Raw genomic sequence first — 54,212 nt, 5'->3', positions numbered from 1 at the left:
GAGAGGCTTCAGCCGCGTCCCCCAGGGCTGTCCCGGCGCAGGGCTGTCCCGCAGCCACCGCTGCTGGGAAGCCTGCCATGAATTTTTAACCATGCTCTCAGTTCTCTGCAGTTCATTTAATTATGCATTTTTCATACCGTGGTACTTCAACAGCCACGCTAGTAGCATGTATTGCGAACAGTATATTATACTATTATATATTACATAAAAGTGCATTAATTATTCATTGGATTGACGGGAGAGGAATGGGAGCCATCCCTCCTGCTGCTAGTCCTCAGCAGATGCAACAAATGAGCCAAAATAGTGTCTCCCATCCACTCAGCGTCCCTGAGTTGTTAGCTTTCCTCTCCCGAGTGCCTCCCCAGCGGGTGATGGTCACAAGCACGGCTCCTCGTTGCTTTGCACATGGTTGTCAACATTTGCGAGAAGTAAAATGTGCTGGAACAAGTGAGATATACAGTGTTGCTAACAGCTTTCCACGGAAGACAGAAGTCTCCCGGCTAACATATGCTTATTTAAAATATAAGAAAATGCAGTTAGAAAGGAAAATTTGAAAAGCCTTGTTAATTCATCAGGATTTCACATAGGTGCTTGGCACCTCTGCTTGCCCCCTTACACTTAAAACTGGGGCACAAAGAGGGGGGACTAGCCTTCAAGGAAAATCATTAACTCCTGGACCAAAGGTATGTATTCTTTGGTGGAATGCAGAAGACGGGGAGCTCTGCTTCCCTCAGAAGTATTCAAGTCTCACCTTGAGGCAGGGATGGCAGCGACAGCTGCTCAGCAGTTCCTGTCTCCATCTGGGGCCACGTTCCTGAGAGTAAGGAGGCATTCAGGTATTCATGAAATACCTTCATACCATCCTGGAGTCTTCTGCATACCGTTGGCAGGATGCATGCCACAGCCGGGAAGCCCTATCCCTAGGTTTTATATTTATAGACACTATGGTTTTTCCCATTTTTAGACACTCCCCCTGTTCTTTATCTGCTGCGACTTTCTCAAAAGAAGTCTTTCTGCACTACATCCAGTGGAGAAATCCCATCAGGGAGCCAAAAGGCTTTTGCTTAATCAAGGTATGGATCCTTACAAGCTGTGTACGGACAGCCAGGATATCTAAGAGCGGGTTTGAGAGAGATCGAAAGGGGAGTCTCCATGTAATCCTGGTGCTTCAAGCATCCCAGCAGGAGCCTCACGTTCCCATCTCTACTACACAGTTCAGGATTTCAGACACATCAAGAGAGACCCATCAAAAGAGGGGAGAACACAAGATGCCAAATCAGTGCCCCTTTGCTTCACAGTAAGGCGTATCTCTGAAGGTGTGGTCTGACCTCTCCTGAATCAGTCAGGGATGGGATTTGAGCATCAAAAATCTCCCAGGTAGTTTTCTGGGCTACAGAAGAAAAATAGAAACAGGAACAGGTCATGGAGAAACCATTCCTGGAACTGAAAACAAATAAGTGAAAGTCTTAAATTAACTGAACTGCATTATTGTTTTATCAGTCAATGCTTGACCAAAGTAAGCGAGGAAGAGCTTGTTTCAACAAATATCAATGGCTGAAACCTTTTGATGAGTTTTATGTAAACTATGGGAGCAGCTGGAAATGATAGCCTTACTGTAGAGATAAATAATTCTTCTGTCTTACCAAAATTCATTCACCCGGTCACAAGACAGTGTGCTACCACAGAAAACTAATACAACATGTGAAAAAGACACACTGAAACACTTTCCACCCAGTGTCATCCCAGGCAGCTTAGCACTCCAGGTTAGACTCTAGAACAAACCCACTAGTTCAAGTTTTCCAGAAATGCTCCCTGCCAGACTATCAAGAACAGCTGCCTCAGGTGTGCACCAAAGGGTTTTTGTCAAAAGCCAGGGTGGCTACATGGATGCAACAAAAATCGCTGCGAAAGGACAAGTTATGCCCCAACCTATTCCTGGCAATCAACATCTCTAAAGCCATTTTTGCTGGTGGTGTAGACAGCTCCCAGGAATCTCTGGCAGCTTTCCAAGAATTTTAGATGCTAATTAGCATGGTTTTGCAGTACAGTCTGTTCAGCAAATCCTGGTCTTAATAAGTCCCAAAATGTGACTATTGATAGTTTAAAGAGCCCATGCCTGCAGCCCTGACACACTCCTACTGACATTGACTTGAATTGGAACCCTTAAGAAATCAGTGGGAGTTAAATGTGTAGGACTCAGCCCTAATTAACATGAATAGTATCTTCTCAAGCTCAGCGCCTATCTGTTCCTGAGCTGGTTCAAATGCCCAGCTTTCCTCGACGTTAGAAACATGTAACTGCACAGTCTGGCTTCTCACACTCTTGCACCTGCTCCGGCTTTGGTCCTCTTTTGCACTCACTTCCTAGAGGTGTTCCGTTTTTTTTCTTTATAAAATTGAGCTTCATAATTCAGATGACCTGCCAGATGCTTAATTAAAAAATTAAACATGTCACTAAACTTCTAGTCCTTTTTCTTGAAGCAACATGAGACTGAGGCTTTAAAGGGCATTTCTGCAGGTGTACGAGGCAAGATGTTCCCTCCACACTCCAAGCCTAACTACAGCTACCCAGTCCTGCAGCTGCAGCACATACTAATTTGAAATGAAGAAGGCTTTATGCCATCTATATTATCCAGACATTTGGGATTCAGCTAGCAACCGTTCTGCTCCCTAATTTAAGAGTAATCCCAGCAAAGAGCAACAATAAAAAAGGAAGCATTGGTACAGTGGTTTCTTCGCCAGGCAAGCCTCCACCGAAGGGCAAAGAAACCCAAGGTATAACCTACAAACCAAGGAAAATCCTGTGCTGACACTGCTGTGCTCGTGCAGAGAAGCCAGAAGGAGGTAGGGTGAATTAAATAGGGGATCTATATCCTGCCTTCTGGGGTTTCTTAAGTGAAACATTTTTTTTCAGATGAATCACACCTTCACACCATCCTTTTATTTGTGACTCTATTTGCATTGCAAAGCATTTGGCTTCCTTCTAGTATTAGGGAAACTGGATAGCAGAGGAAAGATCATTGTCTATCTAAATCACTGTTCTGCTCAAGCGTTACATCAGCATATTATTTTAAATGTTAGGCCCATCATTTTGGTTTAGCAGGTACAAAATGTCTACACCTACTCTTGACAGCACTGCAATATTTTTCTTAATTTCTTAGTTCCCACAGCTTGCTACACCTACTCCTTGAATATCATCAGAATGTGCCAGTAGAAATCTATTCAATTCCTATTCAGATTTATCCTAAATGGAAATATATGAAGATTTGTACTGGACACATGGAAAAGAACTTGCAAGGTTTTTTATAACTGATTTCTACTTATTTAACTTTAAACTGAAAAGCAAACTGTTGTCATTGACTGCCACTGATTTTGATTACCATGACATATAGATTGATTAAATGGGCAAAGACCCTGGAATTTAGGGTGTTTACCTGAATGCTTACTGAAGCCAGGGTAAGTTAAAATGCAAAATTATTAACCTCGGTAACTCACTTCTTTGTTTCAGCCCACTGACGTGAGTTGAAGTCTTTCCATTCACTTAACTGGGCAGCAAGTTTACATATTGTCCTACAAAACACATTTTTACTGTCATGCACCATCAGTTTTGATTGGATAAGGTGAAAATTAATCATCTGGCCAACAACAGTGAGCTAAAGCCTAACCTACCAAGATGAAAGCAACAGCAAGAGAAAAGTTTGTAGGCTCCATTTTACCTAACTGAGCAGTGTGAAGTAGGTATCTTCTCTAAGGTAGTCATGGAATCAGTCATTGAAGACGTCATCCTAAAACATGCAGGTGCCTAAATTAGCTAGGATGCATCATCCTTACCTTTTTCGGATAATTAGACACATAGCCCAGAATAGCAGAGTAAACTCTTATTATTTCAGGTGTTCTCAGATGAATTTTACCTGAGAGCTTGCCTATCTTGTGCTCAAGGTTTTTTAATATCCTGCAGTCCTTCAACTGCTCTAGTGCTCCACATTGCACTCCAGCCATGCCTCTGTGCAATGCCGTCAACAAAACATTGATGCCAGGTGCTTCAATGAACTATTTTGTTGATCGTTGCGTATTTCTGTAGGATTTCTAAAAGAAACTGTAAAAGGCTGAAAAATTGCAAGGAATTGTTTTTCCTTTTTCCAGATAAGAGTTCAGAAACTGGCTTCTCCCCATACTCCTGATGTCAATCCCATCTTGAAATGCCTCCAGATTAAATTACCGCAGCCTCTTCAAATCACCATATATGAGATAAATGCACTCAAAACACATTACATAACTGAAACAGTAAGTTACAAAAAATCCATCCCCATGTGAATTTAGAAAACAATTTCTGAGATCAAACCTGAAAATCTTAAAAATAAAAATAAACACTGCATGACTTTAAACTGCAGTTTGATGATCCCCTGTGTCTTAAAGTTGCTTATGCGCAAGTTAACTTAGGAAGTGTGGTTAACTGAGGTAGATGAGTCACATGCATTCATCTGTTTCTGCTTGGGAGGCCAGGGCCATCGCATCTGAAGCCAATTCACATGTGGTCCCCACACAAATACAGAATCAACCCCATCAGAAGTATCCTGTTGGACAAGGACCCTCACAGGCGATTGACAGCTTCACTAGAAGCCTTCCTCCAGCTCATAAGACAATGTGGATGCACAGTGCCTAACAAAGCCCGAGTTTTGCAGGTTTGCCCTAATTTTAGAAATTTATATGCTCTCTCTTTTGTATGTGACTTCCTATCTCCACAGCAGTTGAAGGAATGACATTTTCTGTGACTCCTTTCAACATCAAAGTTGGTTGGAATTGGATACTTGGATCCATTGCTAACAGGAGGACATTTACACACACAGAGAAATTATGGTCATACAAAAATGACACTGCTATGTAAACCCTGAGGGGTCCTTTCAGCTGCTCAATATCAAAGGGATGTTCAGTATGAAAAGGACTCCTTAGGGGTTCTGCACTGTCACACCCATATCATACCTTTATACCAGGATTCCTCTGTTGGGTATGCAGTCCTGCTTTGATTTCTTGTGCATTTACTACAGGTGGCATTTGGTGTATGAAATATCCATCTGAGATGGTTGCATGCAAATGTTTGCTGGGCAGCCTGCTGGTGAAGTCACCATTGTGTCATGGGAGAATCCAAATGGGCACTATATGTTCCAGTTTTAGGGTCAGGTCTGTTACAGTTTTTTTCTAATTGATCTTGCACAGGCTAGTGAAAAGTCACAGGATCATTTAAATGGATTGCCATTTTGAATTTGAAACCGGAATTAAGTGCATGGAGAATATCACAGATCTAAAGATAAACTCCTAGATGAGAAAATAATGACAGAAAATCACCTTCCTGTTGGTAGCCAGAGGACTACCATCTGTTGCTGGGAGAGCAGATGTAAGTCCACTTCTGATAGCAATCTCCCAGGAAAAAGGAGAGATTCTACAGTTAGCTCTCAGGAACGGCATCAGATTTTTTGTCTGAAGGTGGATACAGGCTGAGTATTTGCAGATGGTCTCTTCTTTTTTTTTTTTTTTTTTTTTTTTCCCCACATGTGATTTAGAATATCTCTGCAGAATACAATACTTGGCAAATGGTTTCTGCCTGAAGTGACTTTGTAGTTTGGTCTGATTTTTTCCAAGTAGTGGAGTGTAGGCATCTAGCGAGAGAAAAATGGCACAGCGATGTGGTCTTGAGCCCAAGCAACGTAAGCCACCTGCTGGGCAGCCCCAGGCATTCAGGTTCCCCCTGCACTGCAGCGCTGCTAAGGTAGTAAATAGTGACTGTCCCTTACCAAGGTGCATTTTGAGGTAACAATTGTCCCAAATAACTGAGGCACAACAGCCCATGTCTGGTAGGACTAGTGAATCAAACACTATTTCTTTGCATTTCACACACGTTTTTGATTGTGTTGATCCTGTCTTAGGGAGGATATTCAAAGGGGCATGGGTAGGAATCTATAGTTTACTGCAAATTCTCACTTTGCCCTAAGAAATGTTTCACATCAGTAAGCAATCAGTTTGTCTCAATAGTTTCCCCAGTTATGCTCAGGGCTGTAACAGTCTATAGCTCTGTAGTTCTTCCTGCCATGTCACAAAGCTATGGTTTTTCCTGCATTATTCCAAGTCCTGAGTTGGGTACCAGCTGCATAAACAGGCATTTGTCATACAAATCAGGCCAGGAAAGAGCAAGCCAAAACAAGAAGGATTAAGGCAAATGTTATTTCATGAAAATAACACAGTAAAAACCAAAGAATATCTCACTACTATCAATATACTTTTGAAAAGCAACATAATAACCATTTGTGGCTGGAAATTTCTATCAGGCATTTTAAGCCTCTGGTCCTTAAGGAAAACCTGGCTTGCAATTATGTCCTGTTTCTCACAGAAACAGATACTGAAACACTATTGAGCAGTTCATCCACTCAAGTGCTTAGATTAAATAAATACATCCATAGGGTTAAAAAGGGATTTAAATTTTTTAGAATTGCCAGTTAATTTTCCATTCCAAGCACCCCTGGTCCCTGTGTCTCCACCAAACTTTCCCCTAAATCCAAACTCGGCTGTGGTTTTCTCCTGCCAGCAGTGACCAGAGGCGAGGCAGTCCCCTCTCCCCCTCAGAGTGCAATAGCACTGTGAAATAACTTGCCTCCGTGAAACCTCAAAAGAGCCATAACGCGACAAAAAACATTTACCATGGCATGGTCAATTCCGGGACTCCACTCAGGGCCATAAGGCTGTTCCTGGGAATAAGTCCAGTGTTAGAGCCTACATCTTTTATACAGGTGATGATTTTTTGCTGAATCACTCCAGTGTTGGATCCGAATTGTCCATTCACATGTAAAAGGGACTAAAATACCTTTTTCCTAAGGCAGAAAGATCTAAGGAGATAAACTTGCTGCAAAGGACACCACGGCCTGTGAACGTTGCACAGCCAAGGTGGTGAGCAGCACACCTTCCTCAAGCTCACCATGGTTTCACTGTGGGAAGCTACTCCAGCTGTTTTTTCTTATTACTCCAGTTCCCCTTGAAGTCAGACCAAGGGGAGGGGATGAGACTGTGCTATATCTATGTTCGCAATGTGCGATGGAAACATTTTTTGCTAATGATAGTATTTTTTGCCTGACAAGACAACCCATTTTTACTCACCATTATGAAAAAGCAGGGGCTGAGTAGCAAGTATAGGTAACATTTTACCTGAGGTTGGTTTGTCAGAGATTTATTTCTATCATCCTTCTAACTGTTTCATGGCCTGTTAAATGAGCTGACACAACACTGCATGTCACTGTTAGCATTTTAAATTATAAATAACGGTAACAATAAATAGCACCTCATGTTTTTACAAGCAATTTCATCTAGAAGAACAAAAATAACTAGTTCTGCCTGAATGCATGCATGACTTACATGCACATATTTACTTGCTTATTTTAAAAACCAATTTGAGTTCTAGGAAGCTATTTCTAGCACTTGATTCTACCCGTGTGTTTGTAGAGCGTCATCAAAATATAATCAGGCTGTTTAAAGAAAACCCAACAAACAGCAAGTAAATTTTTTGTAACAGGTTTTTTAAGCAGCTAATGCAGACCCAAAGGGGAAGTTATCTAAGTCTGACCCGGGACAAAGAGGATCATCTTTTTAAGATAATTCGCAAATATGTTTGTGCAAACAGCATTTGTGCACTAAGGCCCACAACAGGCAGTTTTAACCAACAAGTTAAAATCTCTGCTTTCTCTTATTCTTTCCCTGTTCGGGAATGTCTGCCCTGACCCTGTCCATCAAAAATCTCTGCAACACTGAGTCATCCTATTAACATATATAGACATCAGATTTAGTCAGGGAAAACATAAGCGTAAGCAAGCCACTAGCTAACATGAAGACCATTTTTACTTCATTTATTTCATAGTGTGGACACTCACATTACAGTCTTAATGTTTTAAAAATACCCCTGCTCTGTCACAGAGTCTCTTCCAGACGTGTATCAACTTCCATCTTTAAAACGCCAGCCCAGGAGGGAGCTTTGAAAGGCACGAGCAGGTCGTTGCTCCCTGGCTGCCCTGCATGTTGCTCAAAGTCTCTCCCCAAACATGCATCTCTCTCCACACTTTTAGTGAGGAACATGTTCTTTTACACACACGTGTGTTGTTACATCTTCCTACTACACAGGGAAGTACACACTCTTGCTGAATTGATTTAAACAGGCAGTTGGCACCACCAGGCACTGAAGAACACAGAACTTCATTGGCAGGTTTCATGCAGGAAGTACACACATTACTAATCTGAACAGGTTTTTCTCATCACCACCCCAGTCACACAAATTTTTAGGCATTCCTTCTAAATTATCTTACTACTAGGCATCGCTAAGTTGGCGGAGAACAACTATGTCTTTGACCATTTTAGGGGTAATACTTTCATACATAATTGGCACCATATTGCTTTACGTGCTGCCAACTGAATTTTACTGATAGTCATCTCAATAGTTGGCTAGAAAGTCATCCATCACAAACAGGCTTCTCCAGGCTACATCTCTGAGGGCTCAGATTTTTGTAAGAGACAAATTTTTCTCTTGTTGCTAATGATTTCACCTCTGGGCATTTAAAAAACGAATTTACTATCTAACCAAATATCCTGGATTTAGGATAAAATGTTTCCAGAGAGAACAGGAAGCTGACAATGTGCCCTAACTCAAATCCGAGTAGCATGGCAGCTTGCATGTAAGCCTTGGAGAGAAACAGCAGGGGAAATTTTACATGCTGGGAAGGCTCACCTGAGCTTAACATAGGAATTAGTCAATCGAGATGGAAGCAAGCCCCGTTTGGATGGGATCAGTTTGAGCTCTGTTCCTGCTCCCTGTGGGAGGATCCTTGGCTGCAAATTATATAAAGTGAACAGCAATCTGGAGGCAAGAAATTTGAGGAAAAAGATAGGAAGCACCACATCACAATACTTTTTTTTTTCCCTTTGGTGAAGACACATTCTTCCAGTTTCCAGCCTCATATGGAGCTAGAATTATCTAGTCATACAACCTACAAGACCTACTGCCTGAAAGACAGATGTGTATGTGAAAACATCTGTTTTCAGGAATCTTTTTACGTATCAGCTGTTACTTATCCTGTGTTTTCATTGCAGATGCAGCAGGGGCAGGGGCAGAATATTTCCCAAGGACTGCACCTTTTACTTAATTTTTCCAAGGATATGTATCTGTTAAAATTAGCTAGAGCATGGTGTTGTCTATTCGTTTGCTACCTGCACATGTATCTTTAGTTCTTTACACTTTTTAGCTCCTGTGAATGAGAACATGTCATTAACTTCGAGCCTTCTTTTGCAAAGAATCTGCTTTGCACATAAAACCACTAGCTGAACCTGCTCACATGCTCACAGTCAGTACCTTCAAAGTGGTCAATACTAAAGATGATCCACCACCCTGCTCTAAGCACTGCAGATTTTGCAATTGCAAAGGGTAGCATTCATTATAACCACAAAAATAAAACTGTCCTTTGAAGGACAATGAGTTCATGCCTCATTTTGCACTACACAAGACATTGTTTTAACATGGGACATTTGGCACAAAACACCAGATATAAGTAAATAACCATTTCTGCAGCAAGCTAGCACCTAACACTCCCACAATAAACACCATTTAGACTAAGAGCAGGGCTACAGCATGGGACAAGCAATGCCTTGCCTTACTGCTGGCCCCATGTGCTCAGCTGAATTATATTGCCAGAAAAGCTAAAACACGAGAACCAGGCCCTTTCATCTCACTAGTGCTTAAGTGCTCTGTACTTTCCTTCTAAGTCTGTCCCTTTATTGTAGAGCATGTCCACCTTCTCTTCATCATACAGGAAGCCTGTTGGTTTAAGTGAAATCCTCTCCAGTTACTTTGAAAGCCCCATTAATTCCACCCAGTGTCCTGCCTAGTTGCAGGAACCTCCACCTTACCTGTCGTTCCCCCAGGACAGCAATAACTGATCCCCCAGACCTTGACACCCAATGTGAACTAGAAAATGAACTGCTCGTATGAATATCAGAAAGGAGGAGAATAGAGGAAAGAAGTAAGAGCATGAAGGAATAGAAGCAAATTGTCCCTAAACATCCAATAAAATCAAGATACTTTCAGATGGCATTAAAATGCAGGTCTGAACTGTCTTCTGTGTTCCTATGTGATATTTGCTGTCTGTCCTAGTAGGACCAGGTGGAGGTTTTGCCCGTGTGGTTTGGTGTTGGTTGTTGGCTTGTTGTGCATTTTCACATTTTGTTGAGTTAGGCTATACTTCAAAGGCAGATTCCTGACAACTTCGATGTGAGCTGCTATCATATGGCCTTTAGTGGATCTTTTGTCCATAGACGAGGTGAAACATAGTTCTGCCATCCTTTCTCCCTTCTGCAAAAATGCAATTCTCCCCCACTTCAACATGGTCCTTATAACATTGACATAGATACACCAGCACAACGTTCCCACCTAAGAGAAGAATTCCCTACTTGGTATTTGCAAGCAAATAAATACACTCTGACATCATTTTCCATCACATAAGGGCTCTTTAAAGAGGCATGAAAAACGATGCACTCCTGAACATGGCCACTTGCTGTGCCTTCCCTATGACTCTGATAAGCCTATTCAAAGCCAAGTGCAAACTCCAGAAGAAGGCAATACCTTTGCTTTAAAGGTAACTGGCTCGCACCTCCCTGACAAAAGAGACAGCTGCAAAAAGCAGAGTCCCTTCTGCCCCTGGTACAGATGTCAGGGATGTGGCAGAACAGCAGAAGGGGAAGCACAGCCCCACTGCTTCCCACAGGGCTTGGGACTGCTTTCCCATGTGCTTGGATATGGCAGCAGACTGAATTTGCCACCACAGCTTAACACTGTTCTTTTTATGTCTCTACTTATGTAAATTAAAAACCTTTAAAACCCCAGTGCATAGGATTAGGCACCAAAGCAGCTAATTAGTTATAGATGGCAATTCTCAGTGCTTTTATGGCCTTTTGGGGCACTTTTTTCAGTTGGGAAATGCGTGATTTATTTCACATGCAATTCCTCAAATGTGGAAGGCATGTGGTATAAACTTTTAATAAGCGATGTTCCTTACCATCCGGTGTCCATCGCAGAAAGAACACTATCAGAATAAATAGCTTGAAATCCTGCTTTGATGGCATGCTTTGTACTTTTCTTTCCTTTGGAGAAAATGTCTATATTTTAATAAGTCCCAATGAGGGAAAGGCTTCGCTGTAGGCAGAAATCTTTCTTTAAAGATATTCTGACATTTTTTTTGCTGTCTTTCAGTCTCTTTTTTTGAGTGGGGCAGCCTCTTCCAAAACCAAATCACCCCCTTTCTGCTGCAGACTGCATCTCATTTCAGAAGAGCTCTAGGAACACCAATTGCTGTACACCTTTCTGCTCTCTTCTGTCTTCTTTCAGTACATAAATCTGGTAGCTAATCCCACAATTGATACCTGAACGGGAACTCATGTGCTGCACAGAGCTGGCTTACGCCAGGCCAGTTTGTTGCAGCCATATAAAACATCCTGTCCCAGGTAGAGAACTGTGCTAAGGTTTGTCCCTTGCTGCCACCAGCAACGTCCTGACCCTGTTCAGCTGCTGTTAGTTGTCCCCAAGTACCAGATCTCAAGGTCCCAGTGCTGTTGCCAGAGAGGCTGCTACACTGTGGAAGATTTCAAAAGGCTGCCAGCATGAGGAGCAGGAGTGAGATGGCTTTGTTAAAAGGCTCCAGCTCATTCTTGTGCACATTACAACTTAGACTTTCATCCACCGATGAAAGTTCCCCTTCAAAATAAGCACAGTAAAGAGTAACGCAGTTGGAAGGCGATTCCCCCCAACTTCTCCTCTCTCTCTCAAGGCATCAGTTATATTTTGTTTATCCTCCTAACAGAAGTAACTTTTTTTGAGGAAAAATCCCGATGGCGGAAGTGCAGGCCGGACCCACTGCTGGCACTCCTCCCCACCTCTTTCCTCTCCTGTCTTTTGGAAAATATGCCTGTCGCCATCTCACACATGACAGCTCTCACCAGGTATGGGCTAAATGGTGCAAATTAACCCAGAAGAGAACACTTTGTTCTCTTTTTCACCCAGAAAGGCACACAACAGTATGGGTAGAGAAGAGGAAAGCTAAATAACTTCCTGGAGTCGGCTCCTGTCAGGCTTTACCTATGGGAACACTAGCGAGTTCGGAGAGTTTGCAGAAAGTCTGGAACCTGATTGCAAAAAGCTGGGTGGGATACGCTGCTCCAGAACCAAGAGCACTCTCACAGCACGCTGCCTCTCTTGTTGCTGTGACAACGAAACTCATTTGAAAACACAGACTTAACTCTTTTTTCTTTTTTTTTTTTAATTTCAAAAGACAGTAAATTAACTTTCAGTGATCAGATTGAAGCCCCCTGGAAAGAGGAGAAGGCAATAACAAAGCAGCACCAGTCATGCAAACGCAGTAAGTATATTCACGGTCTCCTTCCTGGTCTCCTTCCCGCTCACTCTCTTTGCAAGCAAAGTGCTACTCAATCAGTATGCTAGAAATGCACGACAGAAAGTCTCTTTCCTACTGGGTGGGTATGAGTGCCTGCGGCAGTAAAACAAACTTTGTTGTATGTCTGATGTATCCTGAATATATCTGCATGCAAAGCTAATATGAATCCCAGTATAAGGCACCACTACTATAAAAATCACTAAAAGACTTCTTTCAAGTTTCTAAGGTCTTTCCACAGATTTTACTACTCACTTGTTACTTCCTCTCAATAAACAGAGAGGAGATGGTAAATATTTAATGCAGTTAAGTTTCAGTAACTCGAATTATCATGTCCATTTGTGGTTCAGGCTCAAACACCACAAAAAACATGGCATTTCCCAGCATACAAATTAACTGAGCTGAACAGGCATACCTATTTCTGGCACAGCTTCTACAGCAGAACAGGGGGACCGTGCTACTTGCCAGAGCCCGACTCACAATCCCATCTGTACACAGTGGTAATGGATGTGCAGTTGTGTGCATCTATCTTTATATACCCATACATAGTTTAGTAAAGCTTTCCCAACAGAAACTCTGTGCAGATTCATGTCACCTATAAATCGGCTAGATCACACAATGAAGACTTGGGTGGGGAGTGTGGGCATGAAAGGGGAGAGAGAAAAAAATTCTGACTCGCCTTTCCAAAGCAAACCAGTAAACAAACCAGGGAAATCAGAGGCTGCTGAATGCAGCCAAAGTGATTTTTGTGAATCCAGTTTTAAGCCACATGAAAAAGGCCCCCATAAACACATCAGTATTGCAAGCCTGAAGGGGAAAGTGGCTGCAAATGAAAACAAAACTGGCTCACCTATTTTCCTTGTGCAGGATGAGAAAAAAAATCAGAAGACAAACAACTACGATAAATCTTGCAAAGCAAACTGATTTTATAAAACTCCTTTTTCTAGCCACCTTCAGTAAAATGGAATTATCAGCCAAACAAAATTTACTTCATTTTTGGAAATATGACTTTTAAGCCTGTAGGAACCCTCAAAATAGGATGAGGTCAGATAATCAGTCTCCACCCAAAATCAGCCACTACGGGACCCAGTGTAGCAGACACAGATCACTACCTGAAAAAAGCTGAATATTCTACCTTCCTTGCAATACCAGGCAGGCTGGTACATGCTGGTTTCATTTAAGTAATGTTTATCCTTCTGGAAATCTTATTGCAAAGTGTTTAAAGAGATCTTGAAAGAGAGAGATGCATACAAATAAACTGGATAATGCCTCCCCAGCACTTGGCAAAATTTCAGATGAGTCATACATTATGACTGTGTAAATTCTGGGTTTCTGTCAGTAATAGTGTTAGATTCTACCCACTCCAGATTTAAACCACAGGGGATGAAGCTGAGACATGTAGTGGTTGATGTACGTCTTCCACTGTAAAACGCACACTTACTGATATATCAAAGGGAGACTGTTCCTGTCTGAATGCTGACAGAACAACTGAACCGCACATCCAAACTGGGGGCATCAGGAGTAGGTAACTGAGGAGTTGGATCCCAATCTAGCAAAACAAGTATTTAGAGAGAGAAATCTTGAAGGAAGAATTGCTGGGGTTGATAGTTGCTGGATTTCAGACCTAACTGACCACAAACATGTAGCTTAGGCTACAGATCAATGGGCTCCTTCAAAGCCATCAACATCTTCTGTTCCCAAGACCATGAAGGCTCTCATTACCATCAGCTGGAGGGGGTGGGTGGGTGTCAGCTCTTCTAAATGTAGATGGAGCCTCAGGTAGCATCCCACCAGGCAACTTCGCTTCACTTGTATAGCATTCATCTACACCTCTGAACATCAGTACTGACAACCTTCCCCTGATGTGGAAGAGAGGGTAGGAAGGCAATGGGCACAGCAGAGAGAGATATGGACAACAGAGGACAACAGCCAAGAAAATGGGGACCAAAACAGGTTCACATCTGTATATCTGTTTCTGCCAGTGTTGGCCTCCTTCAAAGAAATAGTCAGGAGCCCCAAATTCGGAGGCAAGCGCAGTTCAAAACTATTCCCTCTAGATCTCCCTTTTGGTTTTTGGTACTGCTTGATGACAAAAGAAAGGAAAATCACCACATTTAGACAAGGTAATACAGGACAACTAACTCATCCTAACTAACATTGCAGCCTGGATGGTAGCCCACACACTTTAGAGATTAGCTGAAGCTCTGCAATGCAATTTGAATAACTTCCTTTGATGTGCCATCTGGTGAATCATTTACTGGGAATGTCTTAATCACATCAAAGGCATATATCAATGCGCGTGGATTTTCTCAGTGTTTAGGACTCTGCCTGTATATTGCACTCAAGGAACAGATAGATTAGTACAGAATTAAACTACCCACCGTAATAAAAAAATCTGCAGCATATTACCGCTATGGCCTCCAGCACCAGATTTTAGAGGAGCCGTATTTCACTATTACCTCAAAAAGGCTGCTGTGCAAACTAACAATCAGCCTTGCTCGTGTTTCCAAAAATTTGTAAAAATAGACACACGTCTGTGGTATCAAAAAGAAGTTTAGAAGCATGTTATGCTATCGAGAGGGCCCACTGGCAGCATGCTCTAACATCAGTTACTTTGACGTAGATCTAGGGTAGATTTAAGACTAGATGTAAGGAAGAATTTTGTTACAATGAGGGTGGTGAGACACCGGGACAGGTTGCGCAGAGAGGTGGGAGATGCCCCATTCCTGGAAACATTCAAGGCCAGGCTGGACCGGGCTCTAAACAACCTGATCTAGTGGAATGTGTCCCTCCCCGTGGCAGCGGGGGGTTGGGCTGGATGACCTTCAAAGGTCCCTTCCAACCCAAACTGTCCTGTGGTACTATGATTCTATGACAGCCGTTCCTCACACTCAGAACAGAGGCTACTGCTGACCCCTGCTCTCTGCATCCTGAGGCTAAATTAGGGTCATATTTACAAAAAATCCCAAATCTTTCTGGTTACCAAATATAGTTTTAAAAAACCACATGCAATTTTATTCCCAGAAAACCAAGGCCAGGCTACACCTATGTGCACCGGTCCTGCCTTGCCGCTTAAACTCTTTTAATTGCCTGATCCTCCAGCGCCCCGCCGACACGCCCCGCACGCCTCACTGCCGCTTCACGGCCGCCACCGGGGCCCCCGCAACACCCCGCCACCCCACCCACCCGGCGCCCAGGCCCAGCGGGGTCAGACGCCGGCTCCTCGGGAGGGGGGCGACCCCGGTGCCCCGCCCGCCGGCGCCTCCCGCCCCGCCTCCGCCCGCCGGCAGCCCCGCCCCGCCCCGCCCCGCCCCGCGGCGGCGGCCGGGCGGCGAGAGCGTGTGGCGGCGGCGCCGCGCTCGGCCTGATTTACGGCTCTGCTGAAAACGGCTTCCCCGCCGCCGCCAGCAACAAGTCCGGTGAGTGCGGCGGCGCGGGGGCGGCGACCTTGCGGCCGGCTGAGGCCCGCGCTGAGCCGGGGCCCGGCCTCGCTCCGCCCCGGCAAGGCCCGGGCGGCGGCCGAGGCGAGCGGAGCTTCCCAGCGTCGCCGGGGCCCTGCGGCTGGCCGGGCCGCGCCGCGCCGGGCGGGCGCGTCCCCGGGCGGAGATGGCGCGGTACCCCTGAAAAATCACCGGGAAAGTTTCCCAAGTTTCCCGGCGGGCCTGCCGGGCTGCTCCGGCCCCGGGCGGGCGCGGACGCGGGCTGTGTCCTCCCAGCCAGGGCCCGGCGAGGAATGCAACAGACGGCCCGGGATGAAGGCAGGCACCCCTGGCAGGAGCCGCTCGGGAGCATCAGCCTCCCCTTCCGCTGCCCGCGATGCGGCGACAACACCAGGTTCCGGAGCCTGTCCTCCCTGCGGGTGCACCTGGAGTACAGCCACAGCTACGAGGAGCGCAGCCTCCTGAGCAAGGGCAGCCTCTTCTCGCCCCTGAAGGACGCGGAACTGGGCTCCCCGCCGGAGCCTGCCACCCAGGGTGGCCCGGGAAGCTCCGGCGGCGCCATTCAGCCCAAGGGCTCCTACCTGAATTTCTGCGATGCCTCCTGCGGGAGCGGGCAGCCTCTGGAGGTGGAAGCCGAGCGTCCCGTCTCCTACGTTGCCAACTATGTGTCGGCTGACTCTCCCAGCGAGCAGGTTTCTAAACCCGGCCTCCCGGCCGCTGACTCCAAAGCCTCCTTCGAGGCACACGTCAGAGAAAAGTTTAACAGGATGGTAGAGGCCGTGGACAAAACGATTGAGAAGCGAATCGACAAGCTTACCAAAGAGCTGGCCCAGAAGACGGCCGAGCTGCTGGAGGTGCGGGCGGCTTTTGTGCAGCTGTCCCAGAAGAAGCAGGAGGTGCAGCGGCGGGAGCGGGCTCTGAGCAGGCAGGTGGACGTGGCGGTGGAGATGATCGCAGCCCTGAAGCAGCGCCTCTCCGAGTCTGAGGAGGAGCTTCACCGGAAAGAGGAGTAAGCGGGGAGGCCAGAGCTGATGGCTTTGGGCGGGCTGCCCGGCGCCTGTGCGAGTGGAGCCTGTGGGGGAGCAGAGAGGGGATGGGTGGGTTGCTTGCTGGTTATGAAAGGGCCTGCTGCTCACCAGCTTCTGAGCACTGTATTGCTCGAGTTGTAGCGCATGTGACCACATCCCCTGCCTTGCAGGGGACGGCTTCCCGAGCAAGTAGCTTTCATGCTTGACTCCCCGGTGACTACCTTTTACGCTCTGCCCATGCCCGTGTTGTGTTCCAGGTTTTGTGAGGGTAGGGCCAAGTAGAAGCTCTCATCAGCATGTAATCTGATTTACACTGACGCCTCTAATCTGTCATCTTTTTAAGAAGAGATGGGTGGGTAAGTGCTGGAGGAAGTATGTGCGAATACTGAATAGCACCTTGTCCCTGAAGACATCCCACCACAGTCAGCAGGCTGCCCGTGGAGTGGGATGGTCTCCTGTGCAGCCCAAAGCTGTACTGGAGACGGTGCTGGAAAGGCCACATCCAAGCAGGTGTTCTAGATGGACACGGAAACTCAAATTGCTTTTATGGGAATGGGAAGCAGATGCCAGAATCGTTCCGACTAACCTAGGCCATCTAAAAATACATTTGTGATGCATCCATTAAAAATGTAGTGATAGCTGCTATATTATTTATACATGAACTACTTGGTTTATTCAGCACTTGCTGAAACCTTTCAGGCTTTTCAGAGCAACACAACTTATTTTAGAGGAATGCAAATAAAGAGCCTTGGTAATGGAGTGTCTCTAAACGAATTCATCAGCTTACTTGGGGAAGATGAGAAGTGCTAGTTGCCATGACGCTGATCTTAGAAATAGGAAGGTGGTGTAGGAGTTCAGTGTAGGAAGCTTGGAGGGCTTTCATCATTCCTTCCTGTAGTCTAAGTACTAGAAATTATGATGGCTTTTGTATCAGTAGGAGTCGTCTGTCTTGAGGCAGTCCTGTAGATCTCCCAGAAGAGGGGACAGCAGAGGTGGTGGGACTTGAGCCCCTGGGCTTTGTATCTCCCTTGAGGGGTATTCAACAGAATCTCTGATTTTTAAAATATCAGGTCACCCCCATGGAAGAGAAGACTGAAGGACTCAAGGTGAAACTGAGACAGATTTGAAAGTATGCTGGAAGGAGGCTGTGAAGATAAGAGTTTGAAGCAGTTTTGGTATTCCCATCTAGCCGACCTCTCCGTATGGGCTCTTTCACAGCGTGATTCATCCTACTCTAGGAAGTATCTTAGAGGGGGAGGGCTTGCGCTGTGGAGGTTCTTCCTTCCTCTGCAGACTAGAGGGGGGACCTCAGATAAACAGCCATCTTAGGTTGGATGCTGAACTTCAGGTATCTAAAGTTGTGGTATGAACCTTGCCCCAAACTAAATGCAGAATGTGTCTTTAAAATTCAAGGCTTGAGATCCATAGGAAGAACATGACTGTAGGAGAAAGCAGAAGCCATTCAGTGGAGCAAAATCGGAGTTCTGCAGCACTGCAGAAGAAGAAAAGAGCTTGTGGAAAATGAGAAAGGGATGTAGAGTTATCTGGGTAGAAAGAATGAGTATGGTATGGGGAGGACGGAAAGGGCATTGATCTGTGGAAAATAAAAAATCACAACTTTTGCTGCCTCGTTAACTATATTAGGAAAAGGCACAAGGAAGAGACCGCTTGCCCCCTTGGCAAACTGCTTGCTAGCAGCAGTGGCAGGCTGTGGTTCTGAAGCCAAAAAAGGCAGTCTTACAGAATGAGAGAAGTGGGCAAACACTGTCCTTCACACTAGGACGTTGTCAGGCTTGGGAAAGGGACAGGAGCTCAGATGATTGCTGTTATAATTCTAGTCATCTCTAAAGCAGAAGCCTGAGTGTGTAAGCAGATCAGGAGGTAGCTCCTAAGTTGGTGTTACAGGGAACACTGAAGGTTATTTGACTAGTAAGAAACACTAACAAGAAGAGGCAGCTGCACAAGAGACTTCACCTGAGTACCCAGGGTATTGCTCTTCTAGAATTACTGCTAGCTTTCTTCAGCTTTCAGTGAAGAAGGTAAAAAAAAAATGGGAAAGAAAAGCAGCAATAGGAATGAGCGAATAGATAATACACAGTGGTGTGTTAATTTCTAAAGGTAGACGACTAATGCATGCTAGTGGAAAGGATGAAAGAGTATCAGCTCAGAGTACTGAGGGAGGTCATAGTATGTTCTCACACGTGCCTCTGCCTAGCCCATAGCATTGCCTCCTAGAAGTCACTACGAAGGTACTCTCAAGGAGACCAGGAAGGTAGGCAGGGCGTAGGAATAGGTAAACCTAGGAAAACCTGAAAATACGGTATTTTTTTCTTGTTCAGATGGTTCCTGCATTTCCTGTCTTGAGGGGTAACAAGGGATAGTGCCATAGAAAAATATACTGGATGTCTTTCCAGTTAAAAGGTCATTGTACAATGAACAAATTGAAAGGAAGGCAGGTGTAAAGAAATACTTGTAAAAGCAGGACTAGTATTTCTAAAGGCAGCTGTTCAGATTTGAACCTCTAAAAATGCCTAGGACGCTTACCTTTGTGCCAGCAGCAGGGAGGCACTGGACGGTATGCTCTAGTAGAGCGGCAAAGAAAGGATGTTCATGACTTTAACAACCATGTCACTTACCTGATTTTCGTATGGGCTGTTGGTAAATTCTGAGACCTAGCTATGTATTCAGTCCTCTGTGTGTTCAAAAACTTATTTGGTGTGCTGAAAAGACTTTCTCCTTCAAAAAAGGAGGATCTCAACTTTGGCTTTGATTTCTGGAAGAAGTCCAGATGATTAGAAAGCCAAACAAGACTGCTTAATGGAAATTGCAGAAGCAGGAGTTCTTACTGCAGACTGTGGAAAGTCAAAGGCAGTCCTTAGGGACTGCTTTGATACTTGCTGACCTTCAGAAATAAATGCTTTCATCAGTTTCTTTGTTGGTTTTTTGGTTTTGGGGGTTGTTTTTTTTTAATTCGCAAGCAATCTTGTGAATATGGATAACTTTTCCCAAAACCAGCATTGATATTGAGCCACTGTAGCTGAAAATTTCCTCCTCTTTCCTCTTTGTAGGAGGAAAAAGAAAACACTTTCCTTGAAACACCTCCTTATCCTATTTCTAAGGAAGTAAAGGAAACCAATCTTCCCTTGGTCTTTGAACAGTTGTCCCTAATACTAGAGATCATGGAATATGGTGCATGTGAAGGCAAGAAATGGTTTATAATCAATATGCATTTCTAGATCTCCAAGAGACTGAGATACAGCTGCCCTAGATCAGTTTGAGGGTAAAAAAACCCAAACAAACAAAACAAAACAACCCAAACAAATCCAACCAAACAAAACCAAAGCACCCAACCCCATAAACTGTCCAAAGGGGGGGGGGGAGGGGGAAATCTAGTCCAAATCTTAGATAAGGTCACAAAATCTCTTCTTTGGGGGCTCTTCCAGAGAAGCAGCTGGAAACTTCTATGGGGATCCCTTTAAGAAACTCTTGGAAAAATAACCATGTTTTGATAAAGAAGTTAGAGATGTTTTTACTGGGCCCATATTTGAGCATTCCTCCATGTCCACCTACTCTGACAGTATCTTACATGAATGGGCAATTGCTATCAGTGATCAAATTACTCCATAACTAAATTTAACAATCCAGTGTATTTTTATCTTTATAAAATCTGCCTAGATACACCAGGGACCTATCTGGGCTGTTAGGCTAGACCTGCTTCTACATGTAAGAATTAAGCAGATATGGAAGGTAGAAGAGGGTGTATTTGTGGGTTTAACCATCACTTCTGACCTATAAATTGGCTATGAAAAAAAAAAAAAGGTTTGGATTTTAGAAACTTCCTCTTTAGACGGGTATACAAGAAGACAACAGAAAATAGCAGTGCAATTGCGTTTTGGGCAACAACTCTGATTTTGGATCCGATAGTGAATTCAAATTAGGGAAGTTAAAGGAAAGGAAAAATGTGTTAGCAAGAATAATTTGCTTAGGAAGCCCCAAGAAGGCTTAGGAAGGAGAGGTCTAAACTTTTTTTAAACATCTGGGTTTCCTGAATAAGGAGATGGAGCTCTTCTAGGTCTCACATCGTTCCTTTGTACCCAGCCTAGTGGAGGCAGACATGGCACTGCTGTGACTGGCAGTCCTCAGCAGAGGCAGGAGACTACTCAGGTCACTTTGACTTGATGGAATTTCATTTCTACCTGTAAAAGCCTGTGTCCCCTGAGTCTTTGCCTGGACCAAGCATGTGAGACTGACACATAAAAACTGATCCACCAAGTGGTCACATTGTCAGAAGCTGGTTTCTCTGATGTGTTCTCCAAAGCAAGGAGCAAGTCTGTAAACTTCATAACTCTATAGGGAGTAAATTCGTCTCAGAATTACGTTGTTGTTGATAATCGAAGGACTAATTTAAAATGACAGCACTATGAGGTTCTACTGTTGACCTCTCATTCCAGTGAGAGGGAGGAGTGTTGGTTTAGGCTACCAGCAGGTACAAGGCTGCCCATTTGCAGGGTTTGTAGGGTCAGTAAGGTTGCTTCTTTTGACTTGTCAGTTGATTATTTTTTGTTTTAAATAAAGTCTATAGTAGTCCAACAAAGGCAGAAATAAAGTGAAGGTATCTTTTTAGTTAAATTTTATTTTTGTTCCCTTACAAAAATGGCTGTGCTACTATGCACTATGCTTTTTATTTTATTATCTGGAGGGCGGGAGAGAAGAAACCTGGGTGTTCTTAGAGAAGCAGACACAGCTACCAAAGATGGGTCCCAGTTCACCAACCTGCCTCATTTGGGTCCTGGACAGTTTTGATGAATGATGGCTACAGGGTCAAGCTTTCAGCAGAGCTGCTGAGCAAAGGAATGATTTAATTAGAAAATGTGCCCCAACAGGTATTATTCAATGTTTGATTAAGGAGAATGCAACTCCGAGTACTGTGATCTTAAGGATAACACAGAAGCCTGCCCAAAGGGGTTAAGAGTGCATTGAATAAGATATCAAGGAAACCATTGAAACTAAAACCAGCAATGAAATTAACTTCTAGAGGGCACAGAAAGGCTTGTTTCTGGAATTTATGTAAGAAAATAAAACTGGTAGAGTTTGATTTTCAGTAGGTCTGAATAGGGTAAGCATTTGAAGTTACGGTCCTCAACTGGAAGCTACCTTCAATCGTGACTTAAACAATTGCGCTTTGCCTCCTAATTATAGGGTGAGAGCATTAGTGTAGTGTGTTGCCGTATCTCTGACAGTAATTTCTTTAACCAGTTCAGTGTGTTTGCTTTGAGACTGACTGGTCCTGTCTCTGCTCTGGCATAGCCTGGAGTGCAAGGGCTATTTCAGAATAGCTGTGGTGGGGAGTAGTTATTCTTGCCAGTGGCTTCACCTTAAATTTGCAATTAAGGGAATTATCTGTGCAAGTAACATCTTAACAATGGGATTAAAAGCTGGCTTTTGAGATCACTGCAATTTATGCTTTAAAACAACAGCTTTCCTTAAAATACAAATTATACAGCAAAACAGGTTTGATTTTGCTGTTAAGTGGAGTATAACTGCAACTACACACTGTTCTTCCACCCTCAGTTTTAGGTGGTCACATTCTCTCTTCCCCATTTCCTTTCATCTTCCCACTTGAGAGATTACTCTCCCCCAACTGCATTAGTTGAAGCGTAGCATGACTATCCCACAGAATGGCTCTGTGAAATACAGCATTTTAATCTTCACAGTGTCATCCCTGTAAGTTCAAGGCTCAGATGTAGAGCACAGCCCCCTGGATGGGTGCAACTGGTAGGACAATAACTTTCTGAGGGGAGGAGGTGTCAAACTCTTAATCGAACATGCTGATAAGTGGTGTAGGAATGTGAAACTACAACCCAGTGAATAACAGCAGCCTTCAGGCAGTAACACCAATGCGATGATAGATCAGGTCAGTGGCATGAATACTTAATGAATATACATGTTTTAAATATTTTACAAGTAAATCACTTTACTACTTACTGTAGTAGGAATTTGCCCTTCTTCAGATAAAATAAGTATTGGTTTTCTATTGATTTTAGATGGATATTCCAAACGCAGTTCTCTACAGGGTTTTGATATTTGGGTGCACAATCTGCTTAGATCCTTCATGCTTGTCTCCACCTACAGAGCAGTTGCAGGTGTCGGAAGTTGCTGTAAATAGTCCTGGGAACAGTATTGCACATCTGTAGGAGGGCTCAGTCGCAATGTGAGAAATCATTAGCCTTTCTTGTCAGTTGTTAAGGAGCTGGAGCTGTCCCAGCCTCTTCGTCTACTCTATCACATTCTTAACTGCTGAAAGTTATACAAATACTAAGGGTATCTGCAGGGTCCACATGCCAGCAACTGCTCTGGTAAACAAGAACTGCTGCTTACTGCTCCTGCAAGGAGCACTGTGTGGTGAAGGCAGAAGAATAGATGTCACCTAGTAAATCTACGGATTATAACTTTATTTACCACATCTCATGCAGTTTCATGGTAAGAGCCTCCATAAAGGTTTCAGGATAAGTTTCAAGGCAAGCTGTCTGCAATTTTTCTGTGAGAACTAGGCTACAGCTGAAATGCAAACCATCACACTAACTAGGTCTGGTTAACTATAGCAGGTGAAGTCAGTGGCAGAGTCAGATTAAAATAAAAAGCTTTATTAGCTTTATTAGCATTTTTTCTTGCCTGCAGTGAGTCTTTCCCTCTGCGCTTGTTTTTTTCATCTGAGTACCTCTGAGTTGCCTGCTGCATTGCAATAAATTTCCCCCAGACTCCTCTAACTCTGGGAAGAGGCCTTCTTTAGCAGCCTGGCAATAAAGGCACCTCCTCTGCTCCTCGTGGGCACATCCCAGGTTGCATCCCCCTTGACTCTCCCTCTCCCTCGCTACAAGCTGCTGGCAGTTTGATGTGCCCTCTGCTCTCAGGGCAGTGGCAGCAATCCCTCCTTCTGAAAGGTTTTGTCTGACAAGAGCACCCAAGTCAAAGCAAAAAAATCCACCTTTCCCCCTGCTGCCCAGTTACAGCCCTCTAACAAAATGTTTTGCTATACAATATACCTTAGTATAGTAAACGATGAACAAACAGATCAGATCACTGTGCTGTCCATTACAAAAATTTACAGAGATCTGAGCTGCACTGAGCATCACCTACTGCACTCAGAAAATTTAGTGGCACGATCTAGAGCTTACAGTGCTACAGCAAGTGCCAGGGTGTAGCTGAGCGAAAAGGGGCAGGAGGCTGCAGGCTGACAGGCAGAGAGCAAATGGAGAGAGCAGAGTGGGAAAGAGACGATGCTGAGAGCAGAGGAGTTCACAAGGGGAGTTAATAACTGTATATAACCTTTTCTCAATATAGCAGCAGTGTTCTAGATGTAGAAGAGTCGGCACAGGGTAGCAGAGACCTCTCATTAGGAAGGGCAACGCTTCAGGTCTGAGCCAGGCTTTTAACAAATGATTCCTGTTTCAGGTGAGTGCTGCTGACAAGGCTGTTCTATCAAGGCACAGAGCCCAGCGGGCCCATGTTGCTGTCCTCTGGTTTATGCCTCTACCAAGTGGACCCCACAATATTCACAGGCTCAGCTTCCCCCTGACTTCATAAGGAGCAGCCTCTGACCTCTGTGAATATCCATCTTCCCACAAGCGTAAGAGCAGAGAGTAAAAGATAGAAATCATATCACATAATCCGAAAAAACTTGGCAGTCAGTCCTGGAGAAATAAACTGAAAGTAAAATAACACAAGCAAAAAACCATCACAGATATGTAGAAATAGAATTGAAGGGAGAGGGTCATCAGTGTGACTAAGAAAAAGTCTGGGCAAACTACAAGACAAGAAAGGCAATTAGATAAATAAGGGCTGCAGGAAGCTATAGGAGTTCTTTGAACCATTTCCCTATTGTTCTGGTGGGAGGAAGGTAAACGTTCTTCTGAGAACTGCCTTCAGGTAACTAAGGCATAATAGCTCTGGCACCAAGTGAGCTCTCTGAGGAAGAGGTGTGGGAGCAAGTAGAGAGACTTATTAGCAGTCACTCCTCGGGGCTTGATGTTGTTGTTCTGAGAAATGAGAATGAAGTGGAAACAAAGGAGCTGAACTGACAGAAGTGCTGCTTATCGGGACAAGGCCTGTGACTGAGACCTAGTGGGTGGATATATCCTAGCTCCTGTCTTTCTAAAGGGAATTTACAGAGTGCTGGTACCATTTCAGCCCGAAGCAAAAATTTTAGATACAAGTCATTAAAGGCAGGTTCATAGGCTGTACAGAGGCAGCTAAACAGAGAAAAATTATGAAAACACTACTACTGTTGCTGTTAACAGTTCCTACAAATAATGACAAGTAGAATGCCAAGTTAGCTTGAGTAGTCTAGAAAGCAAGGAAAATACTAGGGAATTTATTGACATTATGTATCTGTTCTCCTCCTGATAGTCATCTGAGTCAAGTCTTTCAGAAAAAAACCTGCTTCCCCCTGTCCCCCTTATGGCACAGCTCACTAATGAGATATTTGTAGGAAAGGAAGATTTGTGGGTGATCTATTCGTGCCACAGAGCGGGCGATTAATGAATGCTTTTTAACTACCTTTGCTGAAACAACTACAAATGTTAGAATTCTTGAAACTATCACCCTTTTAAAAACAAATGCCAGGTGCTCGATGTTTGTGGCCTCCTGCTGTAGCAAAACACACAAGCTGTCTGTGGCCCCAGGAGGGACATCCTCATGGTGTCCCAGGCTGGCAGCTCCTTGCTTTGCCTAGCCTTTCTGCTGGAGGGCCAGCAGCCTGGCAGACCACACGCAGTTCTCCTTCCTTACCCAAAGGGTAAGAGATTTGGAGCCAACCTGCTGAGTTTCTGTCCTTTTGAGCCTTCTGTCCACTGTAAAAAAGGAGCCCGATAGAGCCAATGGCTTCACGTTGCTAACACAGAACCAGAAATGGCATCATGAAATCAAAGAAGTTTTAATGCTGTAAGTGTGGTAAGAATAAAGCTCTAAAATTATCCTTAATGAGTTTAGATTGGCTTCCTCCTAAGCATTCCTCAGTGGCTTTTTATTACCAGATTGCTCTGGGCAAGCTAATAATCACAGAAACTGTACAGAGCCTTGAAATGGAATGGACTCGTTGAGTTTAAGAAACAGGGTACCTCTCTGTTTAAGCCAGATTTTGTGGGTGAGTTAATACAAACTAATATTCATTAATGGCCTTTGTCCAAACAATAGTTTCTTGGTTTTGCCTCATTCCTACCATTGAATACCTACTCTAGCCATGCAAACAGCCTCTTACTGCAATCTGCTGTGGTATAGAGCCAGCAGACACAGCCTGAACCCTAGATGGCAAATTTCCACAGCTGACTACTTGTGCCTAACTCTTCTTAGTACAGAACCGCTCACTGTTAAAACAACTATACAGCGTTAAACCAATTGTCTACAACTATACTGAGTTAAAACAAATACAGAGAAACTTTGGATTTATTCTAAACAAGCTAAACTTTGAAAGCTCATTTCTGCTACAGACTGTTTCCTGGTTTCAGCTTATAACACTTTCTTCAGGTGGTGTATTTCTACCAAGTGATCATCATTTGGCAAGCATTGATTCCCCCAACTCTCACCCTCTCAGTTTTGTACAAAGCAAAAATTAACATGGTTTCATTGGCAGAGCAAGATTATTTATCCAGGAATGTATTAACTGGGGAAGTCCTGTAGGCTCAGTTTTGCCATTTTTTGTAATACATGCTTCACTATGTAACCAAACTTCTCCCACCCAGAAACTCCTTGATATCAGAGGTCCAAATGGTCGCTCAGTTACTGATAGTAAACAGATAGTATGCAGAGCATTTCAGAATGAGCTATGTCTCAATCCAGAGCTGGGAACTTTCACTGTCAATGGTGCTATCTGCTTCTTCCTATTGTGTTACCAGACAAGAAACATTTCTAAACTCCTGACCTAAAACTTGTCTTCCCACACACATACTCCTTGGTCTATAATCTGTAGATTATCTGTTATTCTCCCATGCTCCCACTAGCTTCAGTTCGTAACACTGCATTTTGACTTGCAGGATTACAGCCAAAATAAAGTTTAATGGCCACAGTAGGTCTTTTAATTTAGGAACCACCGCAGCAGCAACATTAAACAACCATTGTAAGATTATGATGAACCAGGAAGATTAAATTTGGGGTTCATCCATTTCGCTTCATTTTTAGGGCTGATAATCACATGAGTAAGTTTTAAAAAAAAAAAAAAAAAGGAACATGGATGTAGCTATCTGCAGATACCTTGAGAGGTGATGATTAATGACATTTCTACCCAGTGGACCACTTAGGACTATTTCCAAGAAACTTAATAATTTGACAAAAAAACCCAAGCCCACTGCCCATAAACTTAAAATCAGCATTCATGTTTCCAGATCTTCACTGTGTCCACAAAGAGCTTGAAGTTTTTCAGTAGAGGTGAAGGATGGTAATGAGCCACCATGGGCTATCACCGTGTAAAAGGGGAGAAGCATCAGTAATTCTTTGACAGTGGCAAAACCAGAGCCCTTCCCATTATTTATGTGGTCTCTTTGCAATGTTTCTGTCTTGCAGAGAAGTTGTTACTTTCAACCACTTCCTGGAAGAAGCGGCAGAAAAAGAAGTGCGGGGAAAAGCCAGGCTCCAGCACTTCATTGAGAACCTGTTGCAGCGCGTCGATCTGGCAGAAAGGCAGCTAGAATATTACCAAAATCAGCAGATGGTGTGCAACCACACTGACATCAATGAGCACGTGGTAAGCCAGCAGAGTCCTTCCCTTTGTTGTCACCCACAATCACAGGGAAAGTACTTGAGTTTGCATACATGTGGGGTCAGTAGGTCAGGCTAATTGCTGCTCCAGGCAGATCTGGATTTGTAAAATGTTTCTTTAGGTGTGTTTTATTTATGTTTTAAACTGCTACTTCACATGAGTGAAAGGAGCAGAGAGTGTAAGAGCAGAAATAGCCAAAGATGGCAAAGGGAGAGCAGAGAATAATGAAGTATTTGCCAGATATTTAAATCTTTTTTCCAGCATTGGCTATTACTGCTGTTATCTTTGCAACAAAGACTTTCCTTTGTGTCATTTAGTGACTTGGCAGTTTTTTTGAAATGTCTGAAGATTTTCAGGAAAGATGTGGATCCCTGCAGAGGACACGTCAGCCTACTGGCAAGTCGGCTTGCCTCTGTATAGTTACCTATCATGGGACTCTTAGAAATGGTGAATGGATTCCCACAGGTCTGTCCCCCCCAGATTAGAAACCAAAGCTGTCTGAACATTGTTAATGTAATGTTTTCCCTACAATGCATTACATTTATATGGCAAGTTTTAGCTGCATGACTTCCAAGGAACATTTCTGTTTAAATGAATAATACCCCATCCTGCCTATGCTGAGTAATGCTCATTCTGGGATGTGAGAGGAAAGGCATTTGATCACACACAGCACTGAACAGGTATGTGATGGTGCAGAGCAAAGGTTCCCATAGCCACCTGGAAGACAAAGAGCTTTATTTACCTGAATAAATGTAGATGTGCTGAAATCTAGTGCAGGACATCTCAAAGGGTGTCAGTGAGAACATTGAAGGGGACCATAAAGATGGGCCTCAGTATTAAATCATCTCTCCTGCTCTTGATGTGTTTACCGGGTTCCCTGGCTCAGCAGTGTCCCTTGGGGAAGGCACTGTTTTTTGAGGCAGCTGCCCTGCTTTCTGAGTGACTTCAGCATTCCTTTAAGGTCATCCATCCAAATATTGACCAGCCTGACCTTCAGGAGGTAATTACAGAAAAGCACACCATGAGATGGCTCCAGACTCCAAGACAGATGACAAGCAAAGTTAGGCTGGGCAAAAATCCATCTGCAAAGTGTGGACAATACCAGGGACAGAGGGAACATTTACAAGAACATAATCATTTTCAGATGCCAGATCTGACTTGCTTGGCTCAGTGACTTCATTAAATAATATTCAGAGGCTCAGTCTAGTAGCATTGATGGGAGATCAGTACAAAGAACCAATTTAGTACCCAGACTGATTCAAACTGAGCTGGCATTCAACACCTCCTTTATTGACCCCCACTAAAAGAGGGACTAGACAAAGTGTTTCCACACTGTGAACCAAACTCTTGTAAAAAATGAAGTTATACAAAGTTGTGCTGGCACTGAGGCTATGTCGTCCCTAACTGGTCTCAGGATTTGGGGTGGAAAGGGAGAGAAATCCTTGCGTTCTTGCCCCCCACCCTTCAGTGCTGCTGTAGGCAGAGCCAAGGGCTCATAGCTTGAGTTTCCTAGCTGCTTCTGTGAAAGAGATATATCGCTGCAAAATTAAAGGCTCTGAGAGAAAGTTAATTTAATACAGCTTATTCAGGCAATGTCCCTTATTAATTATCTTGAACACAATAATTACTTCTCATTGTATCCATACTGTTTAATTTAATGTGAAAGATCTCTGCCCAGCCCACACTTCTTTAGCAATTTACTTTGATTATAGTTACAATAAAAATAACGTGGAAAATATCCAACCACTAACAACTCACACGTTACAAATTTTAAAAACAGATGTAATAAGCTGGAGGAGTAATAATTGGTAAAAGTTTGGGGTTTTTCAGTTTATTTCATATTATTCTAGTTTTAATAGCGGGTGAGAATTGAAATATGACTTAAGACTGCAAATATTTTATCCCTGTACTTTAATTACTTGATGATTTAATATTAATAACCTATTTCTGTTTACTTTGCAGCTTACAGACATTTCATTAAATAAGAAACCCAGATGCCTGTATGTATATATTTTTTTTTCCTCTTAAATACAGCAACTTGATATGCTTACATTTCTGCTTTTGCATTTCACTTTATACAAAAACCTGAATCACGCTGGGTTTGGTTCAGGTTCTATACCCAAGTATGATACGTATTTATGTCATGGAACGGAGAAAAAACAGATTTCTGCTAATTCAAAGCTAAAATCATGTATTCCTTAAAGAAGAAAAAAAGAATAATTTTCTGTTAAACGAATTACTTCTTCCTGCTGCCTGTAATAGCCTATTGCAAAGCTACAGTAGTTGAATCTCTTCAGCAAACATAGGCCAAATTTCAGATGAAAATATCTTTAACATTCTGTAGGTAGGAGAGAGACGGTTGTCATTTCCTAACTGACAGTAACATTCTTGACTTAAAAATCACGTGTAAGCAAGCAAGTGACCTGACAAAGCATGGGCACTAACATCTCAGGTTACTCAAGCAGCTGTTCTGGGAGCAGCAGAACTAATTTTCCATGTCATTGTGACTTGGTCATGAGTCCCAGCAGCTGGTTCAGAGCATCGTGCATGCTGCTCGACCAAGTGATGGTCAGGCAGTGCATCCTTCCTTGGGGCAACCTTTCTTAGTCAGGACACGAGTTTGGGTCTTTTTCCTATTTCCATAAAACTTGTTCCATTACCACAGGTATGGGACTTCTGCATCCCTGCCAGATTTGTGTCTGACCAGTGGGTTCAAGAATTACTGGAAAACTGAGATATAAGTGAACAGATGGATGGGCTGGAAAATAAACTAAAAATACAATGTATAGCCTACTGGGTTGGGGGCAGGGGGGAATTTTTGCTCTTTGCATTGTTTTTGGTTTTCATGTATCTTAGTCCTAGCAGGCAACTGGCCAAGTACCCTTTTGCTGGTAAGAAGCATTTGAATTAATAATTAACAGCATGGGGCTATAGCTTTATTTTTTCTACTTTTTATTTTTATAGCATTTATAGCTTTTTTTTTTCCCCTACTGATTGAGATTCTGGAAAACCTTGATTGTCCAAAGCAGACTTTGAGTTGACCGTGTATGCACTTTTCACATTTCTAGATGTCTTAATGTGATTGGAATCAAGGAAAACAGGATTAAAATATAACCAGTGAATTCAGTGACTCAGTAAGATGAGTCCTTCCACTGACAAGTCTTTGGTCTAAATATAATGCAGTTTGGTGAAACCCATTAATTGCTGCAAAATAGTGGGAGTTCAAAGGCATATATGAAATTGTTTAGAGGTTTCTGTTTAACTATTGATATTTGAAAAGATACATCAAAACTAGAATTTAGTAGTAGCCTTTATTTGGAGTTACCAGATAAAAAATATCCCAACTTGTCCTATGAAGCAGAGAGGATAGAGGAGGGGATGCTCAGAGGTGTAGGGAAGTTTTATTTTGCACTGCCTGTTCTGTGGATGAACCCAGCATTGGCATTCACCACACCAGCTTTTAAGAGGTCTAACTCAGCTGAGTACATAAAACAAGGTTTTAATGATACGTACCAGTTAAAAGAATTGAGAAGCATTACTACCCATCCAGAAAATTCAGTGTAATCTCAGGGGGGTTGAGGCCACTGATGGCTTACGTTGTTTGGGATCAGTGGCTGGACTTGCAATCTGTCTTGCTCCAAGGCCTCTGCCTTGCTTCACAGTTCCTTTTCTCCAGTTTCTCCTGGATGTTTTCAGGAAATGCTGCGCTGAGAGCGTGGCAGACCTTTGCTGATGCTCACTAACTGTTTCTCAAAGGCACTGAGACTTGCCAGCACATCTCTGCCTGAATCAACTTTAAATGCTAGCTCCCATTGTGAAGAAGCTAAGAATTAGGTCTCAAAATCATGAGACCTGTCTTGAAAAATACTTGATGCTTGTGAAATGCAGCAAGGATAGGATTGTTCTTAAGTGCCTGTGGCAGCGGGGTGCATTTAGTCACATCATTTCGGCCTTTCTTCATAATGCAACAGATTAGGAATATGTTTGAGCTGAAGTTCAGACTCTCACATTCATTCATATTGCAGAGCTGCTGCTTTCAGTGAAAAAACATTTCCCACATCTGGAGCTGGCAGCATTTCATTTCATGTGCAATGACCTACGTGTTCATTTGTCTTAGGTACTCTGACTGTGAATTAGGGACAGATGTCCATCTTCTCTTCCATAAACTTGATCAATTTAAATACAGTTTAGCTCTTTTAGGCAATCCCCTCTGACCATATTTCTGGTGATATTAATCTTGACCACCTTCTGGTTTTAATAGCATCATTCAGTGCAGCGGAGGGGTGACTAACATCACCTGCAATAACACCTGCATGTGCTTTGGGAATAAGTGATCTAACTTTTTCACCATAACAACATCTGAGAAAAACAAGAGCACTACGTCTTAACAACTAAGTAATGGACTGTTAAAAACAGTGCTCAAGGAGTGATCATAAACTGGAGTGGCCAACACTTGTGCATTTACACAAGTCATTTCTAACCCCCAGCAAGTGGTCAGAGCCCAGGCCTGCACGAGCCCAGTGTGACACAGTGCCTGCAGGCTCCAGCTTGGTCCTGCACAACATTTTCCTCCCCAGACTTCCCCACAGTGAAGTCTGGTTGGCAAATCTACCAGCCAGGTAAAACTGTTCTGTAGGTAAGGCTCCGTTCCTGTGCTGTCAGCTGGCCCTCACTGCCTCCCACCAACAAATACAGAGGCTTTTGTGACACCCTTCTAGCCTTTTAAAGAGCAGGAGAGGACTTGCACTGTACACACTTGAACAACCACAGCTTTTTCCAAAACTAGTTTTGTCAAGTGTGCAATATTGTTTAACTCCCAGAAGAAGTAATATTACACGATCCATGGTTTCCAAAAATAACAAGCTATGGAAAATAGCCCTACGGGAACCCTTAAGAGATCAACTTGTACATCAGCACATCTGTTCTTCACTTCAGTCACAGTAGCTGGGCAGACATGAGCTGGTGCCTTACGTTCATAGTGCTACCGTTAGACCACATTTATCTGATGTAAAACATTTTAAGATTATTTTAAAAGGAACTGCAACAATCTTACTCAGCCAAACTGTGGAACTGCAGTTTCAACTTAAAATTTCAGAGCAGAGGGCATGGTTCAGCCTTTGCAGCACCAGGCGCTGTGCCATCACTCCATCTGAGCTCACTGATTTCAGCAAATCCTGCTGGGCTTGAACCATAACAGAGAGAACAAAGAATTCAGATTGCTTTGGCCTGTAAGCTTTTGTACCCTTACTCCCACCAGTTTCTGTATTTCCCTTTCCTCTTCTCCCATTTCAAATCAAAGCCTAAAAGTAAAGCTATAGTTTCCCTAGATGGGTGGCCAGGACAAAGGCAGAGCATGGAGTTACCTGAGCTACTGGCCATTAGTAGCAGCAGTTCCCTGGGGCCTGGCCACAGTCCAGGACAGTGCTGAGGTCCTGCCAAGAAGTTCCTACAGTCTCTGTATCCATTTTCTACTGTTACTGATGTTGTGTGGTTTTCCACATTCTTCACAGAAGGTCGCTATGAACATGTGCATCTTTAAAATCCCTATAGATCACCAAGTTATGAGAATATAGACCTCAATGATTTCTCAGCACTCCAAAATCAGCAGAATGCTATCTGAATAAAAGTGTAGATGAACACACGTGAAGAGTCTACCAGTAACACATGTAAGGGTTCTTATAGTAAGGGATGCTTTTGAGTATTTAGAAGTGTAATTAATTTTGCAACCCTCTTTGTAACTTTCAGCCTGGTCCTGTAAAACAAGGCTATTTCTGTCTTCAAAAATGTATGGGTTTGGGACATTTGGGGGACCTATCACTTTGCAAGATAGACTTGTTAATAATCACTATTATTAATTTCAGGAGCCGAGGAAGTCAGCATGCTTTGTATAATATCCCTGAAGCAAAGCCCCATTCCTTTCAAAAAGGTAGAATCTTGTTGAAAAAAGCAAAGGATGAAAAAACCAGCTTGCAGCCACTGAAATGCTTCTATGAACCTGTTGACTGCCCGAGAGAAATATGGAGAGCACAAAAGAAAGCTGAACCAGTCTGCTCTGCCAGGAAAGTGAGTGTAAAATCAAAGATGGGTAAAAAGGCCAAACCGCTATAGGAATGGTTAGCAATATATAGTAACACAGGAGCTTGGCTTCAACGGAACAAATATTGAATGAAGTTAGCCATCCTACTTTTTCCTATCTATCTGGCCATGCCAAAACATATCAGATATAATATATAGAAATATATACAGTATGGAAGATTTGTATTATTTAGTAACGCCATTCCCTCTTTGGGGGCTATAAAAGAAGTGACATTTTATTCAGTTTACATGGAGGTTTTTCTATTTATTTATTTATAGAGCTTATTTTAAATGACTGCAGTTATCTTGCTGGGCAGTACTGTAGCTGTATGTTTAATTATTTTAGTGGCAGCATGTGGCTTGGTAATTTTTTTCCATCTGTGCTGTTGATGAAGTTCAGAAGAATCCATTTAATCGGCACCTAAATATTCAGTCTTTCAGCTTAGGTCGGTATAAGATCAATGATTAACTGTTGCCTGCACAACCATACTTAGGTGCAAAAGGTATACTTGAGTTGCTTGAAGGCTGTTCACAGCAGTAGATTACTACCTTGGATTTTCTGCCATAAGTCTAGTCAGGCACATTTCTGTATTTTATTACATAAATTAAACTGCTTGATCCTGCCAGCAGCCACATTGTCTGTTGATACAAGCTTGGGCAGCTCGGCTGTCTCAAGCACAGCTTTCAAATTCCAGAAGCTTTGTGGCTTTGCTGTATGTACCAGCCTCTGGTGTCACTTAGCAAGGAGACCAGTCTGGTACCGCAGCCCTGACAAGCACGGACCGCATGGAGCCAGAGGAGACCTTTCAGTACCAGGTGCCAGCAATTAGGTTATCAGCTGTGGCACAGCCAGTTAAAGGCAAAAGCAACCTGCTTACATTCCATGGCACCACGTTCTATGCCTGTGCTTGACTTTAGGCATGAGGTGCCTAAAATGGCTATGATCATAACCAAAATCCTTCACATTTTCATTTCTGAAGAATCTTTACAGGGCTGAGAGATCCCTGGATTTCAACTAAAAACCCAAGAGCAAGGAAGTTAGAGACAATTGCAGGACAGGAATTTACATGTTTACATTGGTTTGTGCCAATTAAAAGGATCCTTATATACCAGAGTATTTATCAAGATGATTTTTTGTGTGTACAGTTTTTTGGTAACATGAATCGTCATGCCATGTTTACAGATGTGAACATCCTGTTGATGTTACTTATGAGATTTGTTTTCTCAAGGAAAGAAAGGATAGGTGAGACAAGTCTGTGTAATTTATTTTTTAAATGCTCATAACAGATGTAAATTGTTTATGTGGAAGGTGATTTTTTACAGTATGTGTACAAAGATTTGTGAAAAATGTTTTTCATTTTTTATAACTATGACTGTAAGCAGAACTGAGTATTAAAAGAGAGTGTATCGCTATGATTACTGCTGCAATAAGCACCTGAGTTGCAATATTTTTAAAGCAGAAGATGACTGATCAGTCAGCTAGGATCAGGTAACTACAGATGTCACACAGTGTCAGTGCACAGAGCTCCCAAGAAAGTAGCAGAGTGAAGAAAGATAGTATTATTCCTCACTTTTATTTTAATCAGTGTATATGGAACAATCAAATGTATGTTTAAAGTTTCTCAACACTGTTTCAGTAGGAAGTCACAGTGTAAAATCAATTCAGGTATTTAGGTTGAAATGACATTTTAATATTTATTTAACTACATCACAAGGCCACACTTGGCCTTATGCTAGGCATTGTGTATGGTGAAAAGGAGTTGTTAATTGTGTTGCATGGGCTTAGGTCAGATAGTGTCGCAACAACTTTCTTAGGCAAGCCACAAAATAGAAACATCCTTGAGTTTTTTCCAGTTACTTTCCACATCCTTTTATAAACCTGAAAAAATGACCTTTTTTGAAGATAATGAAGGTGAACTTTCGAAAGATAACAGAAATAAAAATCTGTTCCTTTATCCACTTTACACTGAAAGAATATTTTTACTTTAAAATGCCTATCTCCTCTGTTAGTCACCAAAGTTAAGTGCAACTACTAGTTCACAAATGAGATGTTTATTTTATTATTTATCATGCCAAAATCTTGACTGTAAGTTGTCCTTTTGGGGGAGGAAGAGAAAAAGAGAGTAGAAGAATTTGCATGTTCTTAAACTTTTCAAAGCCTACGTTACAGTTACTTGCTGAAGAAATGACAGGTTAGTTAATTAGAAAGAAATTGGATTGTACTGTAACCCCAGATAAAAGTTTTTAGAATATAAACATTCTAATAATAAAGATATATTTCTCAGTTACTGTGTCACTTAACTCTTTAAAATACAATGTTTCTTACAAAAGCCTACCCAACAGCAGAGGAAAAGGAGAAACAGCAGCCCTGCTTGGGAGTTCCATTTATTCCTCGGATAAAACACCATGTCAGTGAAGTTGGGCTGTGATCTTTCAAAACATTACAAATTAACCTGAAAGACAGGTACAGCATCTTGCCCACATAGCTCGCATGTGTCACTTGCCCCTCTCCTGCTGTAAAGATGCTTGAAAATTAATCTTGAGATAACCTACACGGTCAGATAAGCTGTGCAAAGCAGACCCAGGGAAAGTGGAGGGAAGGGTCAGGCAAGGGAAATTAAGGGCAGAGGGGCTCCTGGGGAATGTATGTAGGTGATATATTCTCCCTCACACATCGCCAGTTGCTGAGTCATAATTTCATCACGTATCTCCCTGGTCAGACTTGGAAAAAGAGGTTTTCCCATGGGAGAACCAGATTCCTGTCGAGATGATAACGAAGGGGAGAGGTGCTGTAGAAGACTGGATGAGGATAGTCCCTCTGACACCCCAAAAGGCTGAATAATGTTCATTGGGGGAAAGGCTCCTTCCCAGTCATGCTTACACAATTTACGCTCTCATTTGTAAAATTGCTGTCTGGTCATCAGCAGAATTTGATTGTTGGATGTGCACATCACATCTATACTTCATGTCCCATTAACAGGTGGAATGCTTGAGAAAGACCAGTACATGAGCTAGGATGAATGTAACTGGTGTTAGCTTGGGGGGACTTTATGAGGAGATAACACTGGAACTGGAAAATGTCAATTTAATTATTTTTTTAAAAAAATCTGAAAGTGTTCTGACAATGTTGACCACTCATCTTTGAAAATTAATTTGAAGCACAGCTTACCATATTTTGCCCTTTGAGATGCTTTCAAGACATCTAGATGAGTTGTATGCTTGCATCAAAGTGAAATTCAGTGGGACCTGCATGCCTTGTTTTCATATACATTTTTAAAATCACACCTTATCTATAACTAAAACCATCTCAGAGCAGTATGTATACTGGCTGGGCCCTTACAGGTGAGGTTTCTGCTTAAAACATGTTCTGACTGACGTGATATTATAGGCCACAAAGAAAACAAGAAAGTAATTGAAACCTAGACCTTTAATTAGCTGTACACAGAAAAAATCCCAATCTTTTTGAGATGCTCCTGCCAGTTGAAGAGAGTGTTTTTAAAGCACTTGATGGCATCTGACCCTCCCTCTGCCTCAGTAGTAAAAACAGTCTTCCCCTGCCCAGAGGAGATTTGAACACATTTGTTTTGTTTCCGAGAGAGTTAATGGAAATACTCAGCAGGATATTCATATTCAAAGGGATGGCCGCCAATTAGAGCAGTTATTAAGTCAAAAAAATTACTACTTCTATCATCCCTAATAATTCTCCCAACGCCACTGGCTCTTTCAATCTACTTGAACAAAATTCTGCTCTCCTCTCTCTTTATTCTGCGTCACCAGATAGTTGCCTCTTTTGTTCTTACCTCAGACTAATGCTGATTGTTTCCATACATCCTGTCTGAAGTGGCTGGAGTGGACTATTTTAGTGCTCTCTGCAGTGGGCATGGGCATTATTATTATATTTTTTTTAGGAAGAATAATCCCAGAAGTGATTTTATCACATGAAATATACTACAAGCTCTTAAAAATAGATCCTGTTGTGACATGAACAAAATGTCCTTTCCCGTTCTGTTGCTAATGCCACCCTCTATCAAGCCATGCTGGTTTTTATTCTGGTCTCTTGAATTTTCATTTCTATATCTCTCCAAGGCGAGGGAGAAATAAGCAACATAAGTTAAATGCAGTCATTGCCTTGACAAGCCTTCCCCCCCCCCGCACTGTCTCTGTCCTAGCATCACACACTGTAGGCAGGTAAAAGTTGGCTTGCATTTTTCATAAAACCATGGGAAAAAATACATACAACAGATTTTGGGCTCATTATAATGTTATGAAAGAGGAAAAGGCTCTTCTGAGCTGGGAGGGAGATAGAAAGAGGAGAGATCCTCTGCTTGCTTGAGAAGTCGCTTTCAAAGGTAAGTGTGATGGGTGGGAGGAATTTACTGTGCGCTGGTGTGAGATGACAGAAAACCAGAGTTACACATAAGGCAGCAGTGAAAGGGTAGGCGACTCATTACTGCCTGCTGTTTCTTAGAGGCTTTGACCTCCAAAACATCAGAATATACCTGGCCTGACACATTCAGTCCATAAATCACACTTTAGACACAGATTTCGAAGCCTAATTACTAATTTCAAAGTAATAGACTTTATGGCCAGGGCTTCCAAGAAATTTCCTAAACTCTGTCCACAGGATTTGTTCAAACCATCGTTTATTGGCTTACAGTGGGTAACTTGCTAAGGGGGGCTTGGCAACCACGCGGATTTTTGTGCGCTTTTGGTACTTGTTCTCTCCTGTCTCCGTTTGGTGACTGGCAGCAGCTGGCTGGGCGCCAGCAGTTCTGCCTGGACTCTACCCCAGCTGACTGTCAGCTGGTTCCCACAGCAGTACTTTCCTTTACATTAGTTTGCTGATTTTTCTGTCTGCTTCCCAAGCTCCCTCCTTCGTCTTTCTGTCAACTCAGTACCTTCAACAGCTCACATGCAGCAAGCACCTTTCCTGGGCCTCAGCCTGCTAATAAGTTACTGCATCACACCAGAGACACTTGCAAAACACTTTCTTTAGTGGGCCAGGGGCAAATGCTGCACTAAGATGGCAGATATCCAGCTGTGCACAGCATTGATGCTTCACTCACCCCTCACCAGGTAGGCAGAGGAGACAGAGCGTTACATATTACACTGCACATGCACAATATTGGCATTTACCCACACCCCAGCAAAGCTCAACCTGTCTACTCCAGCCATGACTACATCTACACACACTTTTAAGCCAGTCTGGGAGCAGAAGGGCAGGCAATGGTCTTGCAGTTTAGATTAAATGAATATTTGGGCCATACAGACAAAAGGCATTTGTGTGAATATACAGCTGTGCACAATACAAGAGATCCCGGTCTTACAGCATACAGGTATGTGGTTGGCTTCAACTACCTGAACAGTAACTCAAAGCCTCACGTGCAGGCTGAATGTGCTATGATAAAAAAAGGCCCTGTGTTTTCTAAGTGCGCAGAGTTGCTGCTCTTCTCATGCCTGTTTGCAAACAGATGGTGTATCAAAAAGGAAAGGTTAAAGGTGTGTGTTTCTGAGAAGACATCTGCAGCCCATCACCCCTCAGCTGGAGAATAAGGGTAACCTTGACAGAGGGTCCTGCACTTCAAAAGTATTTTCACAAGAATATTATACATATGGTAATTGCCCTTTGCTGAAGTACAGCTTGGGCAAGTGTCACAGACCTCTGCTCCCAAAGGGACTTCTGATCTCCCACCAGCCAGCACTGTTCAGGGTATTTTTGTAAGAGAGGGGAAGCTGAACATTGGTCACGTGAACAACATGCATACATGCAAACTACAGCGCAGGTGTGCATACTAGGAGAGGTTATGAAAACAACTGAAGGTTGGTTTTGTTCTGATTTTACTCTTCATTAAGATTATATCACTATTAGATAGAAACCCCACATGAAACTTTTCAAAATAAAAACTGCCAACAAGCTTGTCCATGAATTGTATATACACCTTCCACTGAAAATCACTTTTGACGTCACAGAACATATTCACCTGAACCAAATTTTCAGAAATTTTCCTCCCTTATGGAAAACAGTAGGCTCAGAAGATATTTTTAATTTTTTTCTCATGGGGAAGAAAAAACAGCCAAAAAAACAGAGATATTTTAACATGGACCAGTATCACCCCAAATCCATGAGACTTACGCTAAAAAACTCACCCACCAGTGAGCTTTTAATTGTTTCTGTGTCAGCCTGCTTGGCCTACCAACCCTTCCAAGGTCCAGGGTATTGAGGTGACCTCCTAAAAATGACACAGTCTAATTATCCCACCCTCCGAAGCTTTGTGCAGACACCTGTTTAAGAGGAGCACATGAAAGTCACCGGTTTTGCATGCCGACAGGGTATGCCATGGTGTTCATGCCAAGCTACACCAGGGCCACCCCCAGGCTGAGGCCCTTCGTGGGGATTAGCCTGAGGAACCATGGGATGAATCAGGCATCACCCAAAGCCTGACAATGGCAGCTGAAGCAACTAATATTTATAAGAACTGAACCCATTTCTATGCCAAGAGCGATGACCCAGGCTCCTCAACATGCCTACGGCTGCCAGCATGGCTGCACACTTCCCAAGACTGCCTAGGCTCCCCACAAACCCTGCAAAAGATTTGGGGTAATGGGAAACATGAGGATACATTGAAACACTCTCTTGCACACACAGCAGCTTTGAAAATGGGGTTTAAAGGCACAGAGGGACCATCTCAACGGGCAGTTTGTGAGTGCATGCAAGCTCATCCTGCCCTTCTCTGGTCCCCCAGAGGCAGAGGAGTCTTTCAGCCATGCTGGGAGCCAACTAGTTTGGAAAAAGTGCAGAGGGAGCCCACTCTTCCAGCAAACACCCTGCTGATGTACTCTTAAGGGCATCAAACATTTTATCCATTAGCAAATCATGAGATTAAAAGCATAATCACAAGTATAATGAAGAAACTGTAACTCCTTTGTCAATTTAATTGCCACGGTGAGCACACGGAACTGTCGGGAACAAGTTTTATTGTAGAGTCTTTATCTGAAGAAAATGTTAGCAGCTGTTATCTGCATTTCACCTGCAGATTCCCCTCCAAGGAGGCAGCTGAGGGCAACAGGCGGAAGGCAAAAACCTGGGTCCAAGTGAACTAGGAGGAACATTTGCCAGGGGACAAGCAAAATAAGTTTTCAGAAGTGTGCGTGGGGAGAATAAAGAGAAAGACACAACTGATGCCATTGAAACAGATTAACATGTATATACTAAAGAAGGGACCAGGACAGCAATATACTTTCTTTTCCCATCTATTCTTTTAGTGGGCTTCAGTAACTTCTCAGCTTTGTTAACCATTAGTTAATAAGGAGATGGAGGTGCCCATCACTCCTCAATACCATATAGTATTCCCACCCCTCTTTTCCAGAGTACAGTAGAAAAGGACTTAGAACCTGATTTTTTTTATTATTTTAGGGACAGGGGCTTCTATTCCTTTTGTTGTAAGTAGTTGAAAACCTGTACCAGATCCCCATCTCCTTGGATTTCAGGATTGGGGTTATATTACGTATGAATCTGGGTGTTGTATAAGGTCTGCTCACCTACTGCGCAAAAAAGCTAAAACTCTTCCTTTTATCTGTGTAAGAAGTTCAGCTGTCTAGAAGGCAACGCATATGAGTCAGTTTGGATGTCGGTTTGCATGAAGCAGAAGCGGTTCCCTGCAGAGAAGGAAATTTCACATTGTCACAAAAGCCAGTGTGAGTCCAGAACCAGCTCAGCAAATGTGAAAAATCTATCTGAATTTTCGGGTTTTAGGGAAAAAAGCCTTGGAAGGGACACCTAAGTTGAGCGATGAATCCAGATGGAGCCTTTTTGCCACTAGGTGGTGATGGCTGATAATGAATTGATGCAACATGTTCTCAGCCCCGGTCCCACCGCACCTCAGCACACACTCCTCACCACTCACGCTCTGCTGTTACCACACAGCCCACTCCATCTGACCTCTGCCTGAGTGACACATTAGAGGACTTTACCAAATACATGAAAGTGTCATTTAATTAACTAGAGATGGTGAATGAAGAGGAGACCAACAATGACAAATTGGTTACTTGCAAGAGGATGCTAGCAATAAAGGTAGTATCGGTAGCTTGAGCCAGTCCCGAAGTCACACAAACGGAACATAAATGACCAAAAATTCTTTTTCTGACAGAACCAAATCTGCAAAATATTCACCATAGTCTGCTGGCAAAAAGCAGAGTTTTCTGGAACAGCAGCTCAAGGCTGAGGCACAGGGCAGGCTCGTAAGGCACAGGGATCTCACACATGAAGGTGAAAGCACTGCTGTCAGAAGAGGCCAAGCATGCCTCTACCCTGCCCACACCGTCTCGGCAGCAACATGTGGCCACAAGCCCCCTGGGCTGCAGGGCCCATGCAGCCACCCTGGTACAGGGCTGTGCTGTGTACCATGCTGCAGCCGGGCTCGGCACCCCTTCCCCGTCCCATTCCTTTCTGTGAGCTTAGCAACTACTGCCCTTCCTATTAAGCACATGATACTCTGCTTCTTCGTAACCCTAATTAAGAGGTTTTATTCTTATTATAGAAATTGTCTACTTGGAACAAAACGGCAATTTTCTGTTATCAAATGATGACCTTCTGAAAGACGTAAGAGGACTAATGCACTTGGCAACGGCTAATGACTGCATGTCAAATAGCCCTTTGCTTTTAGTGTGCACCCATCTGCTTCTTGATGCTCTTTCATGGCCTGTGTATCGGAGTCTGCTGAAGACCATCCCAGCCAGTAAAGGTGCCCCTAAAACAGGGGCTTCAAGGGACACGTCCCGTCCTCAGGGAGATGCCTTCAGCCCACAGCCTGCCTTGGAGCAAAGGGCTTTGCTGCCAGAGCGGAAAGGCACGGGCAAAGGAAGGGATAGGGAGAGAGGACAGACCACGTGTGGGTGGGAACCATGGCAGTGGGGCATTCCCCGCAGTTCTGTGCCTGGTAGGCTCCTGCTCAGGTCCCAGGCAGTACCAGCGGCTTGCAAGATGACCAAAGCTATGGTGACTCTCACCTAGGTGAGATATTCACAATGAACACAATGTACCCATTATTACATTGATCAGTTCAACATGCATATGAGCCTGACGATCAGCTGTTTCCTGTCCTGAGAAAGTTTCAGGGGGCTTTACAGTTGTAAATACATATTAAAAAGGTTAGTTTTTTCCCCCAAACAATATTAGATGTCCTAAGAATCTTTTAATCTAGCTGGCATAGCTCTTCCTTCACTCCAGAATTTCCTCCCACCCCTTTCCTGGAGTGTTTCAAGGGTCACTCTACATTTTCATGCCTCGACCACCACTGTCTAAGGAGGGAGACAGGCCTGCCTGGCTGAAGTGAGCAGTCACCTGCAATCAGCACCAGAGAGTGACGTGCTGGTACAAATACAGTATTTGTAACTCTCAGAGCAAACCACAAGCAGAAATTTGTTTTTACGAAACATTAGTCATTTTAGATAACAACAAATCAGTACAAATCCTGTCTGTATTCACATAAATTACCAGCTCTGGATAGCTGACCCACTTCATCTATAATCTTGGAACAAAATCTTGACCATGAAATTTGAGGCAGATTGGTTTCACTTTGGTCAACTTGGAAAGGAAGAAATAGAAAACATGTTAATATGGGGCTCAGAACAAGGACTTATTTCCACTTTAACTCAGGCTGTCTTGTTCTTGCAGTGATATATGGACTAAAATCTTCTGCAAGTGTCCTGTTTAGATTATCTGCAGTTCAGTTACCCATGAAAGTGGATTCTGGTGACAAACACAGCTTGAACCTGTCCTTTGAGTACTGTATTATGAGTGTGGCAAGTGCCACTCTCCTTGCTACCACACTCCAAACCCAGTATTACAGGGCTCCACCAAGAGCCTGGTTCTACCCATTGCACTGTGCAGGTACATATGGGGCACTGCACAAATATCTGAAGACTGCATTAAGGAGAAAGGTAACCATTCTATGCTAAGATATGTGTGCATCTTATTGATAAAATCCCAAAGCATTTCTGACCTAAATTAACCTACCAAATCTCTGAGACCACAAGTCCTTGCTGCTTAACAAGCCCCTGCAGCTGTCGCGTGGTTGTATGGGCTGTCTTACATTTTCAAAGAGCCACAGCAAACCTGGCTATTGCTGGCTTCTCTTTGTAGAACTTGAAACTGAAGCCACAAGTTTTGGCTGTACTCCCTGTTTAAATATATGAGGTTTTTTTAATGAAAGTACAGGCTAATGGGAAAATTAAGTCATATTCTAGGGATGTTATAGATTAATTGGAACAATAGATCTACATCACAAGTTGACCAAAAATTCAACTGAGCACCTGAACATTGTCTAAGCCAACACCAGCTTGCACTAGCAAATAAAACCCAGTCTTCTGGAGACCAAATGGAGACAAAGCTGTAGTCCATCACCCAATCTTTTTCTAGATGGATGCCAACACCCATCACTGTGTCCTCTCTCACCTCCAGCTTCAAGGAAACATAATGTGGAGCCACAAGCCATTAGCAAGGCTAACCTTCACCCTTGTGCTGAGGATTCAATTCAAAATCTAATGCAAATTTTTAATCAGCCACAGTATTCATTCTGTATGTAGAAAAACTTTTATTTTTAATAATACACAAAAAGAGGACTGAGAGCAAAGCTATTGATTCACTATAACAGTAACAGCATGACTGTTTTACTAGTGTATAATTTCTGGTTGGTAAATTTTTGAGGTGAATATTTGAGGTGAAAGAATATAAGCAGACAACTCCCAGGTAACCAGCAGGAAGAACTACACATAAGAGACAGGTCTAATGTTCAGAATACCTGTGGACATTAACAATGTAATCCTGTCACTACTTGTAACTCATAATGAACAGTGGCAATGGGGTTCTTGGGAACTGGATGGACTCACATAGCTCGTTATTTTAAATAAATACCGTAATCGGTATGAAATCCCAGCAACTAAAATATGAAAACAGTATGAACTACCAGTCTTTTATGGGACGGAAAGAATTATCCATAGCTATCCAAAGGCTAGTTTAGCTTTCATATACTTGTATATAAACCATGAGTCACTTTACATCATCTTGCCTCCAACTCTTTGCAAAACATAGAGGTTTTGTTAGTGGTGTTTAAGCTAACTGCAGGTATTCTAGGTTTATTTTGTGTGGGATAGAAAGAAAATTATTAGCGTTTTGCTTAAAAGGAGAGAAAATGTAGATTTATATTGACACAAGGAGAACAAGGTGAGGAAGAGTACATAAGCAACTGCATCATGAAAATCTTACTATCGAATACTAGAGGGAAGAAACATGGATTTTTCTCTTCTTACAACAACAGACAGAACCAGCCCCAATCCTGCAACGAGAATATGGCTGATCTCACCTGCACCCCCACCTCCTCCCCTAAGAAGGCTCTGCGGTTGCCCTGCACACAGGCAAGCCAATATCCTAAAGCTGCATGCTGTGCACAGACCCATGGTATTTCAAGATGTACACGAAGACTCCTGTAGTACAGCAGTGTCCCTACTGCTTGCCCTGACTTTGTACCTGATGCCTTGCAAGAGAAGCAGGGAGTATCAGGAAGCCCAGCTCCTGCCACTCACCCCCTCTGACAGGTCACTACAATGCTCTGGTTTGCTTTCCCCACTTATAAAATTAGAATAACGATTACTCCTTTGAACATTTTCAGCCCTTTTGATGGATGTTTCTACAATTACAACATTACTATTGCAGGATATTAGATAAGCCTGACTGTTCTCTGGCAAAGCATCCAGGTAAGTAATTTGTCCATTTTAGTGACAAACAGATATTGAGATGCTAATTGAGTAAATTGGCATGAGAATAGAAAAAACAGATTATTCATTTTCAGTTTCCTCCCTTAGCAGCTACCAAATGCTCATGGGAGTACAGAGGGCCCATCCTAACAGCTGCTTTATAATTTTAAGCACGCTCACTCATTTTAAAGAAATTTATTCTACTTCTGTTAAACACCATGTGCAGTTTCAACTTCTAAAACTGACATCGACTCCAGTGCTTCGTGGTGACCTGCCAACAGCTGGCAGAGAGCTGGCTGCTGCCTCTGCCAAAGAGGATTAATGCCAAATAATGTTGACTGGAGGTAGAAGACCTAATTCTATTTCTAGCCACACTGGTATAAAACTGGAGTGGTAATATTGTCTACAAAAGATGGATGCAGTGGTATAAAAGGATTTCAGCTGGAGAGCATTGGGCTCCAAGGAATTGTTGGGATATTTTTTTCAAGGACATGTGTTTGGAAACTACTAGGAATGTTAAATTGGCTATAAAGATTTCCAATGGAAAAGTAACAGTACTTCCAATAATCTTAGCTGCTATGTGAATAAATGTAATTAGGACACATTTAAGTTTGTTCAATCATTACCAAAAAAGGTTATTTGCAATCTTTAAAGTAAAATGCCCCTAAGTATTAAGGTAGCATGCAATTTTGTTAGCAGCAAAACAGGCAAAATATATTGCAAGCTGAAATCCGTTTTTTTCCCCCTCTAACAAAAGCTCTCCTAACTCCTTATACTAAAACATTTGCAGTAGAAAAAGACTTCTAAGGGGTTTATTTGGATTTTGTTGGTTCTTTGTTTTTATGGGAGACATTTCCAAGCTTACTGTGTATCATTTCTCTTTAGTCAAATGCACAAAAGGACATTAACAATTAGTGAAGTAATTACAATTGTTATGAAAAAACCAACCCAAAATCCTGCAGTAGCTGCAAGCACTACACAGAGTCCCCCTGAGCCCCTGCTTGCTCATCATCGGCAGAGCCCTTCTTTACATGTTTGCTGAAGAAGTCAAAGGTGTGAGGAGGCCAACCATCCTGCAGCTTCTCTCCACTGAAACCCAGCCGCTTGAACCTTCCAGAGGGTGGGAAGGGCAGGCAGGACACGGCCAGGCACAGGAGACTCAGCTGTCTGAGAAGGTCACTCGGGCTCCCCTGGCACGTTCAGGCCACAGAGCATTACCTCGCCCCACGTAAGCACCTCTGTTAAACAGAGGAGCTGTGCTGTGAGCAGGGATGGGGCTTGGATGACCAGTTCAGAGGCAGCAGCTGATGGGATCAGCATCTCCAGTCATCCAGACCACTCTCTCCCTTAGCACCTTTCTGGGGCTTTGTAAGGATAACACTGCTTTCTGAGTTTACTGAAGTTTAATTGCCTTTCCTTGAACCATTCCAAAGTGAGAACTTGTCTTCAGCATGCCCTGGCCAGCTGGGGGAAGGCATACCCCCAGCCAAGTGCTTCTCTGCACTTCATCCCTCACTAGAGCAGGACAAGGCACCCATAGTGATGCTGAATCTGTGGGTGAGACTGGGACTGCATGTATGGCCACTAGGTTACAAATTCAAGCTGTTTGCCAGACACACAACTGGGGAGGAGCTGCCATATGGGCTGAGACTTCAGATAAATGGACTGCAGTTTCACCCTCACTGTGTTTTCTGCTGAGGCAGCAGCTGTCCTCTGGTAGCGCAGTTTTTGGGAAAAAACAGAAACAGGTGGGTGTCAATCTGGACCTGAAGAGGCAGACTGACTTGCTTGTAGACCAGCAAACGATTTGGTGATACGTCACAGTGACCCTACTCGACCAGTAAACTAAACCTAAATTCTTTCTTCAGTTTCTTCTCACCGATCAGCAGTGGGCTCAAGGATGTAACGGATTACATGGCAGAGCTGGGCAGAGTACCTGATGTCAGGATCTCATCTGAAGCCGACAGTGCAGCCTTGCAGACCTGCCATGGATGTGCTGACCCTGGCATCCTGAGTGACTACCATGAGGACAGAGTGTGGGATGTGAAACCTTGTCTTCCCCACCACAAATACTTTCAGTATCAGGAAATTAATAAAAATGAATACCATAAAGGAATACACAAAGGACTACAAATATCCCCTTTGTTGTATCTGATTTGGACCTGGAGTGTTTCCCAGCTTCAGTCTAGCCACTTGATAATCTGAAGTGGGGAATACTACATAAATTACTCATTATTCCCACCAGATGAGCTGTCAAAGGCTGCGGAAACTAGTTCATGTTCACCTCACCTCTCTGCTCTCTCTTTGCTGTTACTTACTTTCCACTCTATTAAGGTCTGTTGTTAAACACTTCTGTCTCAAGACACTAAGAGAGAAAGAAAGCAGGAAAGAAATAAACCCTCCACCAGCATCCTGGAATTTTACTTTTGAACAAAAATCCAGAAGGACATAATAAAAGCCAAAGCAATTGTTCTTTCTTTGTGAGCTCACCATTGCACCCCACAACCATCAAACAGCCTTCACAGCCTCGCTGTCTGCCTGGGGTTACCACCAGTACAGATACAGATACAGCCCAAGGAGTGCAGGAAAAACATCGATTAAACTCCCCTCTTGCTGGAGGTGGCCCCTGAGAAGAGTAAAGGCAGCTCTGGGGCAAAGCTTGTGCATTTCTTGAGTTGCAGCTACTTGTATTTATTTTCAAAGCCAATCATAAATTGCATAAATACCAAGTGCTACTGCTTTGCTGCAGATGTAGTACCTGCTTGGCACACCTAAGAGCTCCAGCCTCCAGGCCAATCAGCCCAGAACTTGGCACCACAGCTAAAGTAACACCTCACTTTGAATTTTCTAAATTAATCATTAATCTTTGATGTTTCCAATTAGTCACTAGAACCTACATTTCTGTCTGACCCTCATCCCTAAGGTTTCCTGTTTGTTGTTGCTTCTGTGCTGCAGTACCAGAGTGCTATTGCTCTTGAAAAGGATGTTTTTACATATGGCTCTGCCTCAAACACCTGGAAGTACTTGTAGTCCTGGAAAGGCAAGCCCAAATACTGGGTGGCCCTGGAAAGCCAAATGTCATTTCAAGTTTGCAAATGCTTCCTGTCATCACTTTTGGGCCAGACCAAAGCCCTGGAGTGAGCTATCCCTAGGGTTAGCAGAGACAAAGTTTGAACCCAGGATGAAACCTGGCACCTCAAGTCCCTCTCACATTATCCTGACGCTTCCAGCATGCTGCTGGCTGGCACCTCAGCACAAGCTGCCACTCGTTTTCTGTGCTGTGCAACATCAGGCAACACCTTCAATTTTTCTGCAATTGCAGCACGGTGTATTACTATTGAATTCCGTATGTCCCAGGCCCTGCAGTGAAGGGTGTTCAGTGCAGTCAGACACCACGGTAGACCCCTCCAGCCAGGAGGCAGCCAGAATCCCAGGGCTCAACAAGAAGCCAGGAGGCTGCGGGATCAATCCAGATACTAAATCCTTCAGGGCAGCAGTGGTAACAAGAGGACATCTGACCCAGAAGGGAGCCCTACATCTCTCTGTCCCACCAGCACAACATTACAACATTTATAAGAATACCAAATGATGGCTGGAGCTGCACTGCTCTTTTTCTCAGTACAGAAGCTGCAGCCAAGCATGGACACCGGTTTGGTTTGACTCCACCATGAGCTGGTTGGATGCATGACAACTCCAGAGTACGCAGGATCAAACAAAAGTAGGGTTGGAAAGGCCCCACTAAGGTCGGTTACTCTGGTCTCTTATCCCCAAGGCAGGATCAGTTTTCCCCTTCTTGGCAGACTCGAAAATAGAGAAAAATAAAGAAACCAAACTTCAGGGAATTGGGGCAGGCTAAGTATAACTACGAAAGCTTAGTGTACAGGAAATAAGGCTGAATGCACTTATCTAGAAAACCATGCCACAAAAACAGTGTCAGGAACTTGACTTTAATTCTTTTTTAAAGTAAACAAACAAATCTGGAAGCTTTAAAATCCATGGTATGGGTTGAGAACTGTTTCATAATCCTTAGTCACCTACATAGTTAACCAATGCAGAAACGCATCATATCACATCCTAATAAGCAGTACGCAATAATTTTTGTAATCTAGTGCTGATGACACCAAATATTATTAATATGTCATTTGGCAGACTATTGTAAAAATAATATTTAACAATGTATTAACTGAAGTTGTAGCAAATGATGTATTTAGCTAATTGTATGCAATTAAATTAGAATTAAAAAGGGGATGTTTCATAATCTTCCTTGCTTTTCACTAAAAATCTAAGCAGGAAATTCAATAAATGAAAGCTGCTGGAAAATCATGTGAAGCATCAAGCGCTGTAAGATTAATATAGCACAAGGCATCATATGCTGTTCATCTAACTTTATTAAAAAACACAGTGAGTTTAAATCTTTGGACATTTCATACTGAGCTGAACTTCACTCCTATTTCTTCCTTCTGATTCCTCATCTTATCTATTCTATCACCCAGGCTTAGGTCTGTGGCATCATTTTATCTGGAAATGCAAAAAAAAAAAAAAAATCACATGTATGTGATGAAGTGCCTGCGTCTGGACTGTGGAGGGAATGCAGACCCATTACTGTACTTCATAATAAGGAATAACTTGAATAACTTCTGCCTATAACATGCACATGTGTTCCTTGCACTTTTGTCAATAACTGGTAATGCATGTGGGCAAAAATACAAGTGTTACAAACTGCAGCACGGTTTCTGTTAGGAGTTTGTTCTTTGCTGTACCACACTAGTGGTTAACAGTTTGTGTGCATATTAAATGCCTGGATGTGCCTCTGTTTTTTGGAGAAAAGGACTGGGAACTCACTCTGCAACTGATCCTTTTTGCAGTTAGTTATTTCAAGGATTTCTCTGCAGGCACTGGTCCAACTTTGTACATGCAACTGTTCTTGCAGTACTTGTAACTCAATAACAAGGACTTGTGCATACAAATTTGGCCACTAAGGATACAAATGAGTAATTTATCTCCATATTTAAAAAAAAGACAAAACCAGTTGCCTGTGTGGCACCATGTCTTCATTTTCTCTGTGGTTTTGGGAAACGCACAGACCCCTCTGAATGCAGGGATGTACGTCTGACCCTACTTACAGAGGCTGAGCTCTGCATTCACCACCTTTCTCACTCACAAGGGCAGCCCTGCCCTGGGTCCTGCTGCAGTCACAAGTGGTATCAGTGCTGACTAGAAAGGAAGCTGGATCAACCCTACACACCACACATTTTAGATTGTGTAGTTTCAGCATAAAGCTTTGGCAACATGTCAGGACTTTCTTCCCCGATGACTCCAGCTGCTGTTTCTACTATTTCATGCAGGCATCCATACCAGCAGAAAGTTTTGATCACACATTTTGACTTTCATATGGATGTTGATCTTTCCATCTACAGAGACGGGGAGATCTGCAGAGATCTACAGCCTTCCTTTCCTCCTGTCTGATCTGCTGAAGAAGCTGAGTTTGCTGGTGTTTGGTAACCTGTCACCTGCACCCAGACACTCCTCCTTGGACCTAAGGAACGGCAGAAGTTTATTCAAACAAGCTGCTTGTCTGCTTATGAATCCTTATTTCCAGCCCAAACTCACTGAAGACTTTTTCCATGTCCATGCTTGCTTCCTGCCACAGGAATGGGATGTGATGGGGAGGTGGGAGGTACAAGCATTTACACAGCAAGAACTTGCAGAGGAGTTGTCTTGCTATCCCTGCCTCCATCTATGTTTGCTGAGGTGGGGGACCCCATGGTGCCAGGAAATGAATAAGCATGTGGGCCACCTTTCTGTCAGGCTTTGTCCCTGAGGAACAGGGACACAGGAAAAGCCTGAGGATCCTTCATTTCAATTCATTGTCTGTAAAACCTTTTTTCAGACACCAGGGACCTGCATCTGCTCTTAGATGCTTGTAGCTAGACTCAGTTTTCATTTCTAGCCTAGTGGGCTTACCAGAGAGTGAAACTAAAGAACAGATTTCCTATTTAAACAGAGAAACTTTGCTTTCATATACTGTTGCAGTTACCAACCAGGACCTACTGGAGACAGAGGGAAGCTCCTGTTTGTCTTGCTGGTGCTGGCTGGGGGTCTCAGCTCTCGGCACCTCCTGCTGTCCCCTGCCTCACTGGTGCATTCTTCAACACGCTTCCACCCAACAGTGGCAACTCAATGAAGCACTGCCACAATTTAAATAGTTATTTGCATTTCATTACCAATGACAACATTTATTTTAATACAGTTAAATCAGAGTAGCATTTAATTTGATTTTAACAAGATAGTTATTAAGCTAACCAAATATCAATTGATTGCTGAAGAAACCACATTGTGAAACAAATAACTTGAGAAATAAATCTTGTTGCCAGGCCATTAATGTAAAATCACATAAATAATAAACGACTAATTAGGTTCTCTCTAATGAAGAGCTCCAACTGTTCATTGACATTCTCTGGGACGGCTGGTGCCTTCCCAGGTTGGCTATTAGGGGAGAGGGGCCTGATGCAAGCATTCAGAAGCCCGTACAGACTGACCCAGGTTGGGCAGCTGGGTTTAAAGAGGAGCTCAGCCTCCCCTAGTGCTGCCTAGCTGGGACAGCCTTGCTTCATGCCCCTCCAGGCACTGGGTGCTCCGAGACCTGAAGCACCTCACTGAGGCTTGGGGGGGATGCTGAAAGTCAGAGAGCAGGGCTACACCACTGCGGTCTGCTCCTGTTAACACCATGAGGCTGGAGGGGAGGGGAGTCATCCCCCTGATGAGCACCCCATCTTAACCCTTTCCTTATCAGCACAAACAGTTTACCATGCTTTCCTGCAAATTACCCTGTATCTGGAGTAGCAAAAATGGTCAGTTACAGCAGATGAACATTGCCTTTTCTAGTATTGCTAAGGACTTGCAATTTTCATCCATGTATGTGTGGATATCATTTTCAAGGGGTTTGTTTGTTTGCGTATTTAAACACAGATCTCTTAGAGAGAGTTATTTTCATAGCTTTTCTGACCATCTGCTCTGTCCAGCTGCACAAAACAGACCAAAAAATCTCACTCAGGCAACTCTGAATCAAGTCTGCAAATTCTACTTAAAGCATAGTACATGCAGGCTCGATTTAAAGTGATGGAGAATCCACTGAATGCCCTACACAAGTTGCTCTAATAGTTAACTGCCCACTGTGAAAAATGTGCACTGCTTTCTGAGCCTGAATTTGTCTATTTGAATGTTCATTCACTGACTCATCTTGTGCCTTCTTCTCCCAGGTTAAAAAACCACAACCAATCAACAATCAGAAATAAATTATTTGGTCCTGAAACTGCCAGAGGATTAAGGTATAAACAAATTGAGAGCAAACCAAAGAGGTTTGTCTGGGTAGAGACAACTGCCACAGGTGGCCCTTTCTTTGCCAGCCCCAGCAGTCCCTCAGCCTCTTCCTTCTGGAGGCTGAAGGAGAGCCTGCCACGGGAGAGGGCCAGGGCTTTTCTCTCTACCAGCATGATTTTTGGAGGGACACCATAGCAATGTCAAGGAAAAAGGGTCAGAAAGCCAGCTTTCTAAAATGCAGATGAACCCCCTCAGTAGAAATTTCCCCTTTTTTTAACAAGAATAATCTGCATCTCATATACCACTCACCCTTAAAAAAGAGCACCTGAAAAGAAGACTACACACAGCTCATGATCTCAAACAACTCACATAAAACTGCGCTTCCCCCAGAATTTCCCACACAGGCACACAATCCCCCTTGCAACTGGATCACTGGAGGAGAGGAAGTTGTTTTCTGTTTTGTTTTGGTCTGTGGATAGTCAACAGGCTGTGCATGTTAAAATCTGGTGAGTGCCCAGTGAGAAGCTGCTGTCTCTGCTAGATCTGAGGAAGCCCCCAGAGAGGTCCTCTGCCTGAATCATGTCAGGGAGGTGGCACCGAAGGTAGTGGGGGATGAGAGGCAGGAAGGGACGTGAGGAAGCTCAGACCCAGACAAGCATGCCCCCTTGCTCCCTCCAGCCCCAGGGGGAGCTTTTCCGGGTGAACTGTGATCCAAAGTAAACTGCGATGGATCAGTCATGCCCATTAGATAACCTGGACCTGAGCAATTCTTGCAGCAAATGTGGCTGTAGTTCACATCAAGGCACGAGCAGCTGAAAGCACACTTCTAGTAAGGCAAAACAACCTGTCCAGGGGATCAAACACTGATACAGGCTAATTTTCCACAATCTTGCTGTGCCATGCTGAGGCAATGAAGACACCACAGCCTACGACAGTAGTGTTCCATCTCTGCATCACCCTTCCACGTAGTGTCCAGCACCAAACCCAACTCTCTCCACTGGCTTTCTCCACCCTGTTTGCTCACACACAGGGAGCAGGCCTTCAGCAGAGGCTGAAACAACGTGGCACATACATCTCTAATCACAATAAAAGCAGCAACCTGGATTTCTTGGTGTTAAGTTACACAGATCAGAAGCTGTGATTTCTGAGAGGGAAGCAGGTGTTTTGGAATATGATCTATTTTGCCAGGAAGATGTGATAAATAATTTTCAGCTAATTATTTTGTGCCAAACCATAAGGAAACCATCTCCAAAGAGGACTTCTCAGCTTGGAAGACATTCTTCACAACAAATTTTAGAATGGACAGTGATCATAGGGCAGGATGGGTGGTGGCAGCAAGTGACTCAAACTGCCTCAGATGAATCCTTACATCAGGGCTGCAG

The 54,212-nt window shown here is 43.3% G+C and overlaps 1 protein-coding gene across 1 annotated transcript; it reads left to right on the top strand.

Annotated features, from left to right (window-relative positions):
- Nucleotides 1-15,768: 15,768 nt before the first annotated feature.
- On the top strand, nucleotides 15,769-36,043 carry ZNF365 (zinc finger protein 365). The gene is made up of 4 exons (XM_056352276.1): nucleotides 15,769-16,915; nucleotides 27,489-27,669; nucleotides 29,647-29,684; nucleotides 33,546-36,043. Exons 1-4 carry the CDS (start codon nucleotides 16,200-16,202, stop codon nucleotides 33,790-33,792), a joined length of 1,182 nt encoding a protein of 393 aa, XP_056208251.1. The 5' UTR covers nucleotides 15,769-16,199; the 3' UTR covers nucleotides 33,793-36,043.
- Nucleotides 36,044-54,212: the final 18,169 nt, after the last annotated feature.

This window comes from Falco biarmicus, chromosome 9 (assembly GCF_023638135.1).
Source record: "Falco biarmicus isolate bFalBia1 chromosome 9, bFalBia1.pri, whole genome shotgun sequence".
Classification (NCBI taxonomy): Eukaryota; Metazoa; Chordata; class Aves; order Falconiformes; family Falconidae; genus Falco; species Falco biarmicus.
This window is presented reverse-complemented; position numbering and strand designations above follow the sequence as displayed.

Coding starts and splice junctions, on each gene's coding strand:
- ZNF365 (XM_056352276.1), top strand. CDS start 16,200: ATGCAACAGACGGCCCGGGATGAAGGCAGGCACCCCTGGCAGGAGCCG. Junction 16,916..27,488: donor GAGCTTCACCGGAAAGAGGA/GTAAGCGGGGAG, acceptor TCTGTCTTGCAG/AGAAGTTGTTACTTTCAACC. Junction 27,670..29,646: donor CTGACATCAATGAGCACGTG/GTAAGCCAGCAG, acceptor TTTACTTTGCAG/CTTACAGACATTTCATTAAA.